Raw genomic sequence first — 72,089 nt, 5'->3', positions numbered from 1 at the left:
TGGGGACCTCAGGCTTGGGAGAGGGGAGGGGTGCTGCTATATATGGCCTTCCAGGGATCTTTGTCTGGCCCTTGGGATGCTCACCACGAGCCTGCTCCATACCTATGTTGAGTGCTGTTGACAAGCTGCAATATTTCTTCTTCTTCTTTGGTGAGCACTCGTAGCCAAGTAAGATTGTCTTTCATAAACACGGTTTTAACAGTGAGTCCGTAAGTGACTATGGAGGCCAATTCTGAATTCACACATCCTTCCACAGTGGGGACATAGGTTTATGGGCAGGAGTTGATCATGGTGAGGGTTGGCCAAGTATGCCTTCCTCTTAGCACGTTTCTCCCTTTCATCCTGAGTTTGAGCATCTTCAAACCCCATGACACCTTTGGTAAAGGCTGTTCTCCAACTGGAGCGCTAGCAGGCCAGTGTTTCCCAGTTGTCAGTGTTTATACTACATTTTTAAAGATTTGCCTTAAGAGAGTTTTAAAACCTCTTTTGCTGACTACCAGCATTACACTTTTCATATTTAAGTTTGGAATAGAGTAATATGTGCTTGAACTGTGACAATGCCTCTTGCTTGCTCTGACTTTTGCATTGGGGGAATGCAGCTTACAGGACAAAGATAGGAGTCACACCTGTTGCTCCATCAACATTTCTCTCTGGTTCTAACTACCACTGGCCTGTGCCCCCCCCCATGATGTACATGAAAGAATGTGGCCCTTTTACACCATTTTGGAAACAGTTTGGCGAGTCTCATAAAATCATTACCCTATTATGGATTTGGGGCTTTCCCCTTAGGCTCCAACATCAGCCTTGGCTTTTGGAGTAAAATTAAGTCCCCCCAGCTTTGATCCTGTCTTTGAAGCAAGGTGTGAAGTAACCTGCAGACTCATTTTCTCTACCATCAGTTGAGGTGAGGGGCTGGTGGGTTGAGAATTCGGCAGCAGGAGGTTCACCTGAAAAGGCAAATTGATCCCATCGTGTGGGGTAGGGAAAGAGAAGAAATTTGGTTCAGTTTGTGTTGAAAGGTGAATCTATCAAAATTTGCCCCCTCTGAAACAAAACGAGAACCAAAATGCAACCATCCTTTGGAATTTGCCCTTGCCTGAATTTTGCGACACAGCTCTCCAAAGAACCCACATTTACAAAAATGCATATATTAGGGGAAAGTGTGCATAAAAATTAAATATATTAGTGAAAATAACATACAAAGGTGCATTATATTAAGAAATGTGCATGCAAGTCAAAACTACAGAAAATGTGTTTGTTTTAGGAGAAATGTGTAGCAAAATGCTGATGAATTTTCTTGAGTGTTGCTGTTTGTTAAGGAAATTTGCAAAATGCTGTATAAATATGCAGGACTGAATTGAATAATGGATAAAAAAATGAGAAATGGAGGGAACTGAAACCGACAGATTTCACCATCTCCTAGGCCGTTGTCTTTATTTACTCCTGCTTCACCCTAAGGTCCCAGGGTCAGTTACAACCTTCAAACACAATATTAAAACATCTTGCTATCGCAGAAATAAGATGGGTCCTAAAAATGTACACCCCAAGTGGTCAATTGCCAGGGAAAAGCATTATAATTAAAGGCAAATGACTAGAGATGGACTGAGACTTTCAGAATGAGCTTTTTCAGCTCAATAGGTATGGAGTCATTCTGTTTCCTAACTAGTAAATGAAGATCAGGGTTGTGCCTGCACTAGAATTTGGGATGGAGCTGGGGAGGTAAATGAGTCTTGTGTAGGTGTCATGGGGAAGACAATCTGCTCGGGGATTTTGATGAGCCAAGGGAATGTCCCAGCAGGTTGGGGGAAGTGAAATCAGGCCCCAAGAACTATCAGAACCCAAGGAAGGGAACTAGAGTTCAAATCCCCACAACTGGGTGAGCTCCCGTTGCTCTGTCCCAGCTCCTGCTAACCTAGCAGTTCGAAAGCACGCCAGTGCAAGTAGATAAATAGATACCGTTGCGGCAGGAAGGTAAACAGCGTTTCCATGCATGCTGGTTTCCATTACGGTATTCCGTTGTGCCAGAAGTGGTTTAGTCATGCTGGCCACGTGACCCGGAAAGCTGTCTGTGGACAAACGCAGGCTCCCTTGGCCTGAAAGCAAGATGAGCGCTGCAACCCCATAGTCGCCTTTGACTGGACTTAACCATCCAGGGGTCCTTTACCTTTACCATTGTGGAGCCATCTCTGGGTCCTCCTCCTTCTGGGGAGGGGACTGAGGGTAAATTGGATGCTAAGCCACTGCTGGCTCCATGGATGAAGAAATGTCAGCACTGGCACAAACAAACTTTGGAGGCTCACCTACTTGACGGAATGCCACTTTGCTTGCCCAGGGGCTCCAGCTGTTCCCCAGGCTAAGAGAAGTGCCCACTCTGCTCTTCCAATGGAAGATGTGTGGTGTGTGTGTGTGTGTGTGTATGACTTGTTGGATCAACATTTTTGGATCTTAGCCATGCATCTAAACATTTCTTGTACCTCCTAAAGGTAAAGGTAAAGGACCCCTGGACATTTAAGTCCTGTCAAAGGCGACTATGGGGTTGCAGGGCTCATCTCGCTTTCAGGTCAAGGGAGCCAGTGTTTGTCCATAGGCAGCTTTCCAAGTCATGTGGCCGGCATGAGTAAACCGCTTCTGGCACAATGGAACACCATGACGGAAGCCAGAGCGCACGGAAATGCTGATTACCTTCCCACCACAGTGGTACCTATTTATCTACTTGCACTGGCGTGCTTTCGAACTGCTAGGTTGGCAGGAGCCGGGACAGAGCAATGGGAGCTCACCACATTGCTTTATTTGAACTGCCGACCTTCCGATTGGCAAGCCCAAGAGCTCAGTGGTTTAGACCACAACGCCACCCGCAGTACCTGCTATACCCCATAACCAACACCTTGCCTGGGTAGGAATTGGATTTACGCAACAAAAAATCCAGTTGACAACCATGAGCACAAGCGGCTTCTTCTTCTGCTGTTTCCAAGCATTTGTCATTGAGGGATATACTGCCCTTGAATTTGGAGGGTACATCTAGAGCTGGAGCAGTGTAGTGGTTTGAGTGCAGGACTGAGACCTGGGAGACAGAGGTTCTATTCCCTGCTTGTCCATTAAGCTCACTGGGTGACCTTGGGCAGTCTCTCAGCCTAACCTCTCGCAAGGTTGCTGTGAAGATAAAATGGGAAGAGGGACAACCATGTATGTCACCTTAAACTCCTTGGAGGAATGGTGGGATAGCAATGTATTAAAAATAAAATTAATAGTCTTATTTCTCCCCATGGGTTTCTCTAAATCGCCCTTTAAAGCCATCTGAGCTGATGACCACCAACACACCTGGTGGGAGCCAATTTCACCAATGACACACTTTTAAAAGAAGTCATTCCTTTTGTCCATTCTGAATCTCCTTGAGAGGTTGTGGACTCTCCTTCCTTGGAGGTTTTTAAGCAGAGGCTGGATGGCCATCTGTCATGGATGCTTTATAGCTGAGATTCCTGCATTGCAGGGGGTTGGGCTAGATGACCTTTGCATCACTTCCAACTCTATAGGTCTATGATCCCTGCCCACCAATCTCACTGGACGTTTTGGTTTCACGAGAGCGAGAAAAGCTCCTCTCAATCCACTTCCTTTGCACGATGCATTTTTAATAAATGTGTTTTTGTGTTTCTTCTAAGCATCCTGAACATAGCTGTCAACTTTTCCCTTTTCTTGCGAGGAATCTTATTCGGAATAAGGGAATTTCCCTTTAAAAAAGGGGAAAGGTTGACAGCTATGATCCTGAAACATCATAGCCTTTATCCATGGGGAAGAAATTTGCGTGGCCCAAACCAAAAACCAAGAGGTCAGGGGGAGTTGCATCCAAAGGAAGCAGAACCTGGAATTTCCCACCAGGTGGCAGTGTTGCTACACAAGCCTGAATTCGCTGGAGAGCAGCATGTGCTTGTTTCAAAGGACTTAACTAGAGGAGCACGGCTTCATCCTGGCTGGTTGAGAGCCGGAAGCAGGAGAAAAAGACTCCGGATAAGAAGTGTCTACTACTAAGCTGACAATTGTTTTGGAAGAGGCTGCCACTCTTCCTGTTGTGAGGCTCTGTTATGATTCAGTTTGCTATTAGGACTTGCTGCTGTCAGCACCAAGATTTCTAGAATTCCTGCAATAGTAGGTATGGGGTGTGTGGGGTGTTTTGGGAGGGGTAGTACCTCTGGTGGGGGAAACATCGTGCTCCTTTTGAGGTAGTTTGTCCACCTTTGGTCCCCACCCTGCACTCAGCTCTCACCTGTGGCTTCTAGAAGCTGCCATCATCATCATCATTGTCATCATCATCATCATTGTATATTTATACCCCGCCCATCTGGCTGGGCTTCCCCAGCCACTCTGGGCAGCTTCCAACAAAATATTAAAATACAGTAATGTATCAAATATTAAAAGCTTCCCTAAACAGGGCTGCCTTCAGATCTCTTCTAAAAAGTCTGGTAGTTGTTCTCATTGACATCTGGTGGGAGGGCGTTCCACAGGGTGGGTGCCACTACTGAGAAGGCCCTCTGCATGTGACAGTGGCCACTCCCTGGGAACGTCCTGATTGGCTGGCTCAGCCAGATAAGGGAAGCCGCTGGTTCTCAAAGCTTCACTGAGTTAGGAACGTCCCCTGCATGTGACTACCCGTGTGGTAGCTGGAGCCCAGCCCCTGCACGATTGGGGGAATCCCCAGCCGCGTCACCCCCTGGTCGGCCAATCGGCTGGCTCTGGGGGCGTGGCCTGCCCTATTTAATGCAGGGATCTCCCTCTTTTGCTGCCTCCAGCTGAGTTCCTAGTTGATGTGCATCAGCAGGACTCCCCCTACTGGTGGTTAACCCTTCCCAGACTTCTAGCGGATGGGCTGAAGCTGGATATAGTCAGTTAGGACCAATGCCTAAGCCAATACTGCTCATCACCTGTAACCAATAAAGTTGTGGCCTTATTTAGTCCATTAACCTTAATAATTGTGTCGTGTGTCTTTATTTCCACTGGGGGAGGGGCGGGAAGTAGTCATGCAAGCCTTGCACTCATTTCAAGCCAGTCCCAAACCCTTTTGAATCTATCATGCCTCTCTGTCAAGGCTGTGCTGAGTCATAGGTGGTTTTCAGAAGAGATCCAGGGGTTGTGTTGGAGAGAAAGAGCTAAGGGCACAGCCACCCTAGAGACAAGACGCTGCTCAGGAAAACCTTTTAGAGCCCTTCTTGTCTAGGTGGATCCCATGGCCAGCCAGGGTGGGTGAGGAGAACACTCCTCGGCCCAGAAGGGTGCTCTAATATTCAGTTCTTGTGCCTCATAATATAGGGAAGTTGCAGACAGAGCAATTGCTCCTACTTTTAGCCTTTGCAGTCCCTGATATCCTCTTCCCAAGCTTTAGATGTGATGTCTGCTTCATTATTTTTTAAAGCACTGTATATACATTTATGTACTTCATTAAACATAGTAAAAGGTAAAGGGACCCCTGACCATTAGGTCCAGTCATGACTGACTCTGGGGTTGCGGCGCTCATCTCACTTTATTGGCCGAGGGAGCTGGCGTACAGCTTCCGGGTCATGTGGCCAGCATGACTAAGCCGCTTCTGGTGAACCAGAGCATCGCATGGATCCCGCTGGATCGGTACCTCTTTATCTACTTGCACTTTGACATGCTTTCGAACTGCTAGGTTGGCAGGAGCAGGGACTGAGCAATGGGAGCTCACCCTGTTGCGTGGATTCGAACTGCCGACCTTCTGATCGGCAAGTCCTAGGCTCTGTGGTTTAACCCACAACGCCACCCGTGTCCCTTTTTCATTAAAAGATATTTTTCAGGATGTTGAAAGAAACGTTTTAGGGAGAAGGAGGTAGTGGCGTCACAGTTCCTTGCCAATCAGAGCTGATTTAAGCAGCCAAGTTCCCCTTGAGCTTAGACTAGGCCTAGGAGAGAGGGCAGGGGGAAGCAGGTGTGACTAAAACATGATGGCAACATAGTTTTGCAGAAGGCTTATCATGAAAATTGCAAGCATCTGGATCTGAATATGCCCTTTGGATCACTGTTCTCCAAGTCTCTTTATTCCTCCTGTACATTCACCACCTGTCTAAATACCATTTTGATTAGAGCAAAATGATGAAATGCAAACTCAGATGTGATGCTTCTCTCCCCCCCCCCCCAATAGTTCATATCTGCTCACAAAAGGACTTCCTTGTAGCGACCGCCAGATGGATTTGCTGGATATTTGGAGCTCACACTTGCGGGCATTCTACACTCCATCAGGCTTGGCAATGAATTCTTTGCTCTCTGACAGCATAATAACCTATACCAATTTCAGTTCTGCACAATCCATCTTTCCATCTCCCTCCCACTTTATCTTCTCTCTCTTACAAGTACGCACACACCTGGTTTTCTTTCATTGCACACACAGAAAATTGCTGTTCAGAATCAGAGGGAAAGGAACTTTTCTTTGCCCTTTCTGATTACTATCTATTGGCTGAATACAAGGCTCTGTTGCAGGAAAATAGCCCTGGCTAAGAAGGAAAGGATTTTCAGGCTGAGGCTGCCTTGAGGCATCTTGGCACCAAAACTAAGGGTTAATTTATACTTGCATGCCCACTGATGGTGCCTGCCTTTATGAACCATCCCACACTAGACATGGTTCCAAGCCTACTGAACCTTCACTGCTGATTCAGGCTACTGACAAATGCCGGCACCTCAACCTGTTTATTAACAGGGGGCAAGTATAAGCATTTCCCTGGATGGGATTTTAATACAAGCCTGCAGCAGGGTTTTGCCTTGTTCGTGGGAATGGAGGAGTGGTGGGAAGCTCTGGAGGTTTGGTTCTGCTGAAGGGGCGGGGCAACACACGGTTGATTCACTATGTCTTGATACAAGACACACTGCAGATGGATCTGTGATCTCACACTCTGTTACAGGGTTCTGTGGTCTCACACTCTGATACGAAAACAGGCACCAGACTTTGCAGTAGACTGAGGCGGAATCTAGACATACTGCATATTAAAAAATGCTGTGAAAATGCTTAAAAACAAACAAACAACGTTTTAAAATATATATTGAATTTGCCATTAGCTCACCATCAGCGGTTATCAGCAGGCATCGGTCTTGATCCTTGCTGGCTTATCTACTAATAAAAAGTGGGTGTCGGCATGTTCATCCACAGGACCGATGGACGGTGCATGTGTGAGACTGGGCTACAGACAGAAAGTTTCCTACTGTTTTGCAAGGCCCAACCTGAGTGTAAGGCAAGGTGGGCCAAAGTTCAAGTGGAAGGGAAAGTAGTCCTCTGGAGAACACAGAGCTCTGAAGTTGTTCCAGCAAGGAGCAAACTGAAAACAAGCATTTATCTAGTATTGTCTACCCACTTGTATGTAATGGGTGGAGTGTGGGACTATGACCTGGGAGACCAGGGTTCAAATCCCCACTCAGTCATGAAGCTCACTGGGTGACCTTGGGCCAGTCACTGCCTTTCAGCCTAGCCTACCTCACAGGGGTGTTGTGGGCAGGGCCAGATATAGGTTTGATGAGGCCCTAAGCTATTAAAGGTAATGGGGCCCTTTATATGTCCAGCTGTCCTTGGTCAACAACAAATTGTCGCTGTTTTTTGTGTTGGATATATGCTTTTTGGTAATTTATGGACCTACTATGTATCTAAAGCATTTGCCACTGTTGCTGTATGTAGGTTTTATTTTATTTGTTTTTTATCTTATATTTTGGAAATGTACATCCAGTTTTTTTCTTTAATTTTTTGGGGGGCCCCCAAGAGAGTGGGGCCCTAAGCTATAGCTTGTTTAGCTTATCCGTAAATCTGGCACTGGTTGTGGAGATTAAATGAAAAGAGGGAAAACCATGTACACCACCTCAAGCCTTGTTGGAGAAAAAGATGGGCTACCGATGCAATGGGACGTGGGTGGCGCTGTGGGTTAAACCACAGAGCCTAGGACTTGCCGATCGGAAGGTCGGCGGTTTGAATCCCAGCAACAGGGTGAGCTCCTGTTGCTCGGTCCCTGCTCCTGCCAACCTAGCAGTTCGAAAGCACGTCAAAGTGCAAGTAGATAAATAGGTACTGCTCCGGCGGGAAGGTAAACGGCATTTCTGTGTGCTGCTCTGGTTTGCCAGAAGCAGCTTAGTCATGCTGGCCACATGACCCGGAAGCTGTACACCGGCTCCCTTGGCCAATAAAGCGAGATGAGCACCGCAACCTCAGAATCGGCCACGACTGGACCTAATGGTCAGGGTTCCCTTTCCCTTTACCTTTACAGATGCAATACATGAATAAACCCAGAGCACAATCCTGTCCTCTTCGTGCATTCATAATGCATTGATGTGATTTCACTTGCACTGGGCTGTTCCTGAGCACAGCGTATGTGAAAGCTAATAAAGAAAGTTTATGGAATGAAAGTTGTAACCTGAAGAGGCAAGTACCCAAACACTTGCAGGAGTTAAGTAAGAAGGATCTCTTGATGACAGGACTAGAGAGAACGAGGAAAGGGCAATCAGTTTTGATTTAGCTGCAATGGATACTTTGACAAGAGCTTTTATGGAAGGTCCTAACTAAGAACAGTAACTTCCTTTCAAAAGGCACCATTTAGACCTTGAAGATGGTTGTTGATGATGTATCACTAGCTGTCAACCTGCTCACTTGGTACTGTGGCTTTATTGAACTGAGGGTTGTGTTTTGCTCTCAATATAGCTGAGCTTGTCATAGGACAATCGGCCAAGGGCAGGTTGTTCTAGAAAATTGTCTTACATAGTCCTTTCTTCAGCTTCTGCCATGCCTATTTCTTTGGAGGTATAGCCCATGGGTTGGCAAACTAAGAACCGCGGGCTGGATCAGGCCCAATTGCCTTCTAAATCTGGCCTGTGGATGGTCCGGGAATCACTGCGTGGATCACCACCACGTGCGTTCTTTCCCTCTCCCTCACACAGCAGCGGCAGTGGTGGTACCTTCTCCCTCCCTCCAGTGGGGTGTAGTGGTTGAGAGCTGTGGACTGGTAATCTAGTGAACTGTGTTTGCTTCCCTGCTCTTCCACATGCAGCTGCTGGGTGACCTTGGGCTAGTCACACTTCTCTGAAGTCTCTCAGCCTCACTCACCTCATGGAGTGTTTGTTGTGGGGGAGGAAGGGAAAGGAGATTGTTAGCTGCTTTGAGACTCCTTAAGGGGAGTGAAATGTGGGGTATCAAGTCCAAAATCATCATCATCATCCTCCTCCTCCTCCTCCTCCTCCTCCTCCTCCTCCTCCTCCTCTTTTTCTTCCTCCTGGCTTCTCCCCGCCCTGCCTAGAGGAGGAAGGGGGCTGGTCTTTGTTGCTGCCAGCCCCTCTCTGGAGCCCTTTCACACGCCGCTCATCGTCCCACCACCGCCAGCCCCTGCTGCTCGCAAGACACAGGAGCCATGGTTGGCTGAGTGCCCCTCTCAAGCTGCCGCCATTTAAAGCAGCCCCTCTCCAGCGCCCTTTTGTGAGCCGCTCATCGTCCTTACACTGCCATTCATTTCCCTCCCCCAAAAAATATAGTCCGACCCCCCACAAGGTCTGAGGAACAGTGGACCGGTCCCCTGCTGAAAAAGTTTGAGGACCCCTGGTTTAACCAAATAAACCAAAAGCAAAATTTAGAGTAGGACAGAGCTCTCCATCTCCACTAAATCTACTTCCTTGCCAGCTTAGTGATACTGTCTCCAGAAAGCTGCTATCTTTTTTTGCTTAACACATCCTGCGGTAGCTTATCCCCCTCCCCATTGTTTACCCCTCCCCACCAAAGCAGAGGATTTCCCAACTCCCTCCCCTCCCCTCCCCCAGCTTCATTTTTATTGCAGTCACAAGCGATGAGCCCCTGCATTCAAAATCTCAAGGGTATAAGGGATACCAAAGAACACAGATAAAAAAATAAAATTGATTACACCGGTCACAGCCATCTACGCTGCACAAAGCCGCAAAGCACAATTGAAAGTATTCTTTTTTTAAAAAAAACAACCTAGAATAAAGTGGATAAATCAACCCAAACAGATAAGAGCCTATAGAGTTTTCCGCAGCTTAGATCAGACTGAGAAAGGCAGCAAAATTTTGTTCTAACAGCACATCGGGATTGTGATACTCTGGAATCTTGACGCTGGGCCAATTTCTGTCACTTCCCCTTCTGTGACCTTGGATCGGTTAATCTTTCTGTACTTCAGCTTCCCCTGGTAAAGCAGATAATGCATTTATTTGTCTCTCGTATTTGCTTAGATGGTATCTTCTTCTTTTTTGTCAAGGACAAATGATTCTAGCTGTAGTCACATGCCAGGGTCTTGCATACCATCTGCGGTAGAGACTCAAAGTGCCCTGTTTTAACTCTAGACACTCCTAGTTTCCCAGTCCCTGACAGTAGCTGAATGGTAAGGTAAAGGTAAAGGGACCCCTGACCATTAGGTCCAGTTGTGGCCGACTCTGGGGTTGCGGCGCTCATCTCGCTTTATTGGTCCAGGTCATGTGGCCAGCATGACTAAGCTGCTTCAGGTGAACCAGAGCAGCACACCGAAACACCGTTTACCTTCCCACTGGAGCGGTACCTATTTATCTACTTGCACTTTGACGTGCTTTCGAACTGCTAGGTTGGCAGGAGTAGGGACTGAGCAATGGGAGCTCACCTCGTCGTGGGGATTCGAACCACCAACCTTCTGATCGGCATGTCCTAGGCTCTATGGTTTAACCCACAGCGCTGAATTGTAGAGCATCTGTTTTCAATGCAGAAAACTCCCAGGCTTAATCCCTGACATCTCCAGGCAGTGCTGGGAATGTCCCCTGTCTGACGCCTTGAAGAGCTGCTGCCAGTCAGTGTAGACAATACTGAGCTAGATGGACCAAGGACCTGAATCAATATATAATAAGGCAGATTCCCATATTTCTGGAAAATCCCTGGGTTGATTTGGTCTCTATTTTGATATTTTTTTGTGTTGGAGGATGCTTTCTTAAAATGTTGTTCTTGATGATGAGAAATAGATGCCTTCCTGACTGCTGCATTTAATCTGCTCCTACTATCCCAGTTTCCGAGGGACACTGTGTGTCTTCTGAAACCCAGCTCCAAAGCTCGAATCAGCAGTTTCCACAACATGTCCCCTTGCTTCCTGTTTAGAACCTCTGATGTCACCTACCAACATTAGGCTTCACCTTCTACACTGGAGGAAATTATGGGGAGGGACCATTTCATAATTCCCACAGAGATGCTGTGGAGGGAGTGGTTTGATGATGTAGAGGAGGAGGAGCAGGAGGAGACTGGGGAGTTGGAGGAGCCCAACCTGGGAGAAGGTCCTAGGGGGTTGGGGTGTGGTGATCAGTTATTGACTACACTGAGAAAAGAAGAAGAGTTTGGATTTGATATCCCACTTTATCACTACCCAAAGGAGTCTCAAAGCGGCTAACATTCTCCTTTCCCTTCCTCCCCCACAACAAACACTCTGTGAGGTGAGTGAGGCTGAGAGACTTCAGAGAAGTGTGACTAGCCCAAGGTCACCCAGCAGCTGCATGTGGAGGAGCAGGGAAGTGAACCCGGTTCACCAGATTATGAGTCTACCGTTCATAACCACTACACCACACTGGCTCATAATGTCAGCACCATCAGAGGTGCCCACTCAACCACATGTGCCCATTCGGCCGCTTCTGTCAGCAGATAATACCCATTCTGCATTTGTAAGCACTTGTTTAGTTTGGCAGCACCTGCACTTTGGAACGCCCTGCCCACTGAGACCAAGCAGGCACCTTCAGTGTAATCTTTTTGGCATCTGTTAAACACATTCTTGTTTAGACAGGCCTACCCAGATGCTTAGAGAGTTGGGATAATTTCAATCTGCTTTAGTATTTAAGTTTTGTATGTTTTAAAGTATGGTTGTGATTTTTTTCCTTGATTTTCTTGATTTCTCAATATTTTTGTTTTACAATTTAGAATATTCATTTAAACAACCTTAAAATATCAATGACTTCCCTTCTTCTCTTTCCATGGTTCATTTTGCATATCATAAATCCCTGCATATTTTACATAAACTACTAAACCATTCAGTATTCCATTATTACAGCCATCAAAACTTATTTACGGTGTTGAATTTATCTTAATGCTGCCAACATTTTCAAGTGTACACAGTTTCCCCCATACATTCAACAAGCATTTTCCAATCTTCTCTAAACGTATGTTCTTCTTGTTCTCTTATTCTATATGTTACGTCTGCAATCTGCACATATTCCATCAGTTAAAGCTGCTATTCTTCTGTAGTTGGGACTTTGCTCATTTTCCATTTTTTGGCTAACAAAACATGGGCTCTAGTAATGGCATACATAAATAATCTTTTTTTGACACCTGGGAATTTCCATCTGAGTTATCCCCAACAAAAAGGATTATTTCCCAATACCCTTTTACCCTTTTCTTGATTTATCTTTCTGTAAACCCATTTGAGGGTTTTTGGGTTGTTTTTTTTTTTACAATCAAGCAGTGTATAGATTTTATGAAATAAATAAATAAATAAATAGGGATGCTGGAGAGGGCCTTCTCAGTGGCTGCTCCCAGATTTTGGATCTTCCTCCCTAGAAAGGTTATGCTGGCTTCCTCCTTGTTGTGCTTTTGCTGGCAGGTGGAGACTTTCTTGTTCCAATGGGCTTTGGGGAACTGGCTGCTTTTAATGAAAGGGCTGGTACCATTATGTTTTTTATTGTAGTTATTTCTATGTGTAATAGGTATGAGTTACTCATGCGTAAACTGGTGCCTTTCTCGGTTAATTTGCCTTGTTAAACCTTTCTGACTGCACAGCCCCTTCTCATCGTGGCTGCCTCAGTCACTGGCAGAATCCGTCAGTGGGCGTTTCTTGAATCTCTTCCAACATAAAAGTTGTTTGACACCCAGTCTCCTCCTCCTCTCACTGCGCGGGAGTCTTCTGCGCAGGGAAGGCATGGGTAGCGGAGGACCTGGGCTCTCCTCACTGATGTCCAGTGAAGAGTCCCTGAGCCCTCTCTCCAATTCCCCCGTCTGCCCCCCCCTTTCTCCCTGGTGTTGCGCTGATTGGCTTCCCCCTCTACTGAGCTGTTTCTCCCCCTGCTGCTGGGTCCTTCGCCAGCATCATCTGAGAGCCTCCCCTTCGCCTCTCCCTCCAATGTCAGTTCCCTGACACTATGGTTTCCATAGAATTCCATCAATGTTTTTATTGTTTTTAATTATCGTTTCCCCCCTATGTTTTTAGCAGTTCTTATTTTTACCTGTAAGCTGCCTTGAGTGCTGTCAGGGGAAAATGAAGGGTGGCATCATCATTGTCAGGGGACTGCCATCGGAACAGGGGAGGGGGGCAGGGGAATACAGAGAGCCTCTGGCGCTTCTGAGGAGCAGCTCCTCGTCCAGCGGTGGGGAAAGCAACACCTCCAGTGGAGCAGAGGGGGAAGGGGGTAGCCAGGCGAGGGGAGGGTTCAAAGATGTTACTGAGAGCCCAAGCGCCTCACCTAGCCCAGCTGGCCAGGAAACAGATGTGCCGTTTCCATCACCCAGCTTGCGCAGAGGTGTGAAACGTAAGGAGGGGAGGCGGAGATTTGGGGTGTCTAAGTTCTTATGTTGGGGGAAAAACTGGAAGGGGCCACTCCCAGAATCTGCTAGTGACTAAGATGGACATGAACTTTGGGGTTCTGCACTGTAAATCGTTTGCACCAAGATAGGTCAGAGTCCTGCCTGGTTACTCACGAGCAACCATCACCAGCATCTGACAGTCATCATCATCATGCTTTAAAAGGTTCTCCACCCATGCCCTCAGAGGACCATGATTCTATCTCCCCTCTGAGCTGCCTTGGTGAATGCCTAGGTTCAAAGGTGCCCTTGTGCTTTTTGCATAATGTGGTCCATATCTGAGGCTTGATGTCCAAAGCACACCAGGTCAGTTTAAGTTAGAAGATTCACTGGCAGATATACCAAACTCCCGCTCCCCCCACCACCAGGAAGGAGACCAAGGTGGGCTGGGGAAATGACAGCATCAAAGCCAGGGAAGGCAAGAATTGTTGGTTGAAACAAAACAGTGTCAATAGTGCCAATAATGCAGGCAAGTGCAGATGGGAAAGATTAATGGCAGAAGACAGTGCTGCATGAAGGTTAAAGGATTTCTGTTCTTTTCAATTCAAGGGGAGGCGAGGAAGAAAGGAAAAGAATCTTGATCTCCTGAGCCTTTCATAGCATCGCAGCAACTAGTGGGATGGAATGTATCGCTACATCTAGGACACTCATAATGCAACTAGGAAAGTGCAAATCTGACAATTTGGCTTTCTCATTTTTCTACTATTCAGTTTTCTACATATCCACATCAGTTTGCAATTTTTTTTAAAAACCCTCATGAAAATCCCTCAGCATTTTACTGTGAATTTCCACTGATAACACACATTTCTGTTTGCAGTTTTCCCTCCTGCAATGCACTTTTGTAAGTTATGTTCACTAATAAATGCATCTATATCCATTATTATTATTATTAATAATAATAATAATAATAATAATAATAATAAATTTTTATTTATACCCCGCCCTCCCCAGCCAAGGCCGGGCTCAGAGCGGCTTACAAGCAATAATAAAAACAAGATGAGTGATTACAACTTAAAAACAAAAATAAAATACAACATTAAAATAATGGAACATTAAAATATTAAAATGGAGCCTCATTGTAGGAGAAGGAAAAGAAAAAAGAAAAAGGGGGCGGAGGGAATCAAATTGGCTCCAATCCAAAGGCCAGGCGGAACAACTCTGTCTTACAGCCCCTGAGGAAAGAGATCAGATCCTGCAGGGCCCTGGTCTCATGAGACAGAGCGTTCCACCAAGTTGGGGCCAGTGCTGAAAAGGCCCTGGCTCTGGTTGAAGCCAATCTAACTTCCTTAGGGCCTGGGACCACTAGGGTGTTGTTATTTATGGACCTTGAGGCTCTCCGTGGGGCATACCAGGCGAGGCGGTCCCGTAGGTACGAGGGTCCTAGGCCGTGAAGGGCTTTAAAGGTCAAAAGCAGCACCTTAAATCTGACCCTGTACTCCACCGGGAGCCAGTGCAGCTTGAAAAGCACTGGATGAATATGCTCCCATGGTAGAGACCCTGTGAGGAGCCTCGCTGCAGCATTTTGTACCCGCTGGAGTTTCTGGGACAGCTTCAAGGGCAGCCCCGCGTAGAGCGAGTTACAGTAGTCAAGCCTGGAGATGACTGTTGCATGGATCACTGTGGCCAGGTCGGGGCGGGAAAGGTAAGGGACCAACTGCTTGATGCGGCGAAGGTGGAAAAATGTCGCCTTGGCTGTTGCTGTGACTTGCGCCTCCATGGAAAGGGAGGTGTCAAGGATTACACCCAAACTCTTAACGGAAGGCAATGGCACTAATTGGGCCCCCGCAAGAGAAGGGAGTTGGTCCCTCATCCCCATGCTATCCCGACCTAGCCATAGGACCTCTGTCTTCGAAGGATTTAGTTTCAATCGGCTCCCACGAAACCATCCAGCCACAGCTTCCAAGCATCTGGTCAGTGTGTAAGGGGCCGAGTTATTATAATACCTGGAGGTCTCAGGGCAGTTCACAACAAGACCACAACATATAAAAACAAACCAAAAGCAGTAACCCAATACCCCCCCCCCAGCTATTTATTTTTGTGCACATTGCTTGGCGAGAGAACTGCATTGCAAAATTCAGAGAAGTGCGAAGTATGGCGGCTGGCTGTGTTTTGGTGAGCGTATAGCTTTAGAAAGTGTGAAATGGGTAAGTTCACCTTTAAATGTGAACTGCATCGAATTTCCTCCCCATCCCTAAATGGCGCTGCTCATTTGTAAAACTTATTGAGTGCAAAACGTACTTCATAACCCTGATCAAACTCAGTTAACCTCTCTCATCCATCACACCTTGTTTCAATTTGGGGCTATTATAAGATTAAGTAACAAGGTGGCCTTGCAGCTATTCCAGGAGGGAATTCTTTATAATGCTCCAGGAGATTGTGGATCTGCTCTGCCCTAATGCTATATCATCTGTGTACGGAAGAACAGAGCACTTAATCAAAGAGGAAACATTTTAAACAAGGGACAAGGTTGGACTGAGGGACCATTTCCTATACCATTGGAAAAAAATATAATTTATAGAGAGACCCGTGTCTTGAAAGAAGTGGAACTATATAGGAGTATATATTCTGGGTCTTCATGGAAGCAATGTTGTCTACACAATATATTTCAGAGCCGTTGCTACATATCTTATACTTTTCTTTGTATTTTGCTCAGGGTTCTGTCTGTCTGTCTGTGCATTGCATATGGGAATGGAGGAGAAATTCATTTCACATTTAAAGGCAAACCTACTTAATTCACACTTTCCAAAACAAGACACAAAGTGAAAGGCAGACATCCTTCAAAATTCACACAACCTCTGCAACCTTTCCCCCTGATACAGATAGCAGACCTAAGGCTCCAAGTCTGGATCAGAACCACAGTAAGGGTAACTGGTTAAAGAGCTCCTTCCCAACACCAGCATCTTCATTCAACTCCTCCTCCTGCACCTGCCACTAACCTTTTTCTAAACACACACACACACACACACACAATTCCTAAATGAGTGGCCCTTAAATAGGCTCTTTCTCATGCAGCTCCCAAGGATGGGGTTGTTGCAGAAATGGGGAATAAATTTGATTCAGTTCACAATGGAAAGCAAACCTCCATAATTCACAGTTTCTGAAACAACAGTAGAACTGAAATACAATGGTACCGCTGGTTGCGAACGGGATCCATTCCAGAAGCCCATTCGCAACATGAAAAGAGCGCAACCCACAGTGGCGCGTCTGTGCATGCGCGGGTTGTGATTCAGCGCTTCTGCGCATGCGCGTGGTGTCATTTTGTGATTCGATGCATGCACGAGTGGCGAAACCCGGAAGTAACCCTTTCCAGTACTTCTGGGTCGCCGTGGGACGTAACCTGAAAGAACGTAACATGAAGCAAACGTAACATGAGGTATGACTGTACAGCCATCCTTAAAAACAAACAAACAACTTCCCTTTTCTGAATTTTCCAATGCAGTTCTCTAGCCAAGTAATGGTCACACAGCTGCTCAGAGAGCAGCCCAAGGTACCTACAAAGTATGTGGAGTTTGGCCAAGAAAGCTTTTGAAGGATCAAAGCTCTAGCAGTAGAAAGCTAATTTTCTGTTTCTACTGGTTTTTCTTTTTTATTTGCCATATTTATTCCTCCCATTTATATGCCCCTTCATAGCCTGCACTCTAGAAGCGGTTTACATTAGAACTTAATTAAAAACCATAAACCAAGGTATACAACAATCATGGGGGGAGGACCTGCAATAAAATCAGGGCAGGAATGAAACAGAGACAGTAAAAAGAGTAGATTGGTAAATACAAGTGAATTACAGTCCTGTTTTTTTTTCTTCCAGTGGATGTCTAGAAGAGATAAGATTTTGGCCTCATGAAGCAGCAGAATGAGGTGGGCACAGGGTTCAACTCAGACTGCTATTCATCACAGCCCAGCCCTGACAGGGATCTAGAACCTTTCTCCCTGCGATGCTAATCTTTATTTCCATGGAGTTTAAAAAATAAAGCTCAAGGACCCTTAAAAATGGCACTACCTCTTCATTGGAGCACTGTTCGTTGTTCCCCGTGTTATAGATTCTTATAATCTATAAGAGTTAAATCTGGAGGAAAACAATACATACCACGTTCAGCTCCTCCAAAGGAAAAGGCAGGATATAAATGCAATAATCAAATGATTGATATATATATATATATATATATATATATATATATATATATATATATATATATGATTATTGCATTTATATCCTGCCTTTTCCCTTGGAGGAGCTGAACATGGTATGTATTGTTTTCCTCCAGATTTAACTCCCACAAGAACTCTGTGGGGTAGGTTAGGCACCGAGCAAGCTTAATGGCTGAGCAGGGATTTGAACCCTGATGCTTTTGAATTATGGTGCTGGAGGAGACTCTTGAGAGTCCCATGGACTGCAAGAAGATCAAACCTATCCATTCTGAAGGAAATCAGCCCTGAGTGCTCACTGGATGGACAGATACTTTGGCCACCTCATGAGAAGAGAAGACTCCCTGGAAAAGACCCTGATGTTGGGAAAGATGGAGCACACAAGGAGAAGGGGATGACAGAGAACGAGATGGTTGGACAGTGTTCTCGAAGCTACCAGCATGAGTTTGACCAAACTGCGGGAGGCAGAGGAAAACAGGAGTGCCTGGAGTGCTCTGGTCCATGGGGTCACAAAGAGTTGGACACGACTAAATGACTAAACACTCCCAGGTCCTAGTCCAACATTCTAACCACCAAACCACACTGGCTCCCAGAAATTCAGGCCTTTAGTGTCTCCAGTCCCATGCTCTGGAATTCTCTCCTAATGGAGATCCGGCAGGCTTCCTTTCTGTTGGCTTTCTTTGAAAGACCCCTTTCTGCCAATGGGTCTGTACAGCTGTTTAAATGTTAATTAGCAGCTCAATTAGTCAGTAATTTTAATGATTTTGCATTATGCTCATGGTGTTTTATGCATTATTCTATATTAGCAGCCTTGTACTCAGTGCTGCTCTGGAATTCTAAGAAACGAAAAACATCAAGGCAGTTCTGCAGTGGTTGGAATCAAGTGGTTTTTTTTTTAAAAAAATGATCCTGTCCACCATCTTGGTTCAAGATGGCACCTATTATTCCCAAACATAGAGGTAACCTTGTTCCTGGAACCCAGGAACCATTGTGCAGAATTTATCTAAAATCAGAAAATTTTTGAAAGGTTCCATCCACCATCTTGATTCAAAAGGATAGATGAAGACTTGTACCTTGGTCTCAGGAACCATCATGCAAGATTTGGTTACAATATCTTAAGAGATGTCCAAATGTCTATTGAAGAGAGATGGAACCTTGAGATTTTATATGAGCTGATAGTATATAAAATAAATACATACATAAATATAAACTTTGAAGTTGTGCTCTTTCATCTCAGGGTTCCACTCCCTCATTTTCCTGCATGTATAGGACCTGGCCTTTGCCTGCCTCCTTAGCATGAACAGGCAAGCCCCTTTCTAGGAAGAGACCCATAACTTGGGCAGACAAAGGCTCCCGGCCCCTGATGTAAAGGCTGGGTGTAAGAAATCACAGGTGTTTTATCACCTTCCGATTTGATAAATTTGAAGGGAGAGAGTGGCTACCCTGGAAGACTGAAGCCAGTCCATTCATGGCATATAAGATGAAAGACAAACAAGCAAACCCTGCTCCCATGCTTCCTCGATAACAGTTCCAGGATGTGAATGGAGATTTGTGATAGATGCAAATAGTGATATTAAAGGTGGGAGTGGAAAGTCAAGAGGCGTGGGGAAGAAATTCGATTCACTTCACACGCAAAGGTGAACCTACCCGATTTGCACCTTCCGAAAGAATCTGTAGACCAAAATATATGCATCCTTGGAAACTGGCACTTCTCTTAGTTTTGCAATGTGGTTCTTCAGCAGGCAATGTGTACAAAAACGCACGTGGCAGGTTAATGTGTTCATAAAAATGAATATATTAGTGAAAATAACATTCGAAAGGCATTTTATTAGGGGAAAATGTCTTCGCAAATATGCAAAATTGCATACATGTAGGTTTTAAAACCCATTTTAATTTTTTGTAATTTTACTTTGCTTTTCACTGTTTTTAATACAGTATGATTACATCTTGCACAGGAGTTATTTTCCAGGCATGGCATGTGTACTCAAACCACCCCCTTGGGTGCCTCCTGTGAGCACCCTTACCTTTCTAGAGTCATGTGGAGAATGACGCTTGCCCTCCTCCCCTAAGCCTTGCTTACTGGGCTCTGGGATGCCCTTGCGAGGTCTTGTGGGGCCATCTGAGTTCCTGTGAGATCTCATGAGGGTATCCCAGAGCCTGCGAGAGAGTGTTCCAGAGACTGGTAAGCAAGGCAGGGCTTAAAAGCCCTTTTTGCAGCAGGAAAACCCTACACAAAAGAGCTTTTAAGCTTTCTGCCCATTTAATTTGGTTCGATTTCAACTGGCCGACCTTTAATTGTGTACAGTTGAAGTCAGGCCTAAGCAGAGTTTGTCTGAGGGTGGGAGTCTTGTTAGAATAAAGTGATAAACTCAAACAAAAAAGCAGCTGGTCTTTGGTGGGGGACTCGGGTCAGCTTAGCCGTCCGAGGGCCAGAGCAAGCATACCTGGCTGTCCCCATCCCCAGCTCTGGCTTGGTTGAAATCACACAAGTTAGATGTGTATAAGATGTGATTGTACTGTCTTATGTTTCAGCTGTTGTAACCTGCACATGGACCTTGGGGGTGAAGGATGGGTAATAATTAATAATAATAATAATAATAATAATAATAATAATAATAATACACATTGTAAGCATTCCACAGGGACATGTAATGAATAAATAAACAATTAACTCAAAGTGTCATTGGCAAACCTTTCCTTCTGCCTTCCCAACCTCCATTGCGTCCCATTTCATTCAGTTTCATTTTTCATGGAGCACCAGGATTCATTTGCTAAGGCTTGATATGTACATAAACCAAGTGATAAAGCGGTTGTTTAATGACACTATGGTCCTTCTGATGTTCACAGTCGTCAGCACAGCATCGGTCCTACCATCAATCAAGAATGAACCAACCACTGTGAAGAATGCTGACATCTATCTAAAGCAATATGTTTCCATAAAATGGCCATTCTGTCATGGTATGTGGGTTTTTACCCTTCTCAAATATTTCTTCCTTTCTTTCATTTTTAATAGCAGAGGTGAGAAGAACAGGAGTCATTTTGCAATTGCTGGGAAAGAGATTTGATGTAAACATGCAGGTTCGGCTCATTGATGGTAGCATCAGCGTGACGTGCATGAGCCATGATGGATTTATCACCACAAGTCAAATGTCCACATCATCCACCATAACACAAGTGATCAGTACTGCATTGCCCTTGTGATGGTGGAGACTCCCATCTGATATGCTGAGTTGGTGAGATATAGCAGAGTGTGCTCAAAATTCTTGGGGAGCAAATAGGAAGAGATATAGCTCAGTGGAAGAGTATCTGCTATGCAGGTTCAATCCCCGTCATTTGCAGGTAGGACTGGGAGAGATCTCTGCCTAAAACCATAAAGAGCTGCTGCCAGTCAGTGTAGGCAATACTGAGCTGGGTGAACCCAGAGCCATCTTTCCCATAGGGCTTAGTGGCTCATTGCGCCAGGGCGCTGGCCTATCAGGGGCACCCCAGCGAGTGGGGGAGCTGTGCGGCTTTGCCGGTGGCCTCCCCTTTCCCTGCATGCCGCCAGCTGCACCCCGCCAACCATCTTTCCTTCCTTCCCTCCTCGGTCCGTCCCCCTCTGCGGGCGGATGCATTGTTGCTGCTGCTGCTGCTTGTACTGCTCTCACAAGTGCTCTGGGGCAGCGGCGCAGGCTGCGTTGAACGAGGAGCCGCTCCTCGATTCTGAGGCGGCAGCCAAGGATGGGTCGCCTCCTCCTCCTCCTCCTCCTCTCCCTTGGCTACGGGAATCCCCTCAACCGCTGCTCAGCGAGCCACTGTCATCATCCTCTGAGGAAGCGGCAGGAGCGGCGGTGGCAGGAGCGGCTCCCAAGGGGCCTCCTCTGTGTCACCAGTGCCTACTACCCCACCACCACCATTACTCCCCGGGGCACAGGAGGCGGCGTGGCAACTGCCTCCTGCTCCTCAGGCCCTCGGGCCACTGGGCAGCAGCGAGAGCACCGGCAGTGGGCTGTCATTGTCAGGCAGTGAAGGAGGAGGAGGAGGCGCCCCGGAGCCTCGCAAACGAGCATGGGGTTCCAGTGGTCTGGCCAGCATCCACCACATCGGCGGCATCTTCTGTGGGCAGCAGCTCCCGGGGTTACAAGGTGGTCTGCGAGTTGGGTCCCGAGTTCTAAATTCTGGGAAAGGGAGAGGGCACCAGAAGGGATCTTTACACCACAGCGCTGGATATGCTTAAGACAGCCCTGGGTGAACCAATAGTTTGACTCAGTGGAAGACAGCTTTCTATGTTCCAATGCACTGGGTATGCCTGCATCTATTTGTCTATGTTTAAGGGGAATTTTGGAGGACTAGGCAAGCTTTGGACCCTTTTGGTCTCTGTCTCTTCCAAGAATGCCTTTGAAATACTGGTACATGCCCGAATTTTGGCCATACCAACATTGGTGTTCTGATGTTGGTTGGTACAACATTTCAGGAACATCAGTAGTGGTGGGGAGGAAGAATCCAAAACCACATCTTTGGAGATGGACCATAGCTCAGTGGTATCTGCTTTGTGTGCAGAAGATCCCATGTTCAATCTCATGCTGACAGAGGAGCTAAATTGCAGCTAGGAAGCCAAATCATAACTGGTTCTTTTCTTGACATTAAAACAGTGTCCAAACACTGGGGAGCATTCCAGAATTAAACACAAAGTAATACATTTAACCATTCCCAACTTCCCAATTTCAGTAAATTAAATCACCATGCTTAACATCCCAGGCATCACCAAGTAGGACTGGGTGAGACTTCTGTCTGAAACCCTAGAGAACTGCTGCCAGTCTGTGTGGACAATATAGAGCTGGATGTACCAATGGTCTGATTATAGGAAACAAAATAAACAGACAGGCAGAATGGTCACCTGATAAGTAGGCAATAAAAACAGCACATCATTTTCAAATGAAGGTTTGATGAACTAACCAAGTCCATGCCTAAAACAAAGTGGCCGGTGGGGATTGCTTGCCTTCTCTTTGCAAAACACTCCCTGCTATAGAGCACGAATCCCACGAGCATGGAATGCAAAGCTTGTTCTCTGCACGACATCCTTTGCAATGTCTTTGCACCCACCCCAAATTCCACTGGATTTTCTGAACCTTGGCCTCGGAGGCTCAGCTCATTTGAGCACAAAAGCAGCCTCGACTGATCTGTCCATCTTCCAGCTGTCAGCTTCAGGAGAGCAGCAGTCAATTTGTTATTCTCTGCTAAGTGCTCCTGAATTCTGTGAGATTCCTGGGCAAAGAGTCCGAGATGACAGGTGCAAGACCCTGCAGTTGTCAATATTGTTTTGGCATTCAATGGATATTTGCTGACATGCTTGAATAGCTGTTGAAATTTAGGTTAAATCCTGCTCAGGGGGGCTGTGGGGATTGCAATCCATCAAGCTGAAGCAATTTGGATAAGAGAAGGCAGAAGGAAGCAGTTCTGACTATGAGAAGCCAGGTAGTCCAAGGCAGTTTCCATTGGAGATTCAATCCCCTTTTCTGCAGTCATGGGATTGTTGTCTATCACATGACGGTGTATGTTTTCATTCCACAGAGTGGGAAGTGACGGAGACAGGGTGTTTGTGTTACTGTGTTCCGTGAAGTGGGATTATTGTCCTTTGATCTCTCTCTTTGCTGTCTGATGAGAAAAAGGAAGGAGCTTAGTCAGAATACTCTGAGTGTTTTACATGTAAATAAAGTAGATTAGCCAAAATGCTGTGTTGCTGAGGTCTGTTACGCAAGCTGTGAAGACTGTGGAGGCTGTGAAGTGTGCTGATGTCTTTTGGCATCAATTGCTGTGATGTTCGGGCAGAAGAAAGCTTTTGAAGCTCCTGAACGATCGACCAGGAGGGAGAGAACATGCCAGTCGGGCATGTGTCTCTGCCAGGGTACCACACGAGAGTAGGATGGCTCCTAACAGTTTTTCCCCAAACTGGTATACCCCAGATGATCTGGACTACAATTCCCATTCCTGCCAGACAACATGGCCAATGGCCAGGGATGGTGGGACCTGCAGTTCAAAACAGCTGGAGGACAGTAGGTTGCAGAAGACTGGCCTAGCAGCATGAGCCACACCCCACTAAAGACATATATCCCATTGGTGGCCACCCAGATCTCTCATAGTGGTCACCCACATGCCATATTGGGAAGCCCACAAGGACTTTAGAGCAACACCAACTCTCCCCACTTGTGGTTCCTAGCAACTGGTATTCAGAGACATACTGCCTCCAATAGTGGAGGTAACAAGTGAATAATAATAATAATAATAATAATAATAATAATAATAATAATAATAATAATTTGTGGTACCCACATGCACATGACAACTTCTCACTCTCCCTGTTGAACGTTGTAAAAATCCTTAAAAAATAAGGTATGATGATACAGGAGGACAACCTCACCCTGGCATTAAACTTTGAACCGATCCTTTCATCAAGGCAAGATCTGGAGGACCAGCAGTTCCCCAACTCTGCTTCTTTCCAACCATTACACCACACTGCCTCTGATCAGCCTTGAGCTCCAGGAAACAGGATTTCAAATGTGTGGGGCAGACTTCAAGAACGTGTCTTCCACTGTACATCAGTCGATGTCTCCGGGGTTGCTGGCTCAAATATATTTTCAAAACAAAGAGTGGTTAAAAATCAAATCTTCTGCACTGCATGAAAACATGACAGCTGAGAATTGCAAACATCTATCATGTCTGGAGAGAATGCAATGAAGAAATGACGGTCCTCAAATCAGAAATTCCTGTTGGTGACCTTTATAAGAAAAGACTCTGCAGCCAGCTGGACGCCTGAAATTTTAAGTGGTTCAGTACTGTATGTATTGATGCTAATACTAGGGAAGACCAAATTATGTACATTCTTCAGCTCTCTGAATACCTAACCACACTGTAATTGGGCTGGTGTAGGGAGGAAATACTTTGTTCAAGCTGCACCCCTCATGCTTGGGGTCTCATTATTTTTTTTGCTATGCAGAGGAAAGAAACATAGTTCACTGAGACAGCTCTCTGTGAAAGATGTTGTGTCTGCCCCCTGCCCTTATTATTCAATGTCCTAAAGGTATAGACGCGGGTGGCGCTGTGGGTAAAACCTCAGTGCCTAGGACTTGCCAATCAGAAGGTCGGCGGTTCGAATCCCCGCGGCTGGGTGTACTCCCGTTGCTCAGTCCCAGCGCCTGCCAACCTAGCAGTTCGAAAGCACCCCCGGGTGCAAGTAGATAAATAGGGACCGCTTACTAGCGGGAAGGTAAACGGCATTTCCGTGTGCGGCTCTGGCTCACCAGAGCAGCTTCGTCACCCTGGCCACGTGACCCGGAAGTGTCTGCGTACGGCGCCGGCTCCCGGCCTATAGAGTGAGATGAGCGCACAACCCTAGAGTCTGTCAAGACTGGCCCGTACGGGCAGGGGTACCTTTACCTTTACCTTTAAATGTATAGAACTGAACTTCCACATCAGGGCAGAGGAAGCTGTGTGCTCTTTCCCTCTTCTGACCTATATTCTTTATTTAAATATGGAACAGCCATTTAAAAAGGGTCTCTAATGGGCCAGAATGAGGAAGAAATAATGGCGGAATGAGCCATCATCCAACAAAAAAAGTGCTTTGCAAGAAAGGTATACAAATATAATATTCCCAGTCCTAAATTGAAATCCAAATCATTCCTTCTTGGTGGCTTGCTAAGGGTAAAACAAAATTGGTGTAATTTACAGCTGTTTTTCTGCACAGCTTGAGGTAGTAAGCAGAGGAGAGACGGTTCTGTAAGAGAGTGTAGAGAGGGTCTGTGATCTTTTCAGCAAACCTATCACCCCAAGGCAAGCAGCAACCCTGCTCTTGTGCATGTGGGTAGGGCCATTGCTCAGTGGCAGAGCATCTGCTTTGCAAACAGAATGTCCTGGGTTCAAACCCCAACATCTCCAGGTAAGACTGGGAATGCCCTGTCAGAAACCCTGGAGAGTTGCTTCCAGTCAGTGAGCTAGATGGATTCAGTATAATCTTTCCACATTTCTGTGTATAAAGCAGAGTGTGGACAGGCTGCCAAAGGCATTCTAACTGCCTATGCTGAGCTCACAAGTGCTGAGTCCATACCACTGGGTATCAGTCTCCCACCCCCCTCAGTTGGTCCATTGGGTGGCAGCCACAGCAGGGGTGCCATGCAAGGGGTACTGGGGAGCTGAGCCCCCCCAAAAAAAAATCAAGGAAGGGACTGGACCCCCTCAATATTCTGCAACTGGGTGGGCCCTATCGGGCCCTCCTGCGCCTGCGATGGGTCCCATCGGTCCTTCTTCCACTGTGTGATGCCACCCCACCCCCCAAAGTTGGGTGGAACCAGGCACATGTGAGTCACAATAATGTAGTTTGGGGGCTCAGCACAGGGTGTGTGTGAAGGCTAAAGTACCACCTGAGACCTCCCTCTCCCATTCTGCAACACAGGGCTTGGGGACCTTTTTTCATTCCAAAGACTGAATTCCCTTCTGAGCAACTTTCTGCAGACCACATTCCAGTGATGGGTGGGTCCAGAAGCAAAAGTGGGCAAAGCAATGAATGTAGATTTTATTTTTGTACCATGAGCTGGCTTCTGCAGACACACACACTCCTGCCTGTCCTCCATTTTGACAGGCCAGAGGTATGACCAGTGATGGGAGATACAGTAGGCTAGTTTCTACACACACCTCTGTCTACGTAAGCAAGAAGCATTATCGGAGTTTGAAGGCATATTTCAGCCAGGCATAAACACTCAAGGAGGATGCAAAGCAAGGTTGGAGAGAGGTGTAGTCTAGGGAAAGTAGATGAAGATAAGCAAGGTGTTTGCCCTGGAGAGACTCCCATGGGTCAGATAGGGAGTCCTGGATGGTTTCCAGGCTTGCAGTTCCCCATCTCTGATCTAAGGCAACTTTCAGAAAGTTCATCCGCCTCTACTGAATAGGCAAACAGACCCACAATGATATGTCTGCTTTGGGATATTAGCAATACTAGTCCTTGGCTTCCTTGTCTAGTCGCTCCTGCCAACAAGAAAGGGTGCCATTTGTGCCATTGGCTCCCCTGGATGCAGTTGAAGCATCACAAATATAATGAGCATTATCATTGCAGTCACTGGGGATCTGAACCAGGCAACTTCTTCATGGCTAGAACGTGAAGGAAATTTCAATATGCTGCCGACATAAAGCTTCTGTAGCTTTCCCAGAAATCTTCTCCTCATCCCGCCGGGGACAACTGCGACACAAATGTTATTTGTCCTTCCCTGGAGACCCATCTCAGCCCCGAAAGCTGGGTCGTTGGGACTTTGTTTACAAGCCAGGAATAATGAAGGCTGCTGGCAGGAAGGATGTGCTGCTGAGGATGCAGTTGCCAACTGGTTGGTGTTTTCCCTCATCCTGGACCAGCCACATGCACAACAAAATGGCCAGCTTTAAATCTGGCACATTAGCATGAATTGTGGAAATGCTAATTTAAGTTGGCACTGGCTTGCTCGCCACCCCTCAATTGGATGTGATGATAAACTTCACGGGTTATTTCATAACATTCCAGGATTCTGTTCTTACACAGATGCCGATAGGAAGCCCACAAGCAAGATGCAAGTGCAAGAGCATTTAGATCCAGCTGGCTTGAAAACAACCAGAACCACCACCACCCAGTTCAGGAAATAAGTTCACTTATTTCCAAGCAAGATCGAACATCAAAATGAATACAATGGCGATGGCTATCTCACCTTGGGAACTCCCATGCAGAGCTTGACGGTGATATATTGAGAGCCAGCTGAACCTATGCCAAAAAATGAGTGAAGTTGAGTGGGGGGAGCACTGGGGGTGGCTCAGGTAACAGTAAGCGGGTGGTGATGTGGTCTAAACCACTAAGCCTCTTGCTGATCAGAAGGTCAGTGGTTTGAATCCTTGTGACGGGGTGAGCTCCCGTTGCTCTGTCCCAGCTCCTGCCAACCTAGCAGTTCGAAAGCACACCAGTGCAAGTAGATAAATAGGTACTGCTGTGGCAGGAAGGTAAATGGTGTTTCCATGCAGTCTGGTTTCCGTCACGGTGTTCCATTGCGCCAGAAGCAGTTTAGTCATTCTGGCCACATGGCCCAGAAAGCTGTCTGTGGACAAACACCAGCTCCCTTGGCCTGAAAGTGAGATGAGCGCTGCAGCCCCATAGTCACCTTTGACTTGACTTAACCGTCCAGTGGTCCTTTACCTTTGTGTACCTTGGGGCTGGCTCAGCTGGGGATCAGGAGCCTTCCCACTCCCCTGCTGAGTTGCACAAAGCTCCTGCCACTCACCTGCTACCAAAAAAAATATATATAAAAAAATCCCAGACAGTTTAGCAAACTTTTTTTTCTTTTAAAAAAAACAACCTAGACCCAAATTCCCCCCTCCACCCAAAAAGAGGATGTTTCTGGGAAAATCCGGACATATGACAGCCCTACTTCAGAATACAAAACAGAGACCATCTTGGCTGTGAGACCTGGAAGACCTGCTCACTGCCTTGCAGACCTTTCCCCACCTGGTCCCGACTGACTCCAGCTACAAACACTGAGGTTGCTGAAAAGGCTAGAGACCATCTTGGCTGTCTCTTAGGGCAGACCCAGGTCATTGAGCCTGAACTTCTACAGCCACTGCCTGCCATGAACCACCATTGGTAGGATGGGCAGCAACAGCAGCAGATATGTTCAATGCTTGTGATCATATTTTATTCTCTTGTTAGTTTGCTATTTAAAAGTGCATTTTATATTTGACTTCCTTTAGCAATATTTTCTTTTACAATTGTAGAGTTGGAAGGTGAAATGCAAGAATCTCAACATGGGGTATCCTATCCAATGTGAAATCATTCCAGACTCTGCTTAGCTTTGCAAATGTGCTAGCAGTTTTATTGCTGTACCACTAGGAGGATGTTTAAAATATATATATTTTTTTAAAAATAGTTAATTTTGCTGTGTTAAATGTGCATTCTGTAGCTGAGCTCTTTCGTAAAGTTTTATTTTGAAATGGTTAAGATAATTTTTTAGTTTCCTGTTAATTATGTTGCTTTGGTTGTATACTATATATTTGAATTTCTTCAGTAATATTTTATTCTGGATTGCTCTATTCTGATGTTTTTATGTGCCGTAAACCACTTTCAGATTTTTTTCCTTAAAAATATAAAGTGGTACAGTGGTACCTCGGGTTAAGAACTTAATTTGTTCTGGAGGTCCGTTCTTAACCTGAAACTGCTCTTAACCTGAGGTACCACTTTAGCTAATGGGGCTTCCCGCTGCTGCCGCACCGCCAGAGCACAATTTCTGTTCTCAGCCTAAAGCAAAGTTCTTAACCTGAGGTACTATTTCTGGGTTAGTGGAGTCTGTAACCTGAAGTGTCTGTAATCTGAGGTACCACTGTATAGAAATGAAATGAAATGAAGAAGAAGAAAGCAGATGCTCACTCACTGAATTACAGTCCTTCCAATCAGTGTTTGCACAAGCAGCCAAGCAGCCAGAAGGCCCCCCCCCCCATGTCCCAGCCTCTTCTCTGAGATATATGCTCCAAGACAACCTGCTCTCCAGGATCTCATCTCTGCTACTGCACAATTCTCAGACCATGGCAGGTTAATGGGAGAAGAACCCAGTGGTTAAACAAATGGGGTTTAGCCTGAAATTTCGCCCTGGAGAAAACCTCCAGTGGGCACAACTGAAGCTCTAAGGTCGTCCCCCCCCCCCAATCTGCAATGAGCCTGGCCTGCCCAACCACCCTTCTCCATAGCTCCAAATCAATTTCACTTTTGGCTTTGAAGTCTCCCTCCTGTGACTCCTTGGCTGTAGGGGGCTCCCTCCATCCCTCCAGGGCTCCTTGTCTGGGGCAGCTATTTTTCTCTCCCCCAGAACATGGCCACTCTGATCTGTAAGTGTGGTGCTTTTCCTGGTGTGGTGCGGAGAACAGGGAAATTAGACATGGAGAACAGGGGTTGGAAAGCAAGGAAGATCTTTATTTTCTGTTGCAACAGAGTTCCCTCCCCCTTGCAAGGAGCACCCTGAACAAAGGTGTGTAACAACTTTTAAATACTTTAGAAATACATAAACAGTTTATTTAATGTCTAAAAACAATTACTAATTTCCCAACCCCTCTAGATATGTAACAGAACCTTAGGAAAACATTAGGATTGCAATGGAAAGGCACTTTGTTCTTGCAATTAGACACACAAAAAGCATTTCTTTGCCTTATACGGCACCAAAAATGACTACAAAAGTATAATTTCCTGAAATGAGTAACCAAACAGAAATAAAATTGAAAGGAATGCCATTGAAGGAAGCTTACTCGGGAGTAAATTCATCTATTTGTAAGTGTGCTGCTTGAAAAAGTTTGCACAGAAAAAAGAAGAGAGGTGGCAAAAAGCCTCAAAGAGACTAATTTTTATTTATTTATTTTTAAAGGAAATCTGAGAGTCTTGTGTGGCCTTTTAACAATCCTGTAACCAAATATGCTGCACACAGAAGCTGTACTTTTGACAAACAGTTTACTTTTACTGGAAGGGACCATCATTTTCCCTGTGGTCATACAGTCATAATACTTACTAGGATTCCTCAAATGATCTTTTTACTCTCTGCCTACTTTTATGCCCTTTAGGAATAAATGTGGTGAGGAGTTGTGTGAGCATATGCATGCAAATGCACATGGGAGGTAGGGCAAACTGAGTCTTTGACCTGAGTGAAAGAAAGTCCAGTTTCGCCACTGGAAGAAGCCTGGGGGCTTGCGAAAGGGGTGAGGAATAAGGGAGAGGCAAGGCGAGAATGTGGGCTTGTAAGGCATTGGAAGGTGTGCAGAAAGTACAGTTCAGCAAATGTCACCGTGACCTTTCAAGCACCATGCAAACAAGAAAGATCAGAGTGGATTTGAATCGATAGGTTTTAAGTGATCATGGTTTTTGTGGCTGTGGGCACTCTCCTTCAACACACTCGCTTCCCAGCTTCAGAGGAAAGGAATTTGATTTAAAGGAGCTCAGGTTCCCACTTTGATTCTGTTATGTACTGAAGTTCTCACCCTGGGCCAGCAGGGGGATACAGTAGATAGTTTTCACTCAGGTCCACATATGCAAATAAGGGATTGAAAGTGACGTTCAGTGATTGGATAGTTACAGAGAATGGTTACTGTTGCGTTCTAGTGGAGCTCTATATAAGCAGGCTGGCTGAACCCTTCAGTTCAGTTCTGTTCTGGCCTGTTAATAAACAAGAGCTGTTTGAAGAATCACTGTGTCATCTGATATGTTCACCCACAACTTAACAGATTCCCATGCAGTTCTATTGGCCAAAGCTTAGGGAGTCGCAAATGGAACAAGCAGCCACCCACTTCTGAATGGCTTCCACTTGCCAGCACACAGATATGGACAGGTGCACTTTTCATTGACAGAATCCATGATGCAGCAAAGCTGTGGACAAAAGACGTTGGCACAAATGCCCAGGGCCTTTATTTCAAACTTAACAATTAATGATAGCAATGAAATGGCAATACAAAAGGAACCACCTGGAATAATTTATTATTTGTACCCCGCACCAGTCACTCTGGGAGGCTTACAGCCTATATAAAAACAAAGTAAATCATTAAGCCTTAAAAAGCTTCTCTATACAGTCGTACCTCGGAAGTGGAATGGAATCCATTCCGGAAGTCCGCTCGACTTCCAAAACATTTGAAAACCAAAGTGCGGCTTCTGATTGGCTGAAGGAAGCTGCTGCAGCCAATCAGAAGCCGTGGAAGCCCCATCGGACGTTCGGCTTCCAGAAATAGTTCACAAACCAGAACAGTCACTTCCAGGTTTGTGTCGTTCAGGAGCCAAAATGTTAGGGAACTAATCTGTTCGATTTCCAAGGTACGAATGTACAGGAGCTGACTTCAGATGTTTCCTAAATGTTGTATATTATCTCTTCAACATCTGATGGGAGGACATTCCACAGGGTGGGCGCCACTACCAAGAAGGCCCTCTGACCTCTGTCTGGAATACTGGTTCTCCAAATGCCCCTGGATATACTATGTTTAACTGTTGGCATTCGTCTGTCTCGAGAGACAATGCAAGAGTACAACTTGGGGGTAAAGTCAAGGGCTGGATTTAGGTTTGATGAGGCCCTAAACTACTGAAGGTAATGGGGCCCTTTATATGTCCAGCTGTCCTTTGTTAACAACATTTTTTTTTTAAAAAAAAATACCTTTGTTAACAACAAATTGTCACTGCTTTTTGTGTTGAATATATGCTATATGGTAATTTATGGACCTAATAGGTATCTAAATCCATTCGTACACATTGCCATGCAACCAGTCCATGCAGAATGTAGGTACCCCATATATAGAAATGAGCAAACCAGTTATATTCTAGCAGGCAGGGCCCATTACATCATAGGAGCCTACACAACACAAAACACTGTTGCTGTATGTAGGTTATATATATTGGAAATGGACATCCAGGTTTTTTCCCTTAAAATTTTTTTGGGGGCCCCAAGAGAGTGGGGCCCTAAGCTATAGCATAGCTTGTTTAGCTTATATGTAAATCGGTATACGTAAAGTCAAACCATTAGAATGGTTGTAGAAACCAATATAGGATTGATATGTTTTATTACAGCTGGGGTAGTTGGGGGTGTCTGGTGCCCCTCCCAGCTCTCATTCCCCCTATGGTCACTGCTGTGGGTACATAACCCATCTGTCTGTCTCTGGGCACTGTGGTTGTCTGCAAGGAATTCCCACACAGCAGGGTTAATGTTGCCTGCCTTCATGTTTAAATAAATACATAAATCAGCCCCTACATTATGGTCTGACCATGAAATCCAAGCTACCATCTCTCAACCTATCTTACCTCACAGGATTGCTGTAGGGTTTGAATGAGGAAGGGGAGAACTAAGTATGCCACTTTGAGTTCCTTGGAGAAAGAAAGTGGGATATAAATGCAATAATAAAAAAGTAAACTTCCATTACTGAATATATGAACCTAAATTAGTTCGCGGCAGCTAAAAAAGCCAATGCAATTCTGGGCTGCATCAATAGGAGTATAGCATCTAGATCAAGGGAAGTAATAGTGCCACTGTATTCTGCTCTGGTCAGACCTCACCTGGAGTACTGTGTCCAGTTCTGGGCACCACAGTTCAAGAAGGACACTGACAAACTGGAACGTGTCCAGAGGAGGGCAACCAAAATGGTCAAAGGCCTGGAAACGATGCCTTATGAGGAACGGCTAAGGGAGCTGGGCATGTTTAGCCTGGAGAAGAGGAGGTTAAGGGGTGATATGATAGCCATGTTCAAATATATAAAAGGATGTCACATAGAGGAGGGAGAAAGGTTGTTTTCTGCTGCTCCAGAGAAGCGGACACGGAGCAATGGATCCAAACTACAAGAAAGAAGATTCCACCTAAACATTAGGAAGAACTTCCTGACAGTAAGAGCTGTTTGACAGTGGAATTTGCTGCCAAGGAGTGTGGTGGAGTCTCCTTCTTTGGAGGTCTTTAAGCAGAGGCTTGACAACCATATGTCAGGAGTGCTCTGATGGTGTTTCCTGCTTGGCAGGGGGTTGGACTCGATGGCCCTTGTGGTCTCTTCCAACTCTATGATTCTATGATTCTAGTCATGTCTATTAATTTCAATGAGTCTGCTCAGAGTATGACTGACACCCGTTTACAACCCTATGTTCTGATTCAATATAAGGTAGGTCCGGGGAATTGCTAGAGCTTTCGTCCCCACCCTTTGACACCCAGCAGTATGTGAGTACTGCTGAGAAGACCATTTAAAGGCTGTAAATGGCATTAAGGTCATAAAGACGAAAGGGCCCAGATTAAAGACATCGTACAATTTTATGGAAAGATGTGAAAACAGCAGTTTTACAACCTACTTTTGATTATGGAATTTTATGGCACGCCAACACAAACTGTCCTCACTGCAGGAGTACAAAGGCTCTTCTGCTGACAGATTGGGATCGCCTTCAATATGTGTTTCGATGACCTGCACTGCAGCCACACACAGTTTTTCTCTTATTCTCACAATGCTAGAACTCATAGACATCCAATGAAGCTGGAGGTTGGAAGATGGCCACCAGTATAGATGTGTTAGCTATCTTCACAATTAAAAACAGGGTCAGCCGGTGTGGTGCTACAGCAGGTTTTCTTGGTCTACAGCTCTCAATCACCCTTGTCAGGATGGCCATTCATTTCATTGCCTGATGAAGTCTCCCTTCACTTGCAGCCCAAGATCATATGGTAGACTGCCACACTGGCTACTCTTGACTTCACACATGCAATGCTCCATCGTGTTTGAAGTCTCCTAAACCCACCCTGGCAGTAGCCAGGCTCTGCTTCATGAAGGCTTGCTTTCCCAGGACAGCCAGTAAGCTAACCATCTTGTAATTTCCTGGATAGTCCCCCTCCACACACATGTGGGATGTAAAGTTGCAGTCAAGTGCAACATTCCGACAGAGGACTAATGGCCTCCATGTTCTAACTGGTTGCTGTGACAACCAGTTTGTCGGCTGCTGGTAGTTTTGAAAGATAACTGCTCAGTTGCAGTCACCTCAGGATCAGCTTCCCTCTGGTATAGTTCGTTTGCTTGTTATGTAACCTAAGCCTGCCTTCAGGTACAGTTCTGTAAACCTGAATGAATCTGAGAGTAAAATAGCTTTATATTAACATGAATCAGATTCGTGTGTGTATTCTTTAAGAGGGATTCAAAGGGATTTTTATCCAGGAAGGCATCTTTATTAATAGAACTCAGACGAGTCAGCAACAAGCTGATCACTGTATAAACTAAAAAGGGGATTGTTTAACTGCTAAACTAAAGTAAACCTTACCACTACATACACATCCCCTTTTTAAAAATGGACTTACAGTACCTGTCAAACTTGGCCTATTGGGATGAGGAGATAACAGTCTGGTCTGCTGGAGTAAAAAGTCTCTCCACTCCTGACCTAAATAAATAAGATAAATTATCCATGAATGGCAAAGAGTCTGTCTTCCTGTGGAGTTTCAGCCACTGTTGCAGAGTGTTGCTGTGTCACAGTGCCTCCCATCACCCCCAAAGGGGAAAAAAAGCTTCTCAGTAGTTGCTGTCTGTAAATGGGCATCACTAGAGAGAGTGGGTGGGTTTCCATTGTTTCCCGTGGCTACTGCTTGTCCTTATTACTGAGATTGTACTGCAGAATTAGGAAAGGTGCAGAGAAGGGTAATGGGCACATTTAAAAGGTCTGGAGGGTTTTTCTGGGAGGAGAGGTTAGGGAAATTGGTTTGGGATTCATCAGGAAGCAGGAGATTAAGCACAGGCATGATTGAGATGTAAAATTCTGGCAGCGCGAGGCATTGTGGATGGCATGAATGGAACCTGAAAGAGCAGGATCTGGCAAGAAGCAAACAAATGAAACAAACAAAAAAGGCCTGTGTGTTGGGTTCAGCAAAGTCGCAGAGCCGTCCAGCTGTCATTCATCTGGCCCCTGGATGAAGAACCACCATGGGAATGGCATTTGAAATGTCTCTTGGCTTCCACCAGGAAAGCAATCTTGGCTGTGGCTGGTGCTGTGTTGAATATTTCTTGCATGTTTTCCCCTCCTGGAATATAAGAACATCAAAAGAGTGCCATTGCTGCTGCTGGATCGATGCAAACATCTGTCTAGTCCAGCATCCTGTCCACACACACAGTGAACAACAATATGCCTCTAGGAAGTCTGCAAGCAGGACAGGAGTGCAGTAGCACTCTCCTCACTTGTGAGCCCCAACAACTGATATTCATAGGATCATAAAATCATAGAATTGCAGAGTTGGATGGGACCCTGAGAACTATCTACTCCAACCCCCTTCAATACAGGACTGTGAACCTCAAAGGTGCCTGTGGCGATCGCATAGGGTCCCCGGACTTTTAACGGTCTATTGATCCCTGTGCTACCATTGTACTCACTTTCCTGCTGCCACCAACCCGTTACTCTCAGGTAAAACACTGAGTCCAGACTGTTGTTAAAATTGAACCAAATAAGCAAGTTTATTTTATAAGCATTAACAAGTTTATGGTTTCTCAGATAATATTCCTGTCAGTTTCTTAACTTTAGCTTCTTTACCGGCCTATACCTTCCTAATACCTTCTGACTGATTATCTCAACTCTTTGACTGACTCCTCTTAACAAATTCCCTCACTCTCTCACATCAGACTAGCCCAACCCACAGACTTATCCTCTCTGTCTCTTCTCTAACTCCAGACTGACTTCCCAAGAACTCTAACTCTAACTCCATCTCCTCCCCTTGGGTTCCCATGGGTTAGTCATTTTACAATTAGTTAACCCTTTCCTTATGAACCCAGTATGATGTCACACACGTAGGAGGGCAAATGCCACAGTGCCCCTCTGGAGGCTTCACCTGTGGCAATGAACCTGGCTAGCCTCCCCCCCCCCCGTAGCTACATCACTGCACGGAGGTAGAACATAACCATCATTCTCTGTGAATTTGTCTCATAGACTTATAGAGTTGGAAGGGACCCTGAGGATCATCTAGTCCAACCCCCTGCAAAGCAGGAATATGCAGCTGTCCCATACGGGGATCGAACCTGCAACATTGGCGTTATCAGCACCACGCTCTAACCAACTCTGCTATCCATCTGCTCACCCTCTTTTAAAGCAATTCAATGAATTCTCAATGAATAAGAAGAATTCTCAATGAATAAGGGGGGCAGGACTACATTTAAATATAATCAAAAGGGAGGGGAAAATAAATGTGTGGAATTCTCATTGGTGAGGTCTGTTTTTCATTCTTTGGTATGCTTACTGTTATGTATTCAGTGGTCTGTGTTTGCCTGAGCTTGAGTCTGGACTAAGGATTCCGAGCCCCTGTGTTCTGATTCGATACATGATATCCAATCACAGAACATTTCAGGATTTGGGCCACTGCCATTGGCCCTTAAACTCTTGAGTTATGATTTGCAGCTTGGGAGTTTAGATAGCCAATCACCTTGAGAGTGGCCGTGGCCCAAGCCTTCAGAAATGTATATAGGCAGTTGCTTTGCCCCTGTTGTCCAGTTCTGTTAGTTCAATAAAGGTTCTTTACTGTTTCTCAAAAAGCACTTAAGGAGGGTGGATGTGACCTAGGGTAAGTTCTGAGGACCAGAACTCCCTCCTTCTGAGGGAGACCTAGATGGCCACATAGGGTGCCTGAAGCTGAGGTTTCCCATCCCTGAACTAAAATGTAAGAGATGACACCTTGGTAAGGTAAACTCAGCCTTGTACTCACTGAAATTCTAAAGAAAACCTTAGATGTCCTGTGAATGAGGCAAAAGCAATGCAAGCCCCTTTTGTAAAGGGAGGGGGCTTCAGGGAACTTGGAGTAAAGGCTTTGACACCCTACATAGATGTGGCTTTGTGCCATGAGTCTGTGTGTCTCAATCTTTTTGAGCACCTGCTACTTGGAAGAGTTGCCTCTTCACCTCCAGTCCAGGCATAGCAAACTGTGAGGAGGAGGCTTTCAGTAATTGAATTTCTGTGCAGATTGTGGATAGGCTGAGCTTTTACGGATGGCATGGCTAACTGCTTCAATTTAGACTGAACAAATACACAGCTAATGTGCCATGAGTGTGATGCCCTGACGGGGGTGAAAGGGCTTCTGTAAAGACCTGCTCATCAGCAGCCCTCCCACTGCCAACGCCACATTATTCCGAGGAATGCTGATGAGCTTGGAAATGGATGCGCAGCTGGCAAACGCCCATGGCTGGCAGATTTCAATCAGTATAAAAGTCTGGTGGAGCCCAGGCTGGCCCAGGAATAGGCAATGCCTGCCTGATGCCCTCTGGCTTACTCCAGCCCATTTCCAGTGAGAAGCATTTCATGTTGCTGGCTGGAGGTGCAGGAAAATCACTCACGGCATGCACGTAGAACACTGCATCCAAAGCAATGGATTCGAATCACAAGAAAGGAGATTCTGATTAAACATTAGGAAGAATTTTTGGGTGGTAAGAGCTGTTTGATAGTGGAAGAGGCTACCTAAGAAGATGGTGGACTTTCCTTCCTTGGCGGTTTTAAAACAGTTGTTGGCTAGCCATCTGTCAGGGATTCTTTAGCTGCCATTCCTACATTGTAGGGGGTTGGACTTGACAACCATTTCCAGTTCTACAGTTCTATGATTCTATGAAGCACCGTGTCTGTCACAAAGCTTTGGCAGGCACAAACAGTATTGGTAGTATGACAGTCCAGACACCATCATGTGCACAAATCATTTTGAAAACACAATAAAAAGGGTGTTTGGAGGGGCCCACAGTCACCACGGGTGCCAGGATCAGTTTGCCTGTCTCTCCATTGTACAGCTAAGGCTCAAGCCTTCTCGCTGCCCTGTGCCAAACCAGCCTTGGTTTCTGTCTGTGGATCAGTGTGGTTCTGCTGCTCATAAAAGCAGCCCGAGGCTCCACCTAAGTCCTAAATCATGTCAGCAAAGGAGCCAGCCTCTAATGATAAAATATGATCATTGCCCCTGCCCCTTTTTCTGAGTCGGCAACATTGGAAGTTGCCTCGGCGTCAGCGTCTTCCTTGTTACAAATCTCTGCAACTAAGGGATGTGACAGGGCGCTGCACTTTACATATGAGAAGCACCTTCTGTAAATCCTGCCACATTAACCGCTGAGCTGTTTACTTTGACTTTCCTCTTTATTTACAGCCTTTCAGCAATGAGACCAGCCGAGAGTCGGGGAGATGAAGAGCCGAGCTATTCATTCTCAGTGTCAGCTTGTCCTAACATTTGGACATAGGAGAAAAAAACAAACTGTTGGGCTGTTGATTTCACTCTCTCTCTGGTTCTTGGTAGCTTTGTTTGAATTGGCACCGCACCGAAAGTTTTCCTTTTCCTTATTTGTTTCCTTGGCAAATGCGGGTGGAAGGAGGTGGGCAAATGGGGAGAAAATTGCAGTACTGCAAATCATCCTCTCATAAACTAAAGGGCACAGCTCAGTCGAGCTTCTTTTTTCCTTCCTTCCACATGACATGATTTTATTACTCATACAAATATTGAGGCACAAGATTGCCCAGTGTCACCAGTATATACAAATGTCTGGCTCATCTAAGACATTATAGAACATTTATTCTCAATAATGATGGAACTCACAAGTACAGAACACTTTTATTTTTACATATCTTTATCATTTATAAAGCAAATTCTTTGTATGAGGTATTCCTTTTTTTCATCCCTTTGGAGCTGTGCTCTATCTTTGTACTTTTGTCATTCCAGACCTTGATGCTTTACATTTTTTATTCTGTCTTTTCTTTCTTTCTGTTGTTTGCCCCTTTTGTTGTTATTAAATCAATAAAATCTGGACAGGGGTAGCCTAACTTGTGTAGTCTATGCTCTGGTAATCTCTAGGTTAGATTACTGCAATGTGTTATATGTAGCACTGTCTCTGAAAATATGGTAGTTTGGAAACTTCAGCTGGCATAGCATTTGACAGCCAGGTGTCGTACTGGGGCAAGATGATTTGAGCATATAATACTCAGCCTGGCCAAGCTGCACTGGCTGCCAGTTAGTGCCTGAGCCCATTTCCAAGTGCTGGTTTTGACCTATAGAGCCTTAAATGGCTCAGGACCTCAATATCCCAAGGACCACCTCTTCCCAATTTGAACTAATCTGAGGCCCTTCTTCATGTGCCCCCTGCACAAGACGTCTGGAGGGTGGTAACATGAGAATGGGTCTCTTCTGTGGTGGCTTCCCATTTGTGGAATGTTCTCCCAGGAGAAGTTCACCTGGTGCCTTCATTCCTCTATAACCAGGCCTTGGGCTGATTAAACAATCTATGGGCTTTTAAATTATGGATGTCTCTCTGTGTTTTGTTTGTTATTGTGTTATGTACTTTTGTGCTTTATCCTCAAATGAAGGGCGGTATATAAATTTAATTAATTGTTTAAGCCAAGCTAGGTAATTTGCACTTCTTCTTTTTCTTTTTTTAAAAACATTTTTATTGGATTTTCACAAATTTTTGGACAAACACAAAAACATAGACATACATAACACAACACAACACAAATAACATGTATAATTTCAAATCCTTATTTTCTTAACTTCTTTCACAGACTTCCCCACACCTCCCCTTCTTGTATCCCAATTCTAATAATTAACTCAGCAAGTTCTTATCCCCAACTTTTATCCTTATTAATGTTATATTTAATTCATCTTAATTGACCAATTTTAACTTATAGACCTCAATTTAAACCACAATGCTCATCATTTACACCCTTTTCTAAGGTCGACCCAAATTCCCTTTCACAAATTTCCCAATTTTTATAATAATTACAAAACAAAATAACAAAAGAGAACATATAGTTATACACCCTTTGGATTCCAAAACTTTCACCCCCCCTTTCCCGGTTTCGATCCCCAAAAAAATATCCATCAGCCCATCAACTATCAGCCTGGAGATCTCACGTCCGAGGCCCTCAAATTTCTCTCAGTCCCTCTCTGCCGGTTTTGTTGGTAGTCCTTTATATTAACCGTCAGGTTTCGAAGAGGCTCTGTCTCAAAAAAATCTATGTTTCTTCCAACCAGACCTCCATATTCAAAAGTGGAGCTCAAATTTTGTTTCTTGTTGCTTTTGAGTCCAAATGCCCCAAGTGTCCCAAAAGCTCCAACTTTCGCCTTGGTCAGATTTGTAATCCATTGGTCTTCAGATCTCCCCATAAGGAGATCCCTCCATTCTGGTAATTTGCACTTCTTTCTCTTTTCCTCAACCAAGCTACTTTCAGGAAGTGTGGGGGAGAAGCAAGGAAAAAAGAAAGATTTTTCCAGTTTGTTTTTGCCATACAGCACAATAGCCCCTGGACCTATTTGTCTGATTTTTTATATATATATAGCTAGGGGCACCTCCCCCATATCCCAGAGAGAAACATGAGACAGGGATGTGATTTCTATTCTGCCCTTGAAGAAGAACCACCTATCTTTTAAAAATATTGGTTGTCTTCATCACTCAGAAATGGTGACCATGTCTGAAGATTGAATTTGACACGGGCAGAAGATAATGGCAACACTGGCAGAAAATAATAAAAAAAGTTAATGACTCCTCCCTCCCACCACACATTCAAACTTTGGAGATTATTTATGAACCACCCTCAGATTTTGTGATGAAGGGCGGTATACAAATCTAATAAATAAAATACATATAAATAAATCCTGAAAATACCTGGATGGATCTGCTTGGCATTTGGAAGCATTATGTGATGGCCTGGAATTCTGACTCAGATGCTGAACCTGAGGGATCCCAGCCTGCACAGGATTCCCCGCCTCCAGAACCAGCTGAGCTGGGGCTGGGGCATGGGCCTGAAGGGTCCTCACCTGTGCTGGATCCTCAGGTGCAGGCACCAGCTGAGTCCGCTCTGGCTCCTGAGGTGATGGAGGACCCATTGCCTGCAGGTGCTCCACTTTCAGCCCCGTCAGGGGAAGCTGAGGTTGCCTCTGGGTCCGGTAACCCTCCAGCCTCTCCTGAGCTGCAGAGGCTCAGGGCAGAAAGGCGGAGGGAACTAAGTTCCCGCAGGAGGAGTGCTCGCCTCCAGGCCAGGAGAGGTGAGTCACCTGAGGATCGGGGCCGCTCTGTACCTCGGGGCAGATAAAAGCTGGCCAGCCCCATTCCCAAGTTACGGGAGCAACATGGTTGGTTGCTAGTTCCTGTCTGAACCCTGTCCTGCTTTCCTGCCTGAGCTCCTGACCCTGGCTGCTTGCTTGCAAGCCTGTTCCTGACTTCACCTGATGCCCTGCCCTGCACCCAGCTTCAGCTACTACAGACTGCCTCCACGTTGCACCTTTGACCACTTATCGGACTTGGACCTTGCCTCTCAGGTAACCCACGGGACCAGCACACATTAGTCCACTCTGGAAGGTTTCTCTGCTTGCAGATTTCATCCACTTATATGAAAAAAGGCCCATGCACCTTGTTGAAGCAATAGTTCCCCTTCCATGGGTGAGAATACTCCAGCCAGCAAGCTCACTGTGCTCTGTCCAAGGTGCTGATCACTTCTGTCCTTTCTAAACCAGATCCTGCTATTCTTTCCTTGATCTGACCTTACCTGACATGGCCCTGACTTCATCTTCCAGGCAGTGTTAGAAACTGAGATATGAAAGCTAGGAGCTAAATGGCACCTCAAACCTAGATTATGGGCGCAACACTGGAATGTCTAGGCATGCTTTTTTATAACAAGAATACAAAGCTGCAAATGAATCAACTGCAGCTAAAATATTATGTTCATTTTTTCACATGGTCTAGTTCATGGGTAGGCAAGCTAAGGCCCGGGGGCCAGATCCGGCCCAATCGCCTTCTAAATCCGGCCCATGGACGGTCCGGGAATCAACTTGTTTTTACATGAGTAGAATGTGTCCTTTTATTTAAAATGCATCTCTGGATGATTTGTGGGGCCTGCCTGGTGTTTTCACATGAGTTTTCAAAATTTTAAAATAGTCCGGCCCTCCACAAGGTCTGAGGGACAGTGGGCTGGCCCCCTGCTGAAAAAGTTTGCTGACCCCTGGCTAGTCCTTCGCCTACCTAATATTCTTAAGAGGGTCTCTTCTCCAGGCTTCATAGAGTAGCTAGAAGTGGGGAGGCAGAAAAAGGTCCTCCTTTCCTTCCACTCTGCAGTTTTAATCTGAAATCTTAGGTGTAGTACTGTGCCCAGAGCTCAGAAACTGCTCGCACTAATGAAATTCCATGTCGCAAAATGCACCTAGAACAATGGGAGTTTCAAGCACTGCTTCCGGGGAATGATCTGCTGTTATGCTGCCCTGCTGGCAAGCGACATTGTTTCAAGTTTGCTTCCCCTGTGATCTCAGAGCCCAGCCTGAATATGATATTCCCTTGCCTTAGACCACCAATCTAGGATGCCGCACTGCTCTTACTCTGCAGAGAAACCTCTCATTTACAGCTCTTGTTTGGAAAGCTGGGGGGGGGGGAGCAGGGATCTCTATTGCCCTGTACTTCTTGAAGCAATAAATTGAGATTTCACTTCTGGAAAATCTATTTCCTTGCTTCTCTTATGGTTGTGGCGGGAGCTCCTGCTTCTCCCCCAGCTGCCTCGCAAGCAGCCAGCTGTGTCACAAGAGCGAGGGACCATCTGGCATGTCCTAATTTTACCAGCTTTTGGGGGGGATCAACATGGGGCATTTGCAGGTTTCCAAAGTTTGTCGCTGATCATGCAGAGACCTTGAGAAGAACATCATGTGCAGCCCTGCATGGCTAGATGGTGACAGTTGCTGCAATGCATGTGTCAGTATCTTGGGGGATGCATGTGCTGTGACTCGTCACAATCATTGAGTACAATTCTGTCACTGCTCAGCATATGGGATTTTGCAACAGCTTGGGTCCATGCTGCACCTTTGCAAGTTTTCACCATGTTTCCTCACCTGTTCCCCCACCTGACACATCAAAGAATGGGCAATAAATTCAGTTTAATTCACATTTTAATGTGAATCTAATGTGAAGTTGCCCTTCTGTACACAAAAATGCAGCTATCCTGCATTTCACACTCAGATACTCCTCTCCGTCCTCCATCCAGGCAAGCAAGAGGCATTATTGGAGTTCCAGCCATGCAAAAACACTCAAGGAGGGTGCAAAGCATGGCTGGGGAGGGGTGTGGCTTGGGTAGGGCCAGAGAAGGAGACCTGGAGGGCTGCATTTGGCCCCCGGACTAGAGGCATCCCCTGCTATAAATCTCAATTAACCCACCCAAAGCCCTTGCCACACCTCCACTTCATTGAGCCTCAGATCATTAAAATCTACTATATATATATTGCTTTGTGTTTAAGGCATCCATGACCATTAGCCAATGTTTTCAATCTGAGTCAAGGAATGATGGCCTCTGTCAACATCATGTGGTAGACAGGGTAACAAAGCCTCTTTCTTGGTTAGTTCCAACCTGGCACCCCATAAATTACTGCACAATCCAAAAACCCATAATAGCGCTCCATGATTAGCGTCTCATTCCCTTGAATGTTGAAGAGCCATCCTAGCTGAAAACTGAAGTAGAGGAAGGAAAGAATGACGCCACCTGCCAGGAACAATCAGTTTGTGATTTGTGATTTTTGAACTTGCAAAGGATCATGCTTTGCAGCCTGCCTCATAAAATAGAAGTGCAGGCTTCTGTGCTTCAGATCTTCACCTCCAACTTGGCAGATCAGGAGCCTGAAGCACACTGTGCATCAGTCCCTTTGATCCTCATGAGAGGCACCTCTGTTGATGCTACACACATTTACCTTTGCCTCCAAGACTCTTCTACCCACATCCCTCAGCACCTAGATGTCTACACTCTCCACTGATGCCACACCTATCAGTCATACCATCCCTTTCTTCCCCAGGACATCCAGATGGATAGGGAACCTGGGAGGGTAGTAGGTGAGGAGCCCAACATTAGGTGGTGACAGAGCCAATGACAGGCAGAGCCAAGTAATTCTAATGTTGTCCTGAACCTTCTGCCTGCTAAGTTCTACAAGGGGCAACCCTGAGGCTAAGAAGGAGGATGCTGACAGCCAGAGCCACCCCTGAACTGGGGGACGCGGGTGGCATTGTGTCTAAACCACCAAGCCTCTTGGGCTTGCAGATCCTAAGGTCAACAGTTCGAATCTGCATGACGGGGTGAGCTCCCGTTGCTCTGTCCCAGCTCCTACCAACCTAGCAGTTCGAAAGCATACCAGCGTAAGTAAATAAATAGGTACCACTGCGACAGGAAGGTAAATGGTGTTTCTGTGCACTCTGGCACTCATCATGGTCCTCTGTGTGCCAGAAGCGGTTTAGTCATGCTGGCCACATGACCCAGAAAAGCTGTCTGCGGGCAAATGTCGGTTCCCTCGGCCTGAAAGTGGAGATGAGCGCTGCACCCCAAAGTCGAATTTGACCGGACTTAATTGTCCAGGGGTCCTTTACCTTTAGCCTTTAATTGTGAAGTGTTTGTAAGTAAGAAGGTAGGCACATGGGGATTGACTGAGGCTGGTGGTGCAGTGCCCTGTTCACCCTACTGGACCAGCCCCTCACTGTTTACTACAAGGCTCATACGCGCATTGTCTGGGCCCTAGTGAGAAAACCAACAAAGAGATGTCTGCCTGCAACAAAAGGGCATCCAACCCACATTTACTGCAAACCACCAGGTTTGCAGAATGTCCTAGTTTGGATCTGAATAATTTACACATCACACACAAAGCTCCTAAATAAAATATTTTCTATTTCAGGACTCTGGCAAACCTGCAAAGGAGGGAGTGAAAGAGTATCTATCCTGCCACGGAAATCATCTAAGAAAAGTTGGCATTATCATTTTGCCAGGCGTGGGCTGTTCCCTTTTTGGTGGGGGGGTGGGTTACCCCTCCTAGCTTTCCATGCTTATTCACTTTGTCAATAAATAAGCCCATTGCAGAGGTGGACTGAGATTGCTACAATGAATAATCTTCCTCCTCAGTCCCACTCCTGCTTGGATGCAATGAATATCTCCTAGAGTGGGGCTGAGCAGAAACAATGTTTCCTCTTCTGTTTAATTGCTCTCCTGTGAGCTTTGGAAGGGCTGCAGGCCTAAAGATGAACTAAAATGAGCAAGGCAACGGAAGGAAAAGGCAAACAGTAACAGAACAGTTACAGGTAGGTAGCCGTGTTGGTCTCCCGTAGTCGAAACAAAATTTAAAAATTCCTTCCAGTAGCACCTTAGAGACCAACTAAATTTGTTATTGGTATGAGCTTCCGTGTGCATGCACACTTCTTCAGATACCAGAATAACAGATAACAGAACAAGCACTATGCTGCAGAGCAATCCAGGATCAATATCAAACAATATCAAAACTCCACATGGGTAAGTGACAGAGGAAACACATGGATTAACTTTCATTTGCTCTAGGGACGGTGATTGTGGAAATCTCTTTTGCATCTGACCTCTGGCACATGGCCACCAAATGGTTGCCCAGAAAGAAAGATGGTCCAGGGGCTGTAAAAATAGTTCCCCATCCAGGAAAAATGAGAGACTGAGATAAACCAAAATGGACAGATTTCTCCACACCACCAGTTGCAAGGCCTCTCTTATAAGATCAGGGGAACCCAGATTGACAGCAGTGCATGTGAAAATGAACTTGGGGTCTTAGTAGACCATAAGCTTAACACGAGTCAAGAGTGTGATGCAGCAGTAAGAGAAACTAATGCAATTCTAGTCTGCATCAACAGAAGGATAGCATTCAGATAAAGAGAAATTGTAGCACTATTCTATTCTGCTTTGGTCAGACCCCACCTGGAGTACTGTGTCCAGATCTCATCACCACTGTTTAAGGATACTGAAAAGCTGGAATGTGTGCAGAGGTGGTCAACCAAGATGATAAAGGGTCTGGAAACCAAGGCTTATGAGGAGCAGTTGATGGGATTGAGTATGTATGTATGTATGTATGTATGCCTGGAAAGAGAAGACTGAGAGGAGATATGAAAGACACCCTCAAATATCTTTCACTTAGGACATGGGGCAAGTTTGTTTTCTCCTGCTCCAGAGGGCAGGACTCAAACCAAGTTTCAAAATACAAGAAAGGAGATTCTGACTAAATATTAGGAGGAGCTTTATGATGGGAACAGCTGCTCAAGAGTGGAGTGGACTTCCTCAGAAAATGGTAGACTGGAGGTTTTTAAATCAGAGTTCCGATGGACATCTGTCAGGGATTATTCAGCTGTGATCCCTGCATTGCAGAATTTTGGACTGGATTACCCTTAGAGTCCCTTCCAGATCTACGGTTTTATGACTCTTGTTTCTTCTGAGAGTTTATGTGTGTCACAAACGAAATGTGGGGAACCAGAGCTGTGCTTAGCTAGAAGATGAGAAGAAGAAGAAGAAGAGTTTGGATTTGATATCCCGCCTTTCACTCCCCTTCAGGAGTCTCAAAGCGGCTAACATTCTCCTTGCCCTTCCTCCCCCACAACAAACACTCTGTGAGGTGAGTGAGGCTGAGAGACTTCACAGAAGTGTGACTGGCCCAAGGTCACCCAGCAGCTGCATGTGGAGGAGCGGAGACACGAACCCGGTTTCCTAGATTACGTGACTACCGCTCTTAACCACTACATCACACTGGCTCTCTACCCTCTGAGACATGTCCTTACCCTCTGAAAGGACAAGGATGCTTACATTTGCAATAGCTGCTCCTCTCTAATGCTAAGGCCTCACTGAACTTGCAGATTGAAAGGAGCCAGCTCATACTCAATGTGTGAGTTTTGTGCTATGTTAAATGGGATTCACGTTCATGGAAAAAATAGCAAAAATGAGTCAAAGTCCGAGAGATGTTTCTTGGATGGATTTCACCCTTGCCATTGCATTCTGTTTGCCTAATGTCTGCATGCAGTTGAAGCAGTTGGGAACAATGTGCTAGAACAGGGGTGGGGAACTGTGTTCAGCCCAAGGGCCACATTCCTTCTGAGGGCCACATGCCAGTGGTGATCGGAGGCACAAATGGCTGGAGTAATGGATGTAAATTATACCTTTGTAGAGTAGGCTGATTTCCACACACTCACTTCCATTAAAGGCACTATCAGAATTCAAGGATGCATTCCAGCCTAATATAATAATAATAATAATAATAATAATAATAATAATAATAATAATAATAATAATAATAATACAGTGGTACCTTCTGGAGCCCCGTTCGCATCCTGAAGTGAACGAAACCTGCATCTGAGCGTGCGCAGGTCATGATTCGCCGCTTCCATGCATGCATGTGACATCATTTTGGGCGTCTGTGCATGCGCGAGCAGCGAAACCCAGAAGTAACGTGCTCTGTTACTTCCAGGTCGCCACAGAGCACAACCCAGAAATGCTTAACCTGAAGCTACTTCAACCTGAGGTATGATTGTAATAGTAATAATAATACCACACCACCCATCTGGCTGGGTTTCCCCAGCCACTCTGGGCAGCTTCCAGTAAAATACAGAAACATAATAAAACATCAAGAACTTCTCGATACAGGGCTGCCTTCAAATGTTTTCTAAAAGTTGTGTAGTTCTTGACATCTGATGGGAGGGCATTGCACTGGGAGGGCACCACCGCAAGAAGTCCCTCTGCCTGGTTCCCTGTAACTTCACTTCTCACAGCAAGCGAACTGCCAGAAGACCCTCAGATGTGGACCTTAGTGCCTGGTCTGAACAATGTGGGTGGAGATGTTCCTTCAGGTATACAGGGCCGAGTACCAACACTTTGAATTGTGCTCGGAAACATACTGGGAGCCAATGAAGATCCTCTAGGACCAGTGTTATATGGTCCTGGCGGCTGTTCCCAGTCATCCTTCTAGCTCCACATTCTGGATTAAATATTCAAGGGGGGTAAGAAGTATTGCTGGTGAGGGGTGTGACCTGGAGAGAGTCTTGAGAGCCAGAAAGAGAGGGCAAGAGGGCCACATTGGGCCCACAGGCATGACGTTTTGTCCTATCATTGGCATGACAAATGGGATGTCATCACTTTGTGCTCAAGAAAACTTTGTCTTTTTTTAAATATATATATATATAATGCTCCTCCTTGTTAGCTTCAACTGCATTTTTTTTAATAAAAAAACTTATATCAGTAGAGAATCTTCTTGCTTCTTAATTTGATCGTACTTAACTCCTATTGAGCTTTTGTTTTAATTATTAGTGTCAGCCAACTGCAATTGCAAAACAGATTGCTGCAAGCAATCTACAAGAAGGCAACTAATGCATGGGAACGTGTAAAATTATAAAGGTAACTCAGTGGTCATTTAACCCAATCCTCCTCAGAGGAGGACCTGCAGTGCAGGTGCAGATGGCTGTCTAGAGATGCTGTACTTGGAGAGTTCCTGTGCTGATGGGGAGGGGTCAGACTACATAATAAAAATATAATAATTTATTATTTATACCTCGCCCATCTGCCTGGATTTCCCTAGCCACTCTGGGCGATTTCCAACCGAATATTAAAAACACAATACAGCATCAAACATTATAAACTTCCCTAAACAGGGCTACCTTCAGATGTCTTCTAAAAGTAAGATAGTTGTTTATTTCCTTGACATCTGATGGTTCCCTGTAACCTGGTGCCCTGTAACCTCTCTTCTCGCAGTGAGGGAACCACCAGAAGGCCCTCGGTGCTGGACCTCAGTGTCTGGGCTGAACGATGGGGGGTTGAGATGCACCTTCAGGGCACTCCTACATGACCCTTCCAACACTAAGACCCCATTTGCCCTTTAAAGCAGTACCAAGCCACTTTAGTTGTGGCTTCCTGAAAAGAATCCTGGAGAAAACTGTAGTTTGATAAGTGTGCTGAGAGTTGTTAGGAGATCCTTATTCCCCACGTAAAGCTCCAATTCTGAGAGCAGTTGAACAATCAATCCCTCTTGCCAGGAAACTCTGGAAATTGTAGCTCTGTGTGGGGAATAGAGGCCTCCTAACAATTCTCAGCACCCTTAACAAGCTACAATTCCCAAGATTCTTTGCAGAAGCCACAACTATTCAAATTGGTATGATACTGTTTTCAATGTGTAGTGCAGATGGGAGCCTAAGGCTGAAATCCTATACCTGCTTATCTGGGAGTCTGTCCCATTGGAATGAGTGGGACTTAGTTCAGAGCAGGCTCGTATTCTAGGATTGCATTGCTATGATTCTATATGTGAATAAAATTGAAACGTATCTCATGGGGGAAGGAGCAATTGCACATTCATTAAATGCAGAAACACTGGAATGAGCTATCAGGAAAGGCTAATAAAGATGCACACAGCTGTATACTTAAATCACACTGTGTTACCTAAGGGCATGAATTGTTCGCCTCAATTTAATTGGCCATTCTCTCCCCCCTTTCACAAGGCTTCCATTGATCCTGTTATATTTTATTACTGTGTGAAAGGGAACCTTGAAAATGTGGTGTCACAAAATATTGGCCAGTTTTCTTTGGCCTTGCTACAGTTCAGTGGAAAATCTTTACCTGTTCCCCCTGGGGACAGCATACTTGTATCTCCAGATTATTACCTCTCTCTCTCTCTCTCTCTCTCTCTCTCTCTCTCTCTCTCTCTCTCTCTCACACACACACACACACACACACACACACACACACCTGCATCCCTGCTCACTAGCCCCTGCCATTCCCTTTATATTAACCCCTTAAGAGCTTCCCCTCCCACTTCATGTAACTACTTAGCTTGGTACAACTCCATTTTTGAGGCCACTTCTCTTTTCTATTCTACATTCCTGCTTTGCACCCCTGTTTTCACCGTCACCCCCATGTCCATGTCTCTCCCCCTCCTATTCTGCAACCTATTTGCATACAAACCGACCTTACACATACCCTCCAACATTTCTTCGATGAAAATTGTTGTTGTTGTTTAGTCGTTTAGTCGTGTCCGACTCTTCGCGACCCCATGGACCAGAGCACACCAGGCACTCCTGTCTTCCACTGCCTCCCGCAGTTTCCTCAAACTCATGCTGGTAGCTTTCAGAACACTATCCAACCATCTCGTCCTCTGTCGTCCCCTTCTCCTTGTGCCCTCTATCTTCCCAACATCAGGGTCTGTAGTTCTAACTGTAGTTGCGGATATGCCTGGAAGCAAAAGGAAAGTCCAATGCTGTAAAGAAAAATATTGCATAGGAACCTGGAATGTAAGAACCATGAACCTGGGTAAGTTGGGTGTGGTCAAAAATGAGATGGCAAGAATAAATATTGACATCCTGGGCATCAGTGAACTAAAATGGATGGGAATGGGCAAATTCAGTTCGGATGACCATCATATCTACTACTGTGGGCAAGAATCCCATAAAAGAAATGGAGTGGCCCTCATAGTCAACAAAGGAGTGGCGAAAGCTGTACTGGGATGCAATCTCAAAAATGATAGAATGATCTCGATACGAATCCAAGGCAGACCTTTTAACATCACAGTAATCCAAGTTTATGCACCAACTACTGGTGGCCACATGACCCGGACGTTGTACGCTGGCTCCCTAGGCCAGTAAAGCGAGATGAGTGCTGCAACCCCAGAGTCGTCCACAACTGGATCTAATGGTCAGGGGTCCATTTACCCTTTACCTTTAAGGCAGGCATAGGCAAACTTGGCCCACCAGATGTTTTGGGACTACAACTCCCACCATCCCTAGCTAAGAGGACCAGTGGTCAGGGATGACGGGAGTTGTAGTCCCAAAACATCTGGAAGGCCGAGTTTGCCTATGCCTGTCCTAAGAAAAAGCAGGACATTCCAGGATCCAATCAGAAACCAGGACAGCTTCTATAAATATGGGACTGTGCCTGGAAAAAAGGACACTTGAAGGGTCTGCCTTACATTTTATGTCTGTCTATCATCTGTCTGTCTGTCTATCTGTCTATCTATCATCTATCTCTCTTTGTGTGTATTGTATGCTGTTTTTGTCTGATGTGCATGGAGATAGCCATCTTCGAAGGAACGGTTTGTGTTTGAGTGCAATGACCATCTGAGCATAAAATAAGCAGCAATGGATTAGAATATTAGGGAGAAAGATTAAAACACGACATATGAGGATTAAAGAGTTACTACAGCTGCAGCTAATCAGGGAGCCGGTTATCAAAGTAAATTGCATGCAACCCACTGTCAGAAATATTGAAAAAGAGAGAGAGGAACGAAATGGCTCAAGGTGACAAACCATTTCAGAAATATTTGACCTCTGTTTTATACCCACTGGCCATTTCTAGGGTTAAGTGGATTTCCCTATGTTCCAGCTTTGGATTTAGGGTGGCGTGGGTGGTCCTCATCCCCCCAGGGCACTAAGTCGAAGGAGTGTAAAATTGAAAACAAACAAACAAACCCATAATTGAGAAGATCTATTTGGGGGTGCCATTTTTTGGGGTGTTTGTAAGCTTGTCAATGGGTTTCGACTATAGACTTTTAGAAGACACCTGAAGGCAGCTCTGTTTAGAGAAGCTTTTAATGTTTGATGTGTTACGGTATTTTAATATTTTGTTGGAAGCTGCCCAGAGTGGCTGGGAAAGCCCAGCCAGATGGGTGAGGTATAAATAATAAATTATTACTATTACTACTACTACTACTACTACTACTACTACTACTACTATTATTATTATTATTATACATGATTTCACTGATGCACATGGCATCTTGGAACATAACCCTCACATAAATGTGGCAGTGCCTGTACTCCAATCAGCTAAGTCCACTGAACTGTGCTACATTTTCTATTCTAAGCTAATGTGTCATAGTAGAGATGCAGAAACTTTTTTCTCTGTTGAGCATCACATTCCAGCCCTCCTCCCTTGTGGGCACATACAATCAGTGGCTTGTGCAAGAGACCCAATTTTCTCTATCATTCTGCTACCTTTCTCCCCCCCCCATGTCTCCTCTCTCTTTCTCTTTATGCAACACCTTCTCTTTTGACTGTACCCTTTCATCTCATTCTGTTACCCCCTCCTCTCATTTCACCTCTCCTCGCCACCTTCTTGAAATTAGGCTAAGGGCTGCATGTGACCTTCGAGCTGCAGGTTGACCACCCTTTATACTTAGAAACAGGAAGGGTCAAACTCCAGAAGGAGACAAGTGACTAATCTACACTGGTTGGTTATAACATTAAAAATGCATTATAAAAACGTGATGCTGTAGAGCAGCTATCCGTCATCAATGGGAAATTGCATTGAGAGCTATATTACCTTTTTTTAAAAAGCATTTTTGCAGACCAGTGTAGATCCAGAGCTGGCCTCAGACCATGCCTTTACTATAGACCAGAGGTGGCCAACTCTCAAGAGACTGTGATCTACTTTCAGAATTAAAAACTAGCATTGATCTACCCCTGTTTTTGGGGCGGTCAGCTCAACGTTGTTGGGCTTTTTTGGGGAAGGAAAAGGCCCCATTTTTAAGGGGTTAAAAAAACTTTTTGGGGGGGAGTTACGCTTTGGGGGGGGGGTAAAAGGCAAGGAACAAAGGGGTAAAGTCACTCACAAAAATATCGCTATGGATCAAAACAGCAGCACAGAGAAAGCTCCATCTTCCCTTCCAGAGATCATACAACAATGGAGGGCGGGACGAGGATATGTGGCAGGAGTCAGTTTTAGCGACACGAAGGAAAGGGAGCCAGAGATCAACCACAATCTACCAAAACCTCACAAGGATCTACCAGTAGATCACGATCGACCTGTTGGACACCCCTGCTATAGACCACATGAAGGAGAGCTTTCTTTTGTGTAAGAAAGACGCTGATAGGTCAAGCCAATGGCCTATCTGCTCTCACATTGGCCAACCAGAGGCCCATGGGAAACCCACAAGAAGGGCCTTTGTATAACAGCACACTTTCCCCTTCTGACTCCCAGCAACTGACATCCGGGGCAGTGGAGGCAGTACATAGGCATGGCTGCTAGTAGTCATTGATGTCTCTCCTAAGTTTTCCAACATTGACTGGCCCCCAGTTCAAGTACTATGGCAGGGGGCACTTTTCTCCAACCATTTCCTCCACGAAACTCTTAGAAGAGCTCCAAAGTTTTTGTTGAGATTTACTTCAAGAGCTGTGATTGTTAGACACTGAAATTAAATGAGTTCGGAAGAATCATTTCCCCTGCCCCCCTGCCATTTAGATACCACCGAGGTCCCCCATTGTATGTTCTCCCAGTGGCCTCCTTCTATTTATTACCAAATAAATGAATTCCCACCAGGGAGCTCCTTTGTCACTTGGCATCAGTAACGGAGACCGTAATTGAAAAAGAAGATGAAAATGACGGGAACATAGAAACCTCCATTAGTTGCCCACTCGTTTACACACAGCGGATAATTTTTTTCTCCAGTAGTTGACCTTTGTACATAATAGGGAGGAGAGAGAAAATCTCTTTTGTTTTTGAGTCCTATCCCCTGGTGGGTTTATCTTCAAGATGAAGAAAAAACAAGTTCATTACTGGAGGGAAACCAAGTAGAGGTTGCCTGTGATAAGGTGAGGAAATGGGATTTTGTTGCATTCGGTCCTTTTATGTTGCCACTTTCATCCATGCAGCTGCTAAAGAGAACTCACCGGGAGCAAACACATCACAATGGCTTTCTCTGTTACTGGTCTGTTTTCTAGTTATGCTTGCCTATTCAACCGTTATCTGTTTTAGCCCATGTGGAGCTATGACTATGCAGTTTCTCCCTTCCTTTCATCTCTCTCTCTCTCTCTCTCTCTCTCTCTCTCTCTCTCTCTCTCTCTCTCTCTCTCTCTCTCTCTCTCTCTCTTGTAACCAAAAATAAAATAAAACAACACAAATCATTTTTGTAAAAAATAAATCACATGATGCAGCTTGACTGGTTCATTCCAGCTTTGTCTCTGATGTTTCAAAAGCCTCCTTAGCACCGTGAGTCTTAATTTTTCATGTGACATGCGCTTGCCAGAAAATAGGGTTATTCAGCTAAGTGAATGTGCTGCTTGGAGGGTTACATTTCACTCCAGGCATACTGGAGCAGAAATCACAAGTTCAAGGCTCTGTGATTGCTTTTGATGAAGGCATAATTAAAGTGTGTGTGTGTCTGGAAGACAAGAGATTCCTTTAGAAACATGTCACACATAAAGGCTCCTAGCCTAGCTGGGTGCCTTGAATTAAACTTTGCATCGTGACAATTACATTTATTGGCAATCCTAGCATTTGAAATGCTGTTAAAGCCGACCCAGCAGGCTTTCTTCCCTCCTCCGTTTGCTAATTATTGAAGCTTATCTAGATTTCTTTCTTTCTTTCTTTCTTTCTTTCTTTCTTTCTTTCTTTCTTTCTTTCTTTCTTTTGCATTACCAAGGATATTTGAATGTATTTTGATGGGACAATAAAATTTAACAATTCTAATCAAACCTCAGTACACTTAGCCTAAAGAGGAGCCCAAGCATCTGGAGAAAAGGGTGCCTAGATTATAATCAAGCCATTTCCCTGGTTTTAACAGTCAGGTGATTATTGGCAGCTGGATCTTATCCCTCCTCCTGAGTGGGCCCTTCCTCCCCCAAAGACCCCCCTGGTGATAGAGGGGGAGGTCCACACTATACATTTAAAGCATATTTAACACACATTAAAAGCACATGGCCCAAAGAATCCTGGGAATGGTATTTTCCCCTTCACAGAGCTACTGTTGCCAGCAACTTTAATAAACGATAGTTCCCAGGATTCTCTGGGAGAAGTTATGTGCTTTAAATGGGTGTTTAATATTCTTTAAATGTACAGTGGTACCTCAGGTTAAGAACTTAATTCGTTCTGGAGGTTCGTTCTTAACCTGAAACTGTTCTTAACCTGAGGTACCACTTTAGCTGATGGGGCCTCCCGCTGCCGCTGCGCGATTTCTGTTCTTATCCTGAAGCAAAGTTCTTAACCCGAAGTACTATTTCTGGGTTAGCAGAGTCTGTAACCTGAAGCATCTGTAACCTGAAGCGTCTGTAACTCGAGGTACCACTGTATAGTATAGATCTGCCCAGAGCCTACTGGAAGCCAAATGGGTTATCCTTCCCCAGCTGTGGGTTGTCCTTGCTCTTGGGATGCAGATGGCGAATCAGAGATCGAAGAGGGGCTTAGGATATGGTTGGAGAGGTTATGGGGAGGGGAGGCATCAATGAGACAAGGCAGTTCAGGCTGCCTTGGGAATATTGGGCAGCCCAGTGTGGCATAGTGGTTAGAATGTTGGACTAGGACCTTGGAGACCAGGGTTCAAATGGCCACTTGGCCATGAAGCTCTCTGGGTGGCCTTGGGCCAGCCACCAACTTTCAACAAACACAGGGTTTCTCACAGGGAAAACCATTTATGCCACCTTGAGCTCTTTGGAGGTAAGGTGAGCTATAAATATAATACAGTGGTGCCCCGCAAGACGAATGCCTCGCAAGACGAAAAACTTGCTAGACGAAAGGGTTTTGCGGTTTTTGAGCTGCTTCGCAAGACGAATTTCCCTATGGGCTTGCTTCGCAAGACGAAAACGTCTTGCGTTTTTTGCAAGTTTGTTTCCTTTTTCTTAACACCTTTAATACAGTTGTGACTTGACTTCGAGGAGCAACTCATAGAATGCGGTGTGGTAGCCTTTTTTTGAGGTTTTTGGTGATTTTTGAAACTTTTCCAAAACTTTTCCGACACCGTGCTTCGCAAGATGAAAAATTCGCTAGACGAAAAAACTCGCGGAACGAATTAATTTCGTCTTGCGAGGCACCACTGTATCAGTTCTTACCTGTACAGGATTTTCCATAGGAACCCATGCCTCTTCCCCAGAGGGGGTCTGCGTGTGCTGGGATCTTAGCATTTCTTCTGGATCCAACCTTATGTGCTTTTTGTTTCTTTGTTTGGTGTGGATCAACAAGTCCTCCACAGGTTTTACTTAGGCACCCTCTAATATGTTCTTCTGATGCTGAATGTGGTTCTACTGGGTTTGTAACCCAAGCAAACATCTTGCTAAACTGGGATTTGGGAGGAGTGGAAGTCCAGGGACTTGTGAACCAATGCATTGGGATTCATACTTATTCCAGAATCAAAACTAACACAAAAGTTGAGGTCTGACTCACCCATTGCACCCACATTACTTCAAAGTCACTGATTTCCGTTCTCCTAAATGGGCCTGGGGGCAGTACAAAACACACTGAAAATGTAAATTCATGCATCACCATTGCCATCATCATTATTAAAATATGCTCAACAAGTGTTTTGTGCTTCAATTATATTCCTAGGAAAATTCTAACGCGGAGCTCTGAAGGCAATTAACAATAATGAGTTTACCACTTACATTGCACTTGACCAACACAAAGCAACGATGTATTTGTCCTTGAGTCACTCTCTTGAGGTGACAGTGTGATTAATCATGGAAAGTCCCCATTTTGAAGAGCTAGTCATGGAGCCTCCCATAAATTCAGCTTGAGAAACTCCCCAGGAGGAGCAAAACCACAGCCATGTCTTTGCTTATTTTTCAACCCAGATTCTTTTTGCGTGCATTTAAATTAACAGTGACAACAACTAAACCATCTTCTCATTCCCTATACACCCAACTGATTATTGTGTTCTGCAGCAGAGGACACCCTGCAGATACCATCCTATCCAGAAGACTGTTCCATGCAAAGTCAGAATTGGGTCTTTCGTGTGGTGGCCCTAACCCTTTGCATCTCCCTCTTATCAGACACGTGCCATCTCTGTTACCGTTTGTCACTTCTCAAAGACTTCCTCCTTTCAACAGACCTTCAAAGTAGAGATTGTTATGCCAGCAGGGATCTGTGGTGGATTTAAAACTAATTTTATACATGACATTGTTCTTGTCTTTTAGCTGTTTATTATTTTTAAATTCCTTTTCTATGCAATTGTTGGGAGTAACCCAGAGTGGCTGGGCAACCCAGTCAGATGGGTGGCATATTAATAATAATAATAATAATAATAATAATAATAATAATAATAGTAATAACAATTACTGTTTTAACCATTTTAAAATGTGTAATTGTTTTAAATATGTTTTATTGTACTGTAAATCACTTTGAGGTGCCTCATGGGAAGTGATTAAGTAATAATAATAATAATAATAATCAGAATAATATCATCTGTCCTGCCTTGGCCCAAAGCAGCAGCCAGTCATGGCCCCCTAGTCTCTCTCCCAGCCAGTGTGCATGAAGTCCTGCCCAATATTCTCCTCCTTGTTCCCAGAACACGTTGTCAATAAAACCCCTCTGTGTAAAAGGACATTTTTTTCTGTGTGATATCACACTCATGTTGCCCTGGCAAGCTCCCCCTCAGTTACCGGTAGGGTCTTTGTCTCATTGGTGGCTTTTGTGATTGGTTAATGCCAGGACCCATCATCTCCCTCTGCCCTTCTGTCTGGCAGAAAAAAACAAGCTCAGCCTGTCAGCTCTAATCAAACCTCAGCACCCAAGAATCTAGAGGGGGGAATCTGTCACCCAGGGATCTGGGGGATCCCTGTTCCCCCACTAATAATAATAATAATAATAATAATAATAATAATAATAATAATAATAATAATTTATTATTTGTACCCCGCCCATCTGGTTGGGTTTCCCCAGCCACTCTGGGCGGCTTCCATAGAAACCAAAAAAACCTAAAATATCATACATTAAAAACTTCCCTGAACAGGGCTGCCTTAAGATGTCTTCTGAATGTCAGGTAGTTGTTTATCATTTTGACATCTGATGGGAGGGCATTCCACAGGGCGGGCGCCACTACCGAAAAGGCCCTCTGCCTGGTTCCCTGTAGGTTTGCTTCTCGCAATGAGGGAACTGCCAGAAGGCCCTCGGCGCTGGACCTCAGTGTCTGGGCAGAACGATGGGGGTGGAGATGCTCCTTCAGGTATACTGGGCCGAAGCTGTTTAGGGCTTTAAAGGTCAACACCAGCACTTTGAATTGTGCTCGGAAACGTACTGGGAGCCAATGTAGGTCTTTCAAGACCGGTGTTATGTGGTCTCAGCCGCCGCCCCCAGTCACCAGTCTAGCTGCCGCATTCTGGATTAGCTGTAGTTTCCGAGTCACCTTCAAAGGTAGCCCCACGTAGAGCGCATTGCTCTACTAACCCATAACACTAGCTGTAAAGCACATAGTTAAGTACATCCTTACTTTATGTCATGCCAGCCAACTTCTTTGTATGGATCCTGAGTTCTGGTATTACCAAAGTCGGACAAACATTTCTGCAAAGAAATCAGCATCCCTCTGCCGTACGACTGATGCGTGAGAATAGCATTTCTCACTGATAGTGTCTCTGTTCATTTCTTTACGTTTCTGGGTCACTTCCAGAGTCAAATACAGTTTATAGCGCAATGCTACAAAGTCATTGCAGCTCAGCGAGTGGAGAACAGTCTACTGAAAGAGTTCAGAGGGGTGTACCCTCTGCACGGCGGCATGCTGTGCTATGGGTTAGATCCCCTGTCATTTCTAATGGGCCTCCCATCCATCTTGTTCTGAAATACCACTTTGATCTCAGCTAGTATTAAACCAAAAAGCTCAGAGATGAAAGGCAACACAATTTCAGGTACTCAGAAAGCTTCACAACTTTTCTGTGTAGTGCATTTAGTTACACACCATGTCAAATTTCCACATGCTGATGCCAATGACCACCTTGTGTTCTCCCCCTCCTCCTCCCCCTTTGGGCTGGTTCCACACCATTCCCTTTCAAATCAATACACGAAAATGGAGAGAGGAACAAGGCAGTCCTTTTAACAGCAAACATGGGCAATGAGTGCTGGAAAAAATGGGTCCACTGAGAAACAAGTAAGGATGGATGAATCTGTCAATTTTTTTGTTTCTTATTTTCCCAATCTTAAATTCATTTGTCTGTATTTCCACAGAAGTCTGTGGGTTGTTGTTCTTCCTCCCCGCCCCCACATAAAATCCACATGAAAACTCAAGAGCATTTTAGTGCAAAATTTTCCTAATGCACACACTTTTGTATGCAATTTTGACTAATGTGCACATTTCTGAAAACAATTTCTCCTAATTTAATCTAATCTGACATCAGGAATCACAAGACAGAGAAACCAGTAGGAGAACACTTCGGTCTCCCAGGACATTCTATATAAAATCTCAGAGTAGCTGTCTTAATACAAAAGAATTTCAGAAATCGACTGGAAAGAGAAGTTGCTGAATTGCAACTTATTACCAAACTTAAAACCATGGAGAGACCTGGTCTGAATAGAGACATTGGATTCTTATCTCATTATACATGATAAAGCTATTTTTAGCCATCTCACTCCTTGCTTTTTACTGTAAGACCTATTGCAGTCGTTAACAGTCGTCAACAGGTTTACTGCACCTATCAGCCAATCACCCATTCCCACCACCCTTCTGAGTAATACCCCCCCACACACACACACTATATAAGGGTCTGGTGACTTCTGTGTCAGTGTATCTGAAGAAGTGTGCATGCACACAAAAGCTCATACCAATAACAAACTTAGCTGGTCTCTAAGGTGCTACTGGAAGGAATTTTTTAATCCTAACTTAATGGATGTGATATAATGATATATTATGGCAGTCCTTATTATGGCAAACCTGGAGATTCATTTTGGGAGAGTTAAGATAAAAAGTAAGTCAAGAGGAAATGGAAGCAAAATTGGGTAATAGAGAAGAGCAAATCTGTCAGTTTGGGTTTCTCATTTCTTCCAATCATAAATTCACATTTCCACATCCGCTGATTTATTTATTTTAAGTCCCTGTGAAAATTCATCAGCATTTCAGTGCAGATTTCTCCTCATATACACTTTTGAATGCTCTGTCTGTCTGTCTGGAAAACAATTTCCCCTAATAAAATTTTGTATGTTGCTTTCACTAATACATGCATGTTTATGCACCCCTGAACCTCAGCATGTGCATTTTTGGACACATTACTTGGCTGGAGAACTGCATTGCCTAACTGAGATCCAGGAAAGATAAAAGAAAGTACTTCTTAACACAGAACATTGTTTTACTGTGGAATTCACTGGCACAGGAGGCAATGAGGGCCACCAACTCTGATGGCTGTAAAAGAGGATTAGACAAGCTCATGAATGAAAAGGCTATCATGGCTTTTCTCTGCCTTCCTGGTCAGAGGCTGTTGGAATGAAATCATGACAGACGAGTAGCAGGTGTCATCGAGGGGCGTCTGCCGGGGCGAGCCCCGGGAACTCTCTTTTATTGAATATTACAAAACATTGCCACAGGTGTGCTTGTGGCTGATTGGTTGATACAAACACAAAGAAACTTGTTGCTGATTGGTTAACATAAGTACAAGGCGGGAATTACATGTGGACATTAATCATCGATAGATTAAAGGCTGGGAAACGAAGCTGGAACTAGACAGGCATGAAACCTCCTAATTAAATTATAACTAAAGATTAATATGGCTAAAACAATTACTAATGATTGATCATAACATGAAAGAATATATTTCAGTGTATCTGAAGAAGTGTGCATGCACACGAAAGCTTATACCAAGAACTAACTTAGTTGGTCTTTAAGGTGCTACAGGAAGGAATTTTTTTATTATGAAAGAATATAATAAGTGAATTCCGTAGATGTGGTCAGCTGTGCATTAAGAACAGGTCATAGTGTCAGGCTAAGGAAATGAGAGAATGTCTTGGTCTCGGTACAAGCTGTGCAGTGTGTGCAAAAGGCAGGGAAAAGCTTATAAACAAGAGTTTCCAGAATGCAAGAGAAAAGAAGCAATGCTTCCCCATAATGCAACACTTATGCACAGAAGGATGACTTCCCTTTATCAGGCAGTATTGCTTCTGAACACCAGTTGCAGGAAACCTCCAGAGGAGACGGCTCTTCTGCTCAAGTTTTGCTTGTTGGTTTTCTGCAGCAGGCATCCCGTTTGTTACAGTGAGAACAGGCTGCTGGGCAAAATGGCTGTTGAAAAGAGGCTTTTTCCTGTGTTCCTATATTCACAGTGACTTTCCAAGGTACACAGTGGAGTGTTTTCTTCCCTGCTACTTGGCCATTTAACCTCCATAAGCAAAGTCCCATCGTTAGACACCAAATCTAAAAAAGGCAACAGCATTCTACCAATCTCTATTTTAAAACTCTTGTAAGCTGCTCTGGAACATTAGGGTGAAGAAGCAAGCAATAAATTAAAATCGCCACCATCGTGGACACACCTTCTCTCCCCCTTTGTTCTTTCGCTATATGTAATTTTTGTGTCCGGGCCCATCACCTCCTGGCAAATGGAAGAGGAAGAAATGGACGCAGTGAGAGATTTTACTTTCTTGGGCTCCATGATCACTGCAGATGGTGACAGCAGCCACGAAATTAAAAGACGCCTGCTTCTTGGGAGAAAAGCAATGACAAACCTAGACAGCATCTTATAAAGCAGAGACATCACCTTGCCAACAAAGGTCCGTATAGTTAAAGCTATGGTTTTCCCAGTGATGTATGGAAGTGAGAGCTGGACCATAAAAAAAGCTGATCACCGAAGAATTGATGCTTTTGAATTATGGTGCTGGAGGAGACTCTTGAGAGTCCCATGGACTGCAAGAAGATCAAAGCTCTCCATTCTGAAGGAAATCAGCCCTGAATGCTCACTGGAAGGACAGATCCTGAAGCTGAAGCTGAGAAGAGAAGACTCCCTGGAAAAGACCCCGATGTTGGGAAAGACTGAGGGCACAAGGAGAAGGGGATGACAGAGGACGAGATGGACAGTGTTCTCGAAGCTACCAGCATGAGTTTGACCAAGCTGTGGGAGGCAGTGGAAGACAGGAGTGCCTGGCGTGCTCTGGTCCATGGGGTCACGAAGAGTCGGACACGACTAAACAACAACAACAATTTTTTTTGTGCAAGATGTTTTTTTCTCCTATTCCAGTGAGGGCAGTTTCCCAAACTTTGCTACTCCACATGGAAAAATAAATTACTTTAGGAACCTTCCAGAAGATGGCTGCATGACGACTAGCAGCTCATTGAGTGTTTCTGCCTGGCTGGAATGTGTCCTTCTACTCTGAAAATGAGTCTTGTTTGCCTGTATAGAAAGGGTCTGTGTGAAAAGGTAAATGAATTGCTCTGTCCACTTTTGCCTCTGGCCCTACTTGTCAGTGGCACATGACCCTTAGGTTGACACAGTCTCCCCACCCTTGGATTAAATCAATGGACATGAAAACACCTCCTAGCAGATTTGCAAACGTTGCTTTCTCAAACGTGAAAAACCATCCATTTAGATGTCCCCTTCACTTAAATTCCAGGATTCATTTATCATAACAATGCCTGGGCATCCATCAGACCATAAGAATGGTACTAATAAAATGAATCATAGAATCATAGAGTTGGAATAGACCACAAGGGCCATCGAGTCCAACCCCCTGCCAAGCAGGAAACACCATCAGAGCACTCCTGACAAGCCTCTGCTTAAAGACCTCCAAAGAAGGAGACTCCACCACACTCCTTGGCAGCAAATTCCACTGTCGAACAGCTCTCACTGTCAGGAAGTTCTTCCTAATGTTTAGGTGGAATCTTCTTTCTTGTAGTTTGGATCCATTGCTCCGTGTCCGCTTCTCTGGAGCAGCAGAAAACAACCTTTCTCCCTCCTCTATATGACATCCTTTTATATATGAGCAGGAACTGAAACTGTATTCAGAGCAGAACAATCGAAACAATTGGAATTTGGGTATCCTTCCATCTAGGACGGCTAGTGTGACATACTTTTTTCAGAAGCAACTCAGTGGCAAAACAATGAGGCTGATAAACCCTCTACAAGCATATAGTACTGGTTTGTAGGCTGTCTGTGTTATTAAGAAAACAATAATTTTAAAAAATCTGTAGGCAAGTTTTTATTGCAACAACCCAATTCTGAGTTACCATAATGGGTTTTGACAACGTGTCATGAGATTGATGACATCTTGCAACAATTTCAATGTTTATCAAGATCTCTCTTGTTTGTTTCATAGTGAATCCTCTGGGTACACTCAGACATAATGTTTTATCCTTCATACAAACAAATGTGTTTGTGTGTGTGTGGAGAAGGGGGGGGGGCATCAAACAACACTTCAGACAAGTTTGTTCTGGATCCCAGAAGGATAAAGCTAATCACTAAAGCCATATATTTATTACAGTGACTAACAAAGCAGACATTACAGATTCTCATAGTAAAATGTTTCAATTTCTGCCTTCGTCAGTTGCTCTGATAATAACGATGCTGTTTCTAAGGTGCCAGCTATAGAACTTTGAAGATAGAATGCACAGAAGAATCTTCCTTGCTTTAACCCCTCACAGCTACTTTCTTCCCAGTGTTTGCTGGCTCCTAATGTCCTAGGGATGCGGGTGGTGCTGTGGTCTAAACCACTGAGCCTTGGGCTTGCCGATCAAAAGGTCGGCAGTTCGAATCTCTGCAATGGGGTGAGCTTCCATTGCTCAGTCCCAGCTCCTGCCAACCTAGCAGTTTGAAAGCACCCCAAAAACGTGCAAGTAGATTAATAGGTACCGCTCCGGCGGGAAGGTAAACACCATTTCCATGCACTGCTCTGGTGTTGGTGTTCCATTGTGCCAGAAGCAGCTTAGTCATGCTAGCCACATGACCTGGAAAAATTGTCTGCGGAGCGGACAAACGCTGGCTCCCTCAGCCTATAAAGCAAGATGAGCGCCACAACCCCAGAGTCATTCGCGACTGGACTTAACTGTCAGGGGTCCCTTTACCTTTAATGCCCTACTGTGCCCTTCCGAAGACGGCTTCTTCCTACATCATAAGAACATAAAAAGACTTCTGCTGGGACAGGTCAATGGTCCAGTTATTCCAGCTATCTGTTCTCACAGTGGCCAACTGAGTGCTTCTGTGAGTCCACAAGCAGGACCTGAGTGCACCAGAATTATTCTGTAATTCCCAGCAGCTGGTTTTCAGAGGCTCCGAGGGTGGAAGAAGAAGATAGCCAGACACCCTAAAGCTCCTGACATCAGAGCCTGCCAGGCTTACAAAGGAGCCAAGGAGAATGGAGCAAAGTCATCTCACAGATGTACATCTCCATGTGAAGTCAGAGGCAAAATGGTGGCAATGCTGAACAGATGTCATGTTTGCCCCATTACCATCGCTGTCATTCCACAGCAAGCGTGGCACACAAACACAGCCTGTTTAGTCTCCCCCTTGCATTTACTGGTGCGGCACTAAGTCTGGCACTGATATTTATAGGTTGATTCTTCTAAGTGAAAATAATTTGATCTCATGTGTGCTGACATCAGCAGCTATGCTGCTTCAGAGACTGCAGAGTGCATATGGTTATCAACACAACTTTGCTATGTGCTGGATTCACTCATACAACTGCTTGTATGCCCTCATTTAACATCAACCATTCCTCCTACTTGTCCTGATTATGGGAGAAACATATGCTAGGAGGGTGCAACTGTGACAGTTTTTTGTGTGCTTTAGAAAATACAATTTTCTTAAGACTACAGAGCTAAAACAGCTTGAATTATTATATGGCTGCTCCATAACACTTTCTGGGAAATGAAGAGCATTGGAAAGCTTCTTTTCACTTTATTTTGCTTAAAATGAGAGTTCGTAGACCTTGTGGTGGTAGTAGATAGCTCAATGAAGATATCAGCCCAGTGTGAAGAAAGGCAAACTCTATGCTAGAGATTATTAGAAAAGGAGTTGAAAATAAAATTGCCAATATCATTAGGAAAGGATATTGTATAGTTGGAAGAGGTTCAGGAAAGGACAGCCAAAATGAACAAGTGGATAGAGAAACTCCCCTGAGAGGAAAGGTTGCTGCACTGGGAACTTTTTAGTTTAGAGAAAAGGCAAGCAAGAGGTGACATGTTGCAAGTTTATAAAACAATGCATGACATAGATAAAGTGGATAGAGAAAATCCCCCCCTTTGCCTCCATAACACTAGAACCTGGGGACATGCAATGAACTGGAATGTTGGAAGATTCAGGACAAACTAAAAAGGACAATTTCTTTACACAGCACATTATTAAACTATAGGATTCGCAAGAGGCAGTGATGGCCACCAACTCAGATGGCTTTAAAAAAGGATGAGATAAATTTATGGAGGATAAAGCTTTCAACGCTTACTAGCCATGATGGGTATGTCCTGGCCCCGTGATTGGAGACAGTAATGTTTCTGAATACCAGTTGCTGGAAACTAGGGCTGCCATATTTCAGAAAGTAAAAACCATGAAAAGTTGTTGAGGTTTTAGGAAAGTAATGCCCAGGACATATGGCAACCCTACTGGAAACTGCAGGGAGAGTGCTCTTCTGCTTGGATCCTGCTTCCTTTTGGTTGGCCACTGTGAGAACAGATGGGCCATTGGCCTTATCCTGCAGCCTCTTCTTATGTTATTATGTCCTTACAAGCATGTGAGATGAATTCAACATTTGTGAGTTTTCTTTCCCAAGGCAATCATTTCCATCCTGTCCACTTCAACTAGGGCTGGGGAGGCCAACATGAACCATAGTCAACATCAGACTGCTTGGCCTGATCCAACAGTCTCTTCTTATATTCTTGTATGTTCTTATGAAAGTGTTTGTTCCCTGGAAACCATGTTTCTCAAGAGACATCAAGGAGAAGCTGGTGACATCATCATCCAAGCTGGTACCTCATCATCCAAGAAATCAATAACTGCTTTTTTTAAAAAATAATTTTTATTAACCGACCAATCAAATCAAATCAAATCACATCATATAAATTCTGAAATACAAAGCTGAATTTTTAATTTTTGTTGAGGGGACCCATATTTCAAGTTCCGAAGGGGGATTCTGATCATCTTCTTGCTGCTGCGTTAATGTCCACAATTCAGTCCAAATAATGTCCATAATTCTATCCAGTCTTATCTTGCTGTTTCCACATCTCATCTTATTCGTATATTTTTTCTTCTTTTCTTTATGATCTCTTCTGATAATCTTAAACTGACCAACACCAATTATAATCCTGAGTGAATTTTCCGTTCGACCAGTCCTTATATCAGATGGTTTCCATATATCATCACTTTTATAAATAACATCACTCTTTCCATCAAGAAATCAATAACTGCTAGAAACATGTGTTCAGACAATGCCAGAATGAATCTGAAGATATGCTCTGCCTTAGCAATGCAGCAGAACCATTACAGAGTAATTCTTTCCCCCCAATCTACATGCTTTCTGCCTGGAAGGCCAGGAGAAGAAAAGAAAAGGTGTCCTGTTTCAAATAAGTGGCCATTCTGGGTTTTGCAAGGCTTTTCATGTATCATGAAGTCATTCCCAAATACTAAGTGTAAAATATTATTCTGTTGAAATGGAATGTAAACAGAAGCTACAAATTTATCAACAATGTTATATGTAAAATTAAGACAGAAGAAGAAGAGTTTGGATTTGATACCTCGCTTTATCACTACCCGAAGGAGTCTCAAAGCGGCTGACATTCTCCTTTCCCTTCCTCCCCCACAACAAACACGCTGTGAGGTGAGTGGGGCTGAGAGACTTCAGAGAAGTGTGAGTAGCCCAAGGTCACGCAGCAGCTGCATGTGGAGGAGCAGAGACGAGAACCCGGTTCACCAGATTACGAGTCTACCACTCTTAACCACTACACCAAACTGGCTCTTTTTGCTCTGTTGTTGTTGTTGCTGCTGTTGTTATTTTTGTTGTTGTTGTGCTTTAAATTGCCTAAAAGGAGCACAACCAGCCGGTGCTGATTGGCCAGTCAAGCCCACTCCCTTGGGCAGCCTTGCCCAGAGCCACTGGCGTGGCCAAGTGCCAGCAAGCAGGCAGCCAATCTCTGGCCCCCAGCCAGATAACTGCAGGGCCCGTGGTGTGGCTGCAAAGCTGCCCACTAAAGAAGGTAAGCAAACTTGTAGAACATACCAGGGAGGGGGACAGGGACAAAACAAGCATTGGTTGGCTCTGTGTGTCATTGTTTCTGACCCTACCTACTGTAGGGCTCCCTGCTTCCCCACCCATTCTCACTAGGCACCAGCTACTGCGGCATTTAGGCTGTGGGTGACTGGCCCAAGGTCATCCTGTTACCACATTTGCTCACCACACATGTTTCTCATGAAAACTCTAAGGTTCAGGGAAGCCCTGCAATACAGGAATCACAGCTAAAGAATCCTTGACAAATGGCCACCCACCCTCTGTTTACAAACTTCCATTAAAGGTGAGTCCACCACCTTCCCAGGGAACCTATTCCAGAACATGCCCTTACTCTTGGAAAGTTGTTGCTAATGTTTAGTCATAAACTCCTTTCTTGTAATTTGAATCCATTGGTTGGAGTCCTACATTCTGGAGCAGCAGAAAACAAGCTTGCTTCATCTTCCATGATGTGTGTCATCTTCCATGAGACAGCCCTTTAGATATCTGAAGATGCCTATCATATTGCCTCATGGTCTTCTCTTCAGTGGGTGTAAGTCCCATTGAATTCAATTAGGCTTGTCTCCAAATAGACCTGAATTGGAGCATGCCATCAGTCACCTTTCTTCTAACCTGAAAAGTCCCTGATTTGCGATGTTGTTAGTCACCTCATGCCATGAATAGACAGGTTCAACATCTTTTAAAGATACAATTGCTCAGCTAAAAGACCCGCTTTAATCATGCTGCAGACCTAGAGTGTGCTTAACTCTGAGTATGGCAGCTAACAGCTGATAAACACATTTCTGCAAAGATGAAAGGTAAAGATGATGTTGATCTTAGTGCGGACAGCTCATCAGGGTTTAAGAAACGAAAATGCCATGCTACGCGAGTTTTCTTACAAATTACAACCTGTTTTTCAGAGATGTGGGCCATTCATTTTCCATTAGCCTGGCTGTCTCCTCCCCACATCACCCCATCATCCGGTGATTGAGGTCTCCAAGGCCAATATAACATCTGTGCAGTGTAGAGACACATTTCTGACACAGGCTGCATATTATTAGAGATGATGTGGTGAATCTGAAGCATACTAAACCTGCTGGATGGCTTCATATCACGCTAGAAGGGTATTTATTTCTACAACAGGTGGCAGAAGGTCAAAGAAAAGGAGGAAATGTTTAATTTAATTCTGATACCCAACAGCACACCTCTCTCTCTCTCTCTCTCTCTCTCTCTCTCTCTCTCTCTCTCTGGAAGATGGAAACACCTATATTTGACTGTGATCAAAATGAAAGTGACAGAAGCTGTGCAAATTACATGTTACATGTTTCATCTTCTTCAGGTTAGCACTTTGATGCCATGCTAAAAACAAAACAGCAATGCTAGATAAGCATTAGGTGTGATTAGGGGCGGGTGAATCTGTCGATTTTGTTTTCTCTCATTTCCCCCCATCTTAAATTCAGTTCTGCACATTTCTACATCAGTTGTAGCTGTCTGATGGGAACAGGGATCTCCTAACCACTGCAGCTTGCTTAGGTTGTGTGTAAAACCGGCGCTACCTAGAGGTGGCCCCAGTCTCCCTCCAGTACTTCCCAAGTGAAGACCATTTAAAACAGTGATGGGAAACTGGGACTGGATCTACACTGGTCTGTAAAATGCTATAAAAAAGTAATATAGCTCTCAATGCAATTTTCCATTGATGACAGATCGCTGCTCTACAGCGCCCTCTGGTGTCACATTTTAATAACACATTTTAACGTTATAACTGATTAGGGGAGATTAGTCCCGAGCACACGTTGCGGGTGGTGCTGTGGTCTAAACCACTGAGCCTCTTGGGCTTGCTGATTTGAAGGTCAGCTGTTCAAATCCGTGTGATGGGGTGAGCTTCCATTGCTCTGTCCCAGCTCCTGCCAACCTAGCTGTTCGAAAGCATACCAGTGCAAGTAGATAAATAGGTATAGCTGCGACGGGAAGGTAAACAGCACTCTGGCACTTGTCACCGTGTACTGTTGTGCCAGAAGTGGTTTAGTCAATGCTGACTGAATGAAGCTGTCTGTGGACAAATGCAGGCTCCCTCAGCCTGAAGCAAGACGAGCACCACACCCCATAGTCACCTTTGGCTGGACCTAACCATCCAGAGGTCATTTACCTTTTACCTTTTTAGTCCCAAGCCTCCAAATCTTATGCAAGTATTCATCCTCTGGGTAGTGGGCGTAATCCACTTGCAGTGGGAAAGGTGGTAGAACATCTCTTTTGCATGCAAAAGGTCCCAGGGTCAAGCCCTGGCATCTCCAGGTAGGGATGGTGGATACCTGTGCCTGAAACCCTGCAGATCTACTGTCGGTCAATGTAAACAGTAGTGAGTTAGATGGACCAATGGTCTGATTCAGTGTAAAGCATCATACTATGCTCTGTGATTTTGTGAACTGTGTCTGCTCCTGCTGGCACCTGTGCGTGCTGTCTTGACGCTCACGGCAGAAGTGTAATATGGAAAAGGGGGCCACCTTTGGGGATGCATTTGAGCGAAACAGCTTTATTTAAAATGCGGCTTCCTTTAATATAGAGTAATATTGATTTAGCCTAACCACTTTGTTTCATTTGCAATTGCCGCTGGTGATGCTCAGGCTAGATTACTAGCTTAATTTGCATCGGAGGGTTTCTGCTGCTATCCTGTGAACATCTGTTATATTTTGCAACTGAAAGTCCCTGAATTAGCAATCTTTTCTTTCTTTCTTTTGTTTGAGTGTGTGTGTGAAGGGGAACCTGCTGTTGCCTCAAGCTCCTTTTGTTCCACTCCACACACCCTCTGTGCTAATCAGAAGCACTCTGGGCATGGAGAGAAATAAATATATATATATCTGCTTTGAGGGAATAGAGAACGAGAATATCTTTGATGCACACACAGAAAGAAATCAAACATAACTGAAATTTTATTTTGTGCAGAGTGCAATTCTACATTTTTCAAATGGTAAAATGCGAGGAGTGATAGCAATCAATCCATAATGAACAACAACAAAAACAAACTAGAAGGCAGATTAATTGAAACAGGACTGGAGATGTCTGGGGCATTGTTTGCCTGTCAATTGTGATGAGCATAATGGAAGGGTTGCCATTTTGGAACCTGGAGACCTGCTCTCTTTGCAGGGATATAATGGGATGATGCACAGGTGAGGTGGATATAATTTATTCAAAACACTATCAAACCCTTTGTCACTAAATGCAAACTGAACAACATACACAACGTGACAGGCTGTATGTAATTATATGAATTCTTTTTTTAAAAATTCTTATTTAGTTCTTTTTTAAATACAATTCAACATGCCATATCAAAATATATGATAAGTTGGTCTACAGAACCGCATAAGTTGATAAGTATTACAGTGGTACCTCGAGTTACATACACTTCAGGTTACATACACTTCAGGTTACAGACTCCACTAACCCAGAAATAGTACCTCGAGTTAAGAACTTTGCTTCAGGATGAGCACAGAAATTGTGCTCCGGCAGCGCGGCAGCAGCGGGAGGCCCCATTAACTAAAGTGGTGCTTCAGATTAAGAACAGTTTCAGGTTAAGAACGGACCTCCAGAATAAATTAAGTGCTTAACCCGAGGTACCATTGTATAAGAAATTAGAGTCCAGCAGATTGACCAGGAAATACAATCTATTCAGTTCTTACATTAGCAATATCCACGATGTGGAATTCTTGTATCAATCTTGTAATGTTCCACATGAAGATGCTCTTAATTTATTAGCACCTCAGAGGCAAAGCATCAGCTTTGTTCTTCGAAGATCTTAGGTTCAATCCTCAGCATCTCCAGATAGGACTGGGGGAGACCCCTGTCCGGAAAGGAGTGAGGGAGATAGGACTGGTAGATAGGACTAGGGGAGACCCCTGCAGAGCTGATACCAGTCATTGCAGACATTACTGAACTAGATGGACCCATGGCCTGACTCAGTATACGGCAGCTTCTTATGCTCCCTGATCTGCAGAGGTGACAGTCTATGTGTGAAGCTGTATGTGTATAGGCTACTGTTTACTTGGGCAAGCCTGCCTCTAGCCAGAGAGTCTGGTAATATTTGATATACCCCTTTCCTTGATTCCTGGTACTTGAAGTGAGTAGAGAGGAATTCCTGATTCACCCACTCTCAGGGTGATAGAGGTTAGCCCAAAGCCCCAGGCCAACAGCTGAGAATGCAAGTCTTGAATCTCCCATTTCACTCTCAAAGTACCCAAGGGCGTTTAGCTAGCCTTAACCCTGCCAGTTGAATCTCCATGCGCACCTGCCCAGGTGTGCCCGAAACAACCTGTTTGCAAGCCTAAGGAGTTATTGCTACCCAACAGAACACAGGCAAAACATTTGTGCTCAGCTCCTGAAGATGACCATAAGGACAAAGCTGCTGAATGAGATCAAAGGACCATCATAGTTTATTCAGCATCCTGCTCTCTCAGCGGCCAGCCAAATGCCCACGAAAGGTCCACATTGCAGCATCTAATTTCGACTAGCTAATCCTGCACTGAACTGATGGAGGCTGGATGGGTGCCATAGGCTGAAGAGCATGGAGAGAGGGTAGGAAGGGTGTAAAGCACCATGGATTCCACCCCTCCACCCAGAATTGATGTAGCATGAGGCTGAATGCATGCCACCGTTGCCATGGCAGCACGTTCTGCTTGTCCTGCCCTTCTCTTTCTCAGTTTGAAGTTCTTACATTTACGAAAAACGGTTGGCTTCTCATCGACAATTCCTAAAGATGACTTTCAGTGTAAAATATCAAATGTATGTAAATGGAACCAGTTAAAATACAAGATGCTTAATTGGCTAAATGATCTTTAATTGGCTAAATGATATTTAATTGGTTGCAGGCTGTATGTTTCTTAAACTTTATGATAAAGACATCCCTGCTCTGAGAGTTATTAGATCTTATTTGAGGTTCCACACCCATTGACTTCAGTGAGGCTTATTCCCAGGTAAATGGGTATAGTAATGGTGTGGCCCCAAGCCTTTCTCTCTGGCATTTGAGACTCACTGCGGATCACACTCGCTCCCCAGACACACCCCATTGCCCTTGCTCCATATGCTCCCCAACTCTGTTTGTCTGGCTAGAATAGTCCTTGAACTGTGACATTGCCTCTTGGTTGCCTGGATGGGGGATAGAGAGGGGCTTATAGAAACCTCCCTACTTCTTAGGCTCCCATCCTCAAAACACCATGACTGTGGCTCTTACTTAGGAGTGAAGAATATATTTTTCTTCAGGCCAATAGTGTTACAGGCCCAGCAGCAAGCACAAGGTCAAAAAGTCAAGATTCCAAGGCACATGGGCAAAGC

Source organism: Podarcis bocagei (assembly GCF_964188305.1).
Source record: "Podarcis bocagei genome assembly, chromosome: 16".
In the NCBI taxonomy this organism is placed as follows: domain Eukaryota; kingdom Metazoa; phylum Chordata; class Lepidosauria; order Squamata; family Lacertidae; genus Podarcis; species Podarcis bocagei.
Note: the sequence above shows the minus strand (reverse complement) of the source record.